A 71,249-nucleotide genomic window follows, 5' to 3' on the forward strand; every position below is an offset into this window, starting at 1 on the left:
TATTAAATAAACCTTCCTTACCAGTTGCTGTGAGATGCTAAATAATAAACTATATTCTACATCCACTTGGGTCTATTCTGAAGTTCTATTCTATTCTGTTGATTTGTCTTTCTATTCTTGTGTCAGAACCACCATTTTATGATTACTGAGATCTTGGAATACACATAAATATCTGGACATACAAATCCTCCTACAATCCTTATTTTTCAAAATTTCCTTGGCCATTCTTGCCAACTTGTTAATTATCAATTAACCTTTATAAAGTTTCTCCCAAAAATCCTTTCAAAATTTTGTTTGATATTCCCATTTAAAGAAATTAGTATAAAAATAATAGCTAGTATTTATTGAGCCATTCCCGTGTGGCAGGCACTGCTCTAAGCATTTTCCACTTCAACTTGCAACAAGCTTATGAGGCAATTACTATTATTGTCTCCATTTTATAGAAGAGAAAACTGAAGCCCAGAGGTATTTAGTCACATTTGACAGATGTCAGGGGCCTTGGGCACCAGGGAGAATCCAGGAATTTCCTCTCACACTTGCTTGGCCAGCCTGGAGAGAAGAGGGCAGGCATGGAAGAAGGCACCTTCCACTTCTCACCCAGCCCACCCACCACCATCAATAGGTCTGTTAGACGCTGTGGAGCAACTTCATCAAGTCACTGCACCTCTGGCCATTACGGACCTGCATGCTTCAGCACGTGCCCTGTAACTGCACAGCCAAGACAGGAGCAGGGAGAAGAGGAGTGGGGCCCCAAGTGGAAATCTGCTCTTCCTCAAATGGGCCAGGCTTTCTGGGAACCACTTCATTAGCCGGCCCATTTGGAGACATTCCAGGCCAACTGCAGAGGCCTCCCTCCTGGTGAGAAAAAGGCCACTGTCCTAGACAGCAGCTTCTCACCTCTGACTAGAACCATGCAGAATCAAGCACTGATCTTCATGGCCAGTCCTGGCCAGACTCTGAGCACCACCATTTGATGAACCTAAAACACAATGGCAGAACTCACTGCCTCTTAGGCAGAGGTTGGTGTTCTGCTTGGCTCACATCCTCTATAGGCAAGGGGACCACATGATTTAGCCTCCAAACCAAGAGTCTTGAGAATAAAAGGGGGCACTCTTAATACTTATGCCAGGATATTAGGCATGTATCATGACTGTCCTGGGCAAACCAGGCATGTGTCACCCTAACTAAGGCAACAGTCTGCTGGTCCTAGTGGCCCTGAGCACTTCTCCGAGCTTGGCCCATCTGCCGAAAGAGTCACCCAATGGCACATCCACCACTGCCTTGCATTTATAAAAGATGCTTCCAAGCATTTTCACATCCATATAATATTCCTGTGAACTACGAAAATAAGCATCATCTCCACTTTAAAAACAAAGACACAGAGGCAGGGGAAGGTAAAGAGATCGCCCAAGGTCCCATAGAAGTTAGTGGCAAAGGTGGGACTAGAAGTCAAATCTCCTGACTGCAGTCTAGTAAATAACCTAATTCCGCCACCTTTTTCTACTGCCCACTAGTGCTCATTTATATGACTCTCAAAGTGAAAAAACAGGCCCCTTTGAAGTCACAAGATGAGCTTCTACTAGGAACTAACAAATCACTATTCAGTAAAAAATCCTGAGCTAAAGAAATTGCTCTCTCTTTACCTAATACAATTTCCAGTGGGATGACTTACTTCATGCAGAAGCAGGGAAACATACACTTAGAGATGCATGTGTGCCCCTCTTTCAAAGGGAATCACCAACAGAATGTGTACCCTACACTTCTCTGATCACAACACGTCTCATTCCATGGTGTGGTTTTAGGGGGTCTCTCCTCCTAGAGGTGAGAATTGGAGCTGTCTTCATCACCGTTACACTCTACCTCCTAACACAGTGCCTGGCACGAGCAGGTGCTCAAATTTCATGAATGGGTGGATGGTGGACAGAAGGTTGGAAGAGTATATACATGGATAGGAGCGTGAACACACGCACGCAAGCAGGAAAATGAGTTGTTCTCTTTAGGGATCAGCTATATTTACAGATCTATTTAGAACTTGATAAGTAGGTTGCTGTTAAGTTTGACCTTTGACGTCCACTTTTTCCTTATTGATAATTCGAGTGCTACAGTGCAAGAAGACAGGGAATGGAAAGGAGCTGAAGAACATCCTAACCCAAACCAGTGAGTATGGTGAATGCAGGGACCAGAGCTTCTGAGAAGTAGCACCTTTGAAGGCCGCCAAGGACATAAAAAGGAGGAGATAAGTGGACTCAGTGGACATGTAGAGGTCCTGGGGTCTAGACCAAGTCCAGAAGTGGTCAAGGCAGGACACATGGTGAAGGGGGTTAGGGGAAATATGCAGAACAGAAAAGAATTGTGGGCTTTACCAGCCAGGAATTCTACTTCACTCTCTCACGAGCCATGGTGGTAATTTCATCTGTTTTATTGTTCCTCTGAACTATAAAAGCAAACCAAATACACGTTAAAGGCAGCTTCTCGAGGCCTGGAAAAACTCTCCTTTATGTTTGCGGAGGTATGTTCAGAGGCCAGAAAAACAAAGGCACCTCAGGAAGTGATGCTGTTTTTCCAAGGAAGTCCCTTGCTGATCTTTCGTTGAGCACAGGCGCCAGCAAATGTCACTTGCCCAGGGAGGGGGCGTGACCTGTGCACCAGGGAAGACAGTGGAATCCTGGGTGTTTTGGAGTCAGAAGAGCTAGGTTCCAGTTCAGGGTCTGCCACTTATTAGACAAGGACCCTGAGCCAAGCCACATAACTTCTCTGAGCCTTAGTTTCTGACCTGTTAAACAAACTTGATGATGCTGCCAGCTTACAGACAGTGGTGAGGATGAAAAGAACCTGCCAGCCCTGTAGACTAGTGGTTAAGTTTGGCGTGCTTCATTTTGGCAGCCTGGGTTCATGGGCTCAGATCTCAGGCACAGACCTATACCACTCATCAGTCATGCTGTGGCAGCAACCCACATATAAAATAGAGGAAGACTGGCACAGATGTTATCTCAGGGAAAACCTTCCTCAAGCAAATAAAGAGGAAGATTGACAACAGATGTTAGCTTAGGGCTAATCTTCCTCAGCAAAAAGAAAAATGAAAGAAGCTGCCTGGAGTACAGATGGCCACTTGGTGACCTTGAAATACTCTTCAAATGTACAGTGGTGTCATTTGTCTATTTAAAGGATTAAGAATTAGATATGTCTTGTCTACAGATAAATGCTTCTCAAATATTTTAAATGAAAATTTGAAAAACAAAGTCAGATCCTAGCAAATTATTATCATTTCTGGAACCTCACACTAACTTCGAGTTTAACCCAAAATAACATTCTCCTGCTTTGTCAAGATAGACCTACAACTCAGACCACCTCCCTCAGTCCTGAAAACATGGACATTTTATGTGGAAGAAAAATGTAAGGCTGCCAGATAGAAGCCAGTGCTAACAATTGGGTCTCTGTCCAGACACAGGCCTGGGCCTGACTTAATTGCATGTCAAAATAATTGCAGTCTAAAGATTTTTGAGCCAGTCCACTCTTGCTAAAAGGCCATATTTTATTCTTCCCCATAGGGCTAAAATTGTTCTCAAAGCCCTCTGCAGTGGCATTGCTTAGAAGAGAACCTAGATCATTTTAGGTACTCAATACACATTTCTTGAATAAATCTTAAATCTGAAAATAATATGGTAACTGTGAGATGCTGGCCTCAATCAGCAAACTTCTCTTTGTCAACATCCTCCTAAGGTGGGTGTTCATCTCCCAAAACTTGCATTTTCCATGGCAACACAGATATTTCTCTACCCATCTCTGTGCTCTGGTAAAATCAGCATTTCCCCAAGAAGCAGTTACGACAATGCTGAATAGTCTCACCCAGCCCAGGACTTTGCATTGGCCCCAAATGTAGGACAATTTTCAAGTTTAAATTCTCTGCCAGCAGATGCGTGTTTCAGGATGGTCAAACTTCAAGCAAGAAATTCAAGCAATGGCAGTGAAGATGTTAAAATACTCAAGTTTCTGGAAAGCAAGTATGCAAAGTAAGCTTAACCAAGAGTGCCCACTGTTTACATGAATGCCTGCAGTGATTTCTGCAGGGGGTGGGGCCATCCACCTGTGATGAGACCCTGGGAAAGGTTGACCATGTCCAGTGCTTCTCCCTGGGCATGCTGACCATGGACAAGGCCATCAGCCAGGCAATTCCCAAACCTCCCCAGCAAAATCCTCACACTCAGAAAGTAAGAAGCCTTTGGATATTTCCAAACAAGAGCTCCCAGCGTGTCAGAGGCCCACACTACTCACTGTTTAGAACGAATCTTCTCATGGGAGTGGGTGAGGGCTTGAGCCAGGCATGGAAGAGCAATCTTTGTTTTGTCTTTTTTAGTAGGATATTTTGAATTATGAAGTAATTCATGTTCATTGGAAAAAATGTAGAATGTTATAAAGAAGAAATAAAAACCATCCAAATTTCCATAACATAGAGAAAATCAACATTTATATAAATGCATGTATATAAATAAACTTAGAAGCGTATGTATAGAATTCTGCATCCCACAGTTCTCACCTAAAATTACTTAAAAGGAGTTTCCAATGGCGTTCAATGTTTATATTTCATAAACACCCACGTAGCATTTACTCTGTACCAGAAACTGTTCTAAGTGTTCCACAAGCATTAATTCTTCACAGCAGGCTTTTGAGGTGAGTATTATTATTATCCCCATTTGTAGTTGGAGACACTGACAGATCACAGAGCAGGCAAGTGGCAGAGCTGGAGTTCACATTCAGCTGTTTGGCTCCAAAGGCCACGCCCTTGACCACCATGCTGGGCTGCCTCTGTGGTCTTTGGAAACCTGACCTTTTATGACTCCATAATATTCCGTTTGGTCTCCTAGGATTGGGGCAATCCCCCATCAAAGACCTCAAAGGGCCTTCCAGTCAAGGTCCCTTCAGCTCTCTGAGTTACTCTTACCGATTGTAGGAAAAGGCAAGCATGCTGAAGAACAGTTGGCTCCACGGGTGACTACGAGTTTGGGGTGGGACCCCAGGGACAGGCTATTTATGGCGAACTGGGGAAACACAGCCAAAGAAACACCCACTGTAAGAGCATTAGCTGTGTGGCCCCAGCCCCCGCGCCTCGGCTCCCCAGGGAATGGCCACTTCTCCACTATCTGCTCAGGCAAGTTACTTGATTTGCCTGAGCTTCACTTCTCACCGCTAAAATGGGGGCACTCCTACCTGCCTGACAGGTGTAAGAAGACAGATAGAGGAACCTAAAGTACCTGGCTCAAGCTGGCCCAGGGCTGGGTAAGGTACAAGGCTGTTTTGTTTTTGCTTTTCATTTCCCTGTTGATTCAGCCGAATATCCAGCCATGCCTTATCCCCTGGGATGGGAAGGCCAGACTCTCGAGTCAGACTAGTTGGGATTGACTCCTGGCCCTGCCACTTCTTAGCTATGGGACTTTGGGGCAAGTTCCTTACCCTCTCTGAACCTCTGTTTCCTCACCTGGGTAACGGGCATAGTAACGGAACCTAGGACACAGGGTTACAGTGAGGATTAAATGAAATAATGCACGTCAGAGAACTTAGTTCGCACCTAGCAAGGACTTCATAAGTCATGACTGTTTCTATCATTTCTTCGCTCATTTCTTCCATTCTCTGCTTTCCCCTGTGCTCATTTCATTTGCCTCTCCATTGAAGTGGAGCCTGGGAAAAGAGCAGCCCAGCTGCCAATCAGGCCTGAGTCAGTGACATAAGAACACGAGAGGAACCAGAGTCCCAGGAGAGGCTAGAGACGTCCTTGGTCACCCACCACTAGCCTCTCCCACTTCACAGCTGAGGTGGCCTGATCAGGTGTGCCCAGCCACCATCACAGAGCACTGCTGGGGCTATGAGGGCGTCTTCCACTGCCCCAGAGAACCAATATCATCTTATTTCTAAAGGAACCACCTTCTCCTTTCAGCAAGCCCTTCTGCGGAGCCACCCTGCCCTGGAGGCTGGACTGCCTGTTTCTGAAGCCACCTTCCGTGGGTCCTAAGTGAGGTCTGCAAGAAACTGGCTGTCACCATCCAAGCCTGCCAGCTTCACATGATAAAACTCCCTGGCACTCTGAGCTGGTGTGCCCCACAGACACCTCACCACCACCCGCTCCAGGGAGGGGCCCTCCTGAGTGATGTGCCAGGAGGCAGGGCCAGGCCTGCTGGGAGGCGGGCCTGCCTCATCGGTATTTCCATTTCCACTCAGCCCTCAGGCTGAAAGGGAGGAATGGGACACTCCTCAAAGCCAGCACGGTAATTGAGGAGGCATTAAGCTTAATTAGGCTAATCGTCTGCCTGAAGTCATTCACCTTCAACCTCCAAAAAGCAACTTCAGAAAAAACCTCGTAGCAGCCGTGGGGCTGGAGGGCGCAGGTGGAGGATTAAGGAGCTGGTGTCTGGAATTCCTAAGAGGATTCCGGCACGGTCTCAGGAGTCTTGGGGTGCAGAGCCAACCAACTAAACCTATGCCCAAGACGGACCCAAAGGGGAACTTCTCAGCTTTTAGTCCCAAGCCGGGATCTGGGCTTGGCTGAGGCTGGGGGACTTTTCCGGTTTCCCTCTGAGCCTATTTGATTTGGTCAGTGGAGACCTGACCAAGGGAGCCGATGTGCCCACACACGTTCCCACAGGTCCCCACAGGTTTACTTTCTCCAGCTGTTTCGCTCCCCATAGCAATGGCCTCCTGTCTGCCAGGGCTGAAGGACAGACAGTGGTGTTTAATTTTGTGTAACTGACCAACTAACAGACAGAAAGACTTCCCCATCTTTCTGTGGAGTGACTCTTTACTCAAAAGACCCGCATGCAAGCGTTGATGGCTGAAAAGCCCAGCTGAAAATGAGCAATCCTTTGCAATGAGGAAAAAAACAAACAAATAATCTATTTAGCAGCTACATGGAATCCCAAACCCCCATATCTCAAAAGCTCCAGGGAATAGAGACTGGAGAGGCCAAACCAGCCCGGTGACTGGGGGGTAGGGAAAGAACCTGGAAGCCGGTTTCACTCCGGGTCTGCAAAAGTCCACCCACCTATGGTACAAACCTCACTGAATCAGAACCCACCCATCCAGAATTCTTGATAGTTTAGACACAGAAGACCTGGATCCTTCCTCGGTGAGGGTTTGGGGGAGGCACATTGGTGAGCACAATCGTGGGAAAATGTTAGCCTCACTGAGTCTTCCCAATCCCCTTAGCAGCACATATTGGCATACAAGGAGCTAGACAGAAGTAATCCTACTTTGTCCATCAGAGCGGATTCTCGCCATTAGAGGCTCCTTCACTGGCTGTGGGCCCAGCCTTCATACACACTCTTTACAAAAAGTGACAGACAGGAAGTTGATGGATTGATGCCTGCCAGGTGCTGGAGAGGAGCGCTAATCTTCCGCTCTCCTGCTAAGCGGCAGGCACCAGTCAAGGTGACTGACATTGAAGTCACTCCTTACAATAAACCTGTGGGGTAGACATTGTTAACCCAGACCTACAAAAAGAAGAAACCAAGGCCCAGAAACATTATGTAACACCCCCGGAGTCACTGAGCCAGTGAGCGCGCTGCTGGATTCAAACTCAGGTCAAAGCCTGCACACAGGACCTCCCAGGAATTCAATAATGGAGCTGCCTTCGGCCCCGCTGGCCGCCACTCTGGCAGCTGTGAAGGGAATGAGTAGATTGGAAAGGGCAGAGGCCGGGGCAAGTGCAGCTGAGCAGCCTGCCGTCCCTACAGTCCAGCAGGAGATGGTGAGGGCCCAACCAAGGCAGCAACGGGGTGGGAGCCCACTGGAGGGAGCTGCGACGAGGCAAAAAGCTTGAGGAGGGAGGGCAGTTTCCTCAAAGCCTGCATAACTGGTGGGTTCCAATCCAGAAGGGAAGAGGGAAGAACCCCACCCTGCCCTCGGCGCTTAGACAAGGTAAAGACAAACAATTCACCACCAAGCATCAAGGGTAGAGAAATGTTCCACTGGAAGGTTCCCAGACGTGTCCAGGAAGGCACAGAATGGAGGAAAGGCCGATGCCCCAGGCACGGCAGCAGGAGGTGCTTGTGGGAGGCGCCAGCCCTCAGCAGTGACAACCTCTCACCTGGGCATAAAGCACTATGCAGAGAGTTTTAAGTGGCCCCCACCAGAGCCCTGCAAGGACAGTAGGCAGCCAGACATTATGATTACAGGCAGGACCTTAGTGCTCAAAGCCATTAAATGACTTACCCCATGGAGGGGGGACCCAAGCCAGCGGCCAGAACTTCCCCAGGTCACTCCCTTCCCCAGGGGTCAGCCCTCCAGCATTTCTCCTGTGGTTGGTTTTTTGACTTCCCACCTATGTGACCAACTCTGTGAAGCCAGGGAAGGGGCGATACGTTCATTCATCCATTCAGTCAGTCAGTTAACAAACACCTGAGTGCCTAGTATGTGCCAGGCACTGTGCTTGGTGCTGGGAATACAATTGTGAAAAAGTAGACATAGTCCCTGTAGGGGAAGGTTCCAGGCAGAGGGAACAAGAAGTAGAGAAGTGGGGGCCACAAAGGGGTAGGAGCGATCAGAAGGTTAGTTGGGGAGATAGCAGGGGCGCATGACTCTGCAAGTATCTGGCTGTCAAGGAGAAGAGAAGAGGTGTTCCCTCCGATTCCAGCCTCTCCATCTGGGGGAGTCCAGCCAGTCCCAGGGTACATCTCCTCAGAGGACCCCAGCACCACTGTCCCTGAGCTGGGAATCCTCAAATCAACAAACCAACATCTTCAGGGCTTACGCTCTGGGCAGTAGGGAATGCAAGGATGGGGACCCTGCCATGTGGAGAAGGAAAGCCACATTATTCATCTATTCCGCAAGCTATTCCATTTGGAATGTCCTGGCCATCACCAACTTGGCACCAGAGCAGAAAGTCCCTAGAAGTGCCTCGTCTACCTTATTACTTTAGCCTACTTTCAATCAATCAACCACACCTAAAGACACAGTTCCCAGCATGAGAAGCTGTAAGGAGGCCAGCAGAGGTCTCCTTGACAACTCCAACACAGCAAGAGCGCTGAGTGATATATTGAGCCCCGAGGGGGTTGGCCAAGGGAGAGAGGACTATGTAGAAATACAAATGGATTTTTTCCTTAGATATGTTATGGCTGGGACAGACAGGAAAAGACTCCTCTTTCCAAGGTGGTTGTCATCTACTGACTTCCCCAAAGTTTCTGAAGTTCCACAAGTTTCCTGGAGAGGCAGCCTGTGAGTGCTGGAGGTCAGGACTGAGGCTGCGTCCTCTGACTTCCAGCTCCTTGCACAGGGTCGGACCAACAGTGGCACCAAGGAACATTTGCTGGGTGAAGGGAACAAGAGAATGAATGCAGGAAGGAAGAAATGACAAGCAACTTATTGGGCTTGTCTGTGGTCACAAATGGGAAGTAGGCAGGGGAACATGTGGCTGAAGCAGCAATGGCACCATTAGTACTGGCAGTACTGGCTGTTTCTTCTAACTGTCAGCCTCAGTTTCCCCAGCAGCCCATCTGCCTCCACCTGTTCTGAGCCCTATGAGTGATAAAGGGCAAGGGGACCTACAGAGCCCAGCACAGTACAATAGCCTTCTGCCTGTGCACGGTGAGGAAGAAGAAGAAAGGGGGGCGATAGGTGAACTGATTACAGCAAGCCCCCAAGGGCTTCCCCCCAGAATCTGGCAGGAAGGGGGGCACCCTTAACAGGCATCTGGTCTAGGAAGCCAAACTCAGTCAGACAGCCCGGGAAGGATATGCACAGCCATAGAATCAGACAGTAGTCCCCCAGATAAGAAGAAAGCATGATCGCCCAGGTGTTATCCTTTCTGGCCGTCCCTGTGCAAGAGGGACCCTTCCCACTCTGTCTGGACTTGCTCTCTGCATCCCAGTCTTTACACAGAGGCCCTGGAACCATGGCTCCAGGAGCTAGTTAATAAGAATGGTTATAGCAACTGCACCATGCCCTCTCCCCCTCTCTGCCCTGGGCCTCAGCACTAGCTTTCCCCTGAGGGCACCACTTCTCTCCATTCCTTCTTTCTGCGGTGGCAGGTGACTCTGAGCCCCTTCACTCCCCAGAAGTGCTTCCAGCTCAGACTCCTCCATCAGCATCCGAAACTCCTGTCTATCTGAGGCTTCTGATGTCAATCCCCTCTTTCTGCAGAGGTCAGCTACCCACTTCCTTCATTCGCACTCACTCACTGGATGCTTGGATGTGGACCTACTGTCTTCCCCCATGCCATCCAGGGTGACCTCAGCCTCCATGGATGACTTTGGGCCATTGGTCTTTACCCACACCCCACTCCAGCCACCCAGGCCCACGGTCATCCCCTGCACCCTGTCACCCCACAGACTTGCTCCATCTTCCCAAATATAAACTCAGACACCACCTGTTCACCACATGCCCCCAGCCCTCTAGCCCTCAGGGTCCCTCTCCTTCTTGGGAGAGCCCTGACTCTGGAGCCACTCCCGACCGGGACCCTGCCACAGAGCCCGAGTGGTGAACTCCATGGCCCCTCGGTGAGGTGCCTGTGGGCCTCCTGTGGTCCCCTAAGTCAACACTCCCACTCGCTACAGAAGCTCTTCCAACCCTCTGCTCTCAAACCTCCCCACACCACTTCCCCATTCCTGCCAGCTACCGACCTACCCAGACTTGACTGAGAAAGTGTCCAAATTTTCATTCCACAGCTATTGATTCAATATTCAAAATATGTGCAAGTCACTGTCCAAAGCACTGGGGATCTTACAGTGAAGACCACAGAAAAAATCCTGTCTCTTGGAGCTTACCGCCAAGTGGGGGAATCTAACAATAAAAAGATAAACAAATAAATAGTATGTTAGGTGACGGCAATTCTCATAGACAGGGGCTCCCTTCATGCCACCTGGCAAGGCACCTGCATGGTGCCCATGGCCTCCTCATGGCCTCCTGACCCCCAAACTCTGCAGATCACTCCAACTGAGGCGAGTTCCATGCCTGGGCTCTGGGTCCCTCTCCCCACCTCTGGGGGGTCTCTCTGCCCATCAGCCCCTCTCTCTTGCAACTCTTTCAACTCTCCATCCTTCCTCTGCCTCCTTCCCTTAAACATGCTCAGGTCCTGCTCACTCATCAAGAAACAGAAAAAGACCCAGCTCTCCTTCCATCTCATTTCACTGCCTCCCCCCAACCTGATGCCCTCTCTCTCCCATCAAAGCCACGTTACCTCACAGAGTTTTTGCCATCCCTCGCTGCCTCCCTCCACTTCAACCAACTGCAGCCTGGCTCTGTCCCCACCACTGCCCTGAAACTGCTCTTGCCAAGGTCACCGACAGCCCCTTGTGGCCACATCTGACCTCATCCTTCTGACCTCTCAGCAGCATTGGGCTGGAGCGTCCAGCTGCATTGTGAAAGCACGATGATGAGAAAGCTGCATGTGCCGTAACGAGGGGCCCATGCTCTTGAGTCAAGCCGTCCTGAGCTGGCAGTCCTGCCTCCTCCACTCACTAGCTGTGGCTTTAATGTCCTCACCTGCAGAATGGGGCTAACACTGGCATTGGCCTCACCAGGTTGCCATTAGGTTGAAAGGTTGTATGGGGCGCCCAGTTCTTCCTGGCATGTAGTGACAGTGGCCGTCACGATAATCATAAGACCACCAAACCCTGGGCACCACAAGGAGGAAGCTGAGAAACAAGCAGAAAGGGAGACTGTCCATAAGGTTTGTGTGTCAAAGGAGCAGCTGTTTCATCAATAATCAGAGAAGTTGCTTCATTGCTTACAGAGAGCCATCGGGAAAACACGGAGGGGGTGGAGCCCGCACTTGGCGCAGGCTGCGGGCCAGCAGGAAGAACAGAGAGGGGGAAAGCCCCGCGTTGGGATGGACCGACTCTGAAGAGGCCCCTCCAAGTCACCTCCTCTGCCCACCTTCCCTGCTCACCCACCCATCATGGACCCTGTGGCACTTTCCAGTTCTTGCTCACAGCACTGAACTCGCCCCCTTTTCTCTTACTGCCACTTGGCTTTGTCGTCCCTCCCTCCCAGGATGTACATTCCCAGAGGACAGGCCTTGACTTTACCTAAAGGTACACTGTCTGCAGCCCCGCCAGAACCTGGTGCTCAGGGAGAGCAGGTGCCTAAGGGCCATGGCTGAACTGGTCAGGGGACCATTGCAGAAGAAGCCCAGATGGAGCAAAGTTCAGGAAAGAGGTTTCTTAACCGGCAGAGTGGTTGAGCCAGCACTGGGCCGGTGGAGATGGAGATGGCAGATAAAGATGAGAAAGTTCTGTTCTCTCACCCAAGGAGCCCTCGTTCACAGAGTGGGAGCCATATTTGATGTTAAGGGGCAGAGTCGCTCTGCAAAGGGGCAGGAGCAGGGAACATACAAGGGAGGTCAGGGAGGACCGTGCCAGGAGGCAGCCTCAGGGGCGTCCTGAGGATGGCCCAGAGATCCCGGGAGCAGAGGCAGGAGAGGCATTTGAGGCAAGGAGAGCATGGAGCACAGAGGCATGGGCATGTGAGAATGCACGGAGTGTTTGGGGAACCACAGGGACCAGAAGGCTGAACAGAGTGGGGCAGGGACAGGTGAGGCCAGGAGGCCATGAGACTAGAGGCATCAGGAAAAAGGGCTCTGGGATCCATCCCTGAACATAGGCCACCTGGAGGCCAAGCAGATACTCAGGAGCTCAAAGCAGGGGAAGGAGTGGCAAGATTTGTGTTTAAGGAAGATGTGCAGGCTGACAGGTGGACAATGGCCTAGGGGCCAAGCTCAGAAGTTGGGAGACCAGAGAAAAGGCAGTCACACTGTCCAGCTCAGAGAAGATGAGGAAGACTTGACCTAAGTCTGTGACAATGGCGTGAAGGGAAGGCTTGGTTGTTGGTTGGGGTGAGCATGTTGGTAGTCAGAGAGAAGAGGGAATCAGAGTGACCTAGGTTCCTGGCACGGGCAATATGGCGGAGGGAGACAAGACGACACCATTAAATGAGATGGTACATCAGGGAGAACCACTGGGTAAGGGAGACCCCCTAAGAGAAAGGTAAACCTAACACTGTTTCATAGAGCTGATCAAATCAGTGAGTCCTGAAGCCAGGCTGCAGAGGAAGACCAGGATAATAATAATAAAAATAATAGTAGTAACAAGAATAATAATAATAGCCAATACTTTGAGCACTTGCAATACTACTAATGGGTAACACTTTGTATTGGATTCTGTGGATTGGTTCTCTCAACCTCCATTCCACTCTACTCACAGCTCGGGAGGTTGGAAAGTTAAACCTTTCCCAGAGTCCGGCAGCTGGGGTTTAGGATGCAAACCAGGCTCTAGCAGTTGGATGCACTCACACCAGGTTTGGAAAGCAGAAGTAAGGTGGAGGCCATCCTCCCATGCCTTGTGGCTGTTTCTATCGTCAACAAGATTCTGGAAACGTGGGGTTTCTTTGCGGCTGGTTCCAGCGTTCATTCTGCAGCTTCCTGGCTGTTGAGAGGCCAACGTGGTGGCTGCAGCAGGAGTGGTATCTTTTTTTTTTTTTTCTGCTTTTTCTCCCCAAATCCCCCCAGTATATAGTTGTATATTTTAGTTGTGGGTCCTTCTAGTTGTGGCACTCAGGACGCCACCTCAACATGGCCTGATGAGTGGTGCCATGTCCGCGCCCAGGATCCGAACCAGTGAAACCCTGGGCCAGTGACGCAGTGCGGGCGAACTTAACCACTCAGCCATGGGCCCGGCCCCGCGAGTGATATCTTGATCCTGGCTTCCTGGTACCTGGATCCCAGTTACGAGAATGAGTCCTGAGCTCTTCACTCTGCCGTCAGAGGCAGGACAGAAGCAGGTAGCCCTACCCTGGAAGGTCAGTTCTGAATTCTCCCGGGAATCCTTCCAGAGGCCCACAAGTGATCTGCTCCTTCAGCCCTCCCAACAACGTTGTAGGACTTCATTCCCTGTATCAAATACCCTCTTGCTCAAAGTCAGTAACCTGGTTTCTATTTCCCACATTGAATCCAGATTGACCTATATGTGCCTGGCAGTACTCTACGAGTTTTAAACACACAGCTCATTTAATCCTCAAAACAACCTTATAAGGTTAAGTATGGCCTTGGGCATGTCACTCATCCTCTGTGTGTTCCAGTCTCCCCAGTTGCAAACTGGGGTTAATAATAGCCCCGCACCATTGTCAAGGCACTGTGTTCCGGCTTTTACGTGCATTATGCCCTCAAAACAGACCCACGATTAACTCTTTTTTCAAAAGAGGATTGAGTCATAGAGATGTTAAGTAATTCACTATGGAAGGTCACACAGCTAGTAAGTGGCAGAGCCGGATTTTAGCCCACTGCCAAGTGCACCCCCAACCACTATGCTACCCTGCACTGATGGGGAGCAGATTGTTGCACTGTCTCCAGAGGCTGCCATGTGGGCCTGTCTTTTCAGAGCTTCCAGTGGGCAGGGGGAGGGGTGGGACAGAAGGAGAGGGAAGGGAGAGATTGCTGGGATGGGCGCTCTTTCAAAACGATGGTGCTATAGATATGAGGAGAACATTCAGCTGAAGCAATCTAGTTAAAAGTGGGGCATGAAGCTCTTCTTGCTTAGCAGTTGACACAGATAAGAAAATCCCTCTTGTCCTTCTTAACGAGTGGGTTGGGTGGTGCATGGAGATTATGGGCAAGAGGGGCTGCCAACCGCTCATTCCTTGGCAACTCCACAGACAACTGGGCAAGTGGGTTCAGTTCATCCCCACACCTGTGAGCTCTGACTTGGTGAGCCAAGAAAAAGACCACTTGGACGGTGAAGTGAGGGAAAGAGAGTCAGGTACACCTGACTTGGTGGGCTACAGAGGCTAAGCCCCCGGGACAAAACTAAAGCTCCTCAAAGGTCCTCCCTCTGGACAGGGACAGGGGGACATGGCTTTGCTGATGAGCCCTGGCTAATCCTTTTCCTCCCCCCAGAGATTTTTCCTTGGCTGCTTAGCCCATGAGTGAAGTCATGAGTCTTTGTGCATAAGCTCAACTACTGTAATTTGCAGGGAGTTAATTACCTTCATATTTTTATCTGGTGGAGTTTCATCTCTATGGTTACCGGCTGAGTATAAACAGTTATCACTTGTCTCTTTTACATAAAATATTCTTGAAAAATACCTCTAGGGCTCTAATCAGGGAAGTCAAATATACAGAGTATTCACAGAACTTCCTGAAATTTTTTATATGAACTGTCTCTACACACAAAAATAGATAAAGTTGGATAACCATTTGGATATAAATAATAATTCAGGGATTGTTGCAGCATACTTTCTCAGCCCTAACCTCCAATGAACACATCAGTCTCCTAAGTGAGACAGGTCTGGCAAGGGTAAGGGCTTCACTGAGTGACAGGTCGGGGGAGCCCCAGAGGACAATGTCTAGCACCTGACAACGTTCACTCTGGGGGCACCAGAGTGAGGGAACTGCTGCTCAGAGAGACTATTCAGGTAAATGATCATTTACTCCTTGTACTTACTGATTGTGCCTGCCAGGGGCCTTATGCTGGTGCTTGTGTGAATAGATGCAACTGTGTTGAATGAATGAATGATGATGAAAGCTAGTATTTAGGGAGAGTGTACTATGTGCCGGTCACTGTATCATGAATTTTACAAGTATTTCCTCGTGTAATCCTCATAATATCACTATGAAGTAGGCATAATTATTATTATGCCAAATTTACAGATGAGGAAACAGAGGCTCAGGAGGTCACACAGCTAAGAAGAGGTAGAGCCAGGATTTATGCCCAAGCCCGTCTCAATCCAAAGCTCCTATTCTCTCCAGCCCCTCCTCTGCTGCTACCACACCACAGGCCCACAAACATATATGTCACAACTGCCCAGCGAAACTCTGAAGTTTTCAATGTGAGGGACATGACAGCTTTTCTAATTTGCCAAGAGGGGAGGATGGGTGCCCTGATGGGAAAATGCTCCTGGCCACTAGAAGCAGTCAACCATTGGCATCCCTGATCAGCAGTGTCTATCCATTGGTATCTTTATGTCCTTGTGAGTATGTCTATCCATTGGTAGCTCTGTGTCCCTGGTCAGTAGTGTCCATCCATTGGTAACTCTATGTCTCTAGCCAGTAGTCTCTATCCATTGGTGGCTCTATGTCCCTGGTCAGAGGTGTCTGTCCATTAGGAGCCTTCCCATCCAGTGTGGGACCCTTAGCAGCTCTGATCTCCAGGAACCCAAGAGGTTGAGCAAAGTCACCATGTCACACAACTCCAGAGGGCATACAATGGGAATGGTACCCTGTAGACTTATGCAAGACCCAGCCGTGCCCATAAAATCTTGTCTCCAAATGGAGCAGGTGACAGGGACTAACGGGGGTGGAGCTGGGTGAGGGAATGAGAGAGTTCACCAGAATGACACTGCCTAAAGATGGAGGACTCCACTTGCCTCCACCAGCGACTGTTTGGAAGTAGGGCCTAAGACACTGCAGACTCTCGAGGCCCCAGCCTGGTGCCTCGGACTGGAAGTTGATAGACCAAGGCTCTGACTCCCTCTTGACTCAGGTCCCAATGGCCTTTCCCTCTCCGCACCACAGTTTCTTTATCTATGAAATGGGTATAATAACCCCTGGGCCTCCTGCCTAATGGGAGGGCAAAGAGGCCCATCTGAGATCGTGCATGAATGTGCTCTTCGCACTGTAAAGTGCTGCTCACACAAGGGATGTGAGCACCCTCCAAGCAGTGGTACCACTAAGAGAAGAGCAGAGGCACTACCAGGCTTTGCATCCACTCACTCCCTCTCACTAATCCCTCCAGTGATGAGCCATCCTCACTGCCTCCCTGCTTGGCTTTTACTCTTCCCCTTGGGGGCCCACCTCTCAGAAGAGTGATTGGGTTTAGTTCAACCACGACCTCCCCATACACAGTCCAGACCCCCACCAGTGCCCGGCGTTGGGGTAAGTGCTAACAGCAGTGCCTCATACAATCCTCGCGGTCATCCTATGAGGGTTCTCAGTGGTCCCCATTACAGATTAGGAAACTGAGACCAAAGAGGTTAATTGACCTGCCCAAAGCCACACAACTAGACAATGAGAGAGCAGGATTTGAACCCAGTGCTGTTAGCTCCGAAGCCCCAGACTTCCCCATGGCATCACGCCGCCTCTTCCTACACTCTGGATTGTAACAGGGCGTGGGGGTCCAGGATGTGTCAGGTTTCACCAAACCCCTTGTTCTATCCAAGTCTTCTCAGCTGAAGCCACTTTCTCCCAAGGGAAAGTTAAATAAAGAGCAATTCTGCAACTAAACAGATGTCTATCCCAGCAAACACCAAAGCGTAAAAAGAGCTGGATTTTTTAAACACAGGTCCTCAGAAACCAGATATGAAGTCATTGTGGCCACCCCTCCCCCCCACTTCCTCGCCCACTGAACTCACAGTGTTTGAGAGATTCTCTTCTTCTTGAGACTGAGCCCTGTGGTCCTCACTGGGGCCATCCCTCCAGGGAAGTGTTCATTCAGGCGATAATTATTTATTAAGCTGCTACTGTATATCAGACACTGTGCCAGGGAAACAAGACAGAGGCTGTCCCTGCAGTCACAAAGCTCGCAGTCTGGTCCAGCCCGAGCCCAGAGGGAGCTGGTACCAGAGCTATAACGTCACGATTCCAGCATTGCTCCCAGGCCCTGATTCCGAAAACAACGCCTAATTCCCCATTAAGTATTCCTGCCATTTTCAGAACAGTTGTCTGTCATTTAGTTTGATAATTATTACAACCTAAGCTATGATCAGACTTCAAAGGGACATTGATCACATCTCCAAGACCCAAAGTCTGGGTACAAAGTCTGACCGATACTTAATGCAGGGATAGAATATTGGGAGCAAGGACTACCCCTCAAAGCCCTGGATGTCACGATCCCACAGAAGTGGGCCACTGTGATGGTTTTAGCTCATCCGTCAGTGCCTCGAGATGCCGTCCACCATCTGCCTCTTGAGGGAAACCCTTGGAACTTTGTCTCTGGTACCAGAAATTGCAGATGCTGCTTCATCAACTGCAAATGCAGCTAATAAAATGGAATTGCTTCCCCAGATCCGTCAAAGCCCCCTTTTCATTTTCTATTCTGGATCGGAGCTGCCAGAGGTTAGAAACAATACATACTGCTGAGTGTTGACCTGAGGTTAGGACACATGGGTTGTGACTGAAGTTGACTCAGTCAGAGCACAGAGAGCCAGCTGATGGGGAGCCTCTCCAGGAACAAAGCAACCAGGCCCCCTGGTCGACCAGCATCCTGCTGAGAGCCTGCTGTGTGCCCTACCCTGTGGATCCCAAGATCCGGAAGCCCTGGCTTCTGCCCTAGGAAAAGAGAACACTAGGGACTATATCAGCTGTGACCAGAAAAGGAGGGAACTGGTCCATCAGAAAAGAGAAAGAGGAAGGAGGGGCCAGCAGAGCTGGATGGAGTAGCACTTCTTGTAGTGCAACCTTGAGAGCCCATGGCCATGAGCCCCTGATGGCTCACCAGGAGTTCTGCTGGGTGCTGGTAGGGAGTCCCCCCGGCTGCCGCTAGAGCTCCAGGACCTTGGGTGACAGGCAGGTGGTCATGGACATTCCTGTCGGTAAGAGAAGGCTTACACCAGCTTTCTCTCCCTCCCGCCTCCTGGCCCCGCCATGCTCTGAGAGTTCTGCCGACAGGCACTGGCGCCTTTGGTGGTTTTACAGTTTCTGGAAGCCCCAAATGTCTGTTCTCCACTCTCCAGTCCTGCTGGGAACCGGCCACTCCCACAGTCCACAGTGCCCTCCGTCTACCTTCCTGCTCCCCAGGGCCATGTCTACACCATTTAGGGCACCTGTGCATTCTCTCTCTCTCTCTCACTCACACACACACACTCACTCACCCCATCACTTTGGCTTGCCTTCCTCTTCCTCTCACAGAACCTCATACCTGGCAGCTTTCCTTTCCCATGAGACTTGCCCGTCCCATGTCCCATTCCCTCTGGCACTGCCTACTGAGCCCTTAACACACTCTTTTCCGGGACGGTCTGCATTTAGCAGTAGACATCTGTTACAAATGCATTCTAGAGCCACAATGCCCAGGCACTAATGTGATGAGCACTTACTACATACTAAAGGTGTGAACACCTAACAAGGGACAGGACAAAGTCAAAGACGTTTAGGAGCAAAAGAGTGTTGTGGAGCCACAGACATCTGTTCCTGGTCATCCGGGCTTAGTTATGCACCCCTTAATGAGACCACACCACAGGGGTGAGGGCCTGGGCCTCAGTTTCCCACTCTGACACAAGCAGTGCTGGTTGGTCTCCAAGGGTCCTTCATATTGCAAGTCCCTGGTCCCAGGAGTTCCCCACTGGTCCTGAAGAGATGGGCGATAGGGTCAGCCAAGGGGGAGTCATTGTTTAGGTTCTCCCCTCACAGAGCCTGAGACCGGGACTTGGGTGCGAGTGTTTACTTGGAAGGCATCCCAGGAAGCAGGAGTGAGGGAGCAGGGAGAGTGAGACAAAGGGAGAAAAGGTCACTGTGAGGTGTGCTATCAAAGTTGCAGTTACAGGCGATGGGGTCCATTTTGCCAGGGTCTCTGAAAATGTAAAGAATGGCCCCAGAACCATCCTTTGAAAGGCGGAGCTGAGCATTTATCCACCAGCTCCTGCTCCCCGTTAGCTGGGATTTACTCCCAGAGGCATAAACTGGCCACCCACCCACCCTTCCATGCTTCCAGGATGTACCAGTCCAAGGGCAATGGGAGCTCCCATAGGCTTGGAGAAGGCTCTGGGGGAGAAAGCAGCAGAATGCATGGAACACTTGAGGTGGAGCGAGGCAGGGAGAGGTGAGTTAGCATGGCCCAACCCAGCTGCCACTGAAATAAGAGGTAGACCAAGGGAGGTAGCTGTGACAGCAAGTGTGGGCCTTAGTCACCCTCCATCCCACAGAAGAACCATCCTGTGAATATCTAAGTGACACACCAGGTTCTGTGCTAGGCGTCAGGCAAACATGCAAGAACAAGCTGTGACCTGTGAGCTGAGCAAGTCCCTTCTCTGCTCTGGGCTTCAGTTTCTCCATCCCATAAAGGCGGATCAGAATGCCTGTCCTGCAGAGTGGCATAAAAATGGCTACAGTGGTGGTGTATGACTCTCCAATGCTTTGCACTTGCATCATGGCCAAGCGGGGCCAGGCCTTCACCCAGAGAGGTGCAGTCCAATAGTGGAATCACAGGCACCTTGTTGGTAGGAGACAGCTTTGGAGACAAGGCAGCGCTTGTCACCGGGACACCCTGAAAGCTCCTGCCTGAGTGTCGGGTGGTGCTAGGGGCACACTATACTGCTTGTGGCAGCACATGGGCCTGGGAGCCAAGGAGATCTGAACTCACAGTCCAGCCCTGCCCAGATGCTGGGTGACTTTAGAAAGGTCATCTATTCTCTCTGCCAATGGGGAGTGTGCAGCGCCTTGGCTGGGTTGAGAATTCAAAGAGACAGTGTCTGTGAAGCACCAGTACATGAAGCCTGGCACACAGGAGGCCTGCGCAAACACCCTCTGTGGGCTGCCCCACTTGAAGGCCGTGGAATGTCTGAATCTGAGGTCCCACAAAGCCAATCTATTGTCTTTGCTGCAAAGCCTCCCACCCTCCTTCACAGGGCGGGGAGCAGCACAGCACACCCCCAGCCCAGGTGTTGGGGGGCGGGGGGGGCAGCAGCCCTGGAAATGCTCAAGCTTTACAGTCCCCCAGCAGGGCCTGTGTTTTCCTCCACTAGCTCAGGCCCTCAGCCCTCTGAGAAGCCCCGAGCTTAAGGGAACCAGGTGCCTTCATTAAAAAAAAAACCTACAAATAAAGGGCGACTTTGCAAGGGGAGTGTGGTGCATTCTTGGGGGCTACAAGCAGTTTTACAGACCCAGACATGGAGCAAAGGCATGCAGGGACTAAGGAGCAGTTCCCAGGCCCCCTGCAGGCTGGCTGGGGCCCAGGGCCATGGGCAGGGCTGGGGTGGGAGAGGCCTCTCCTCTGCTCCTCACCCACATCCAACGGCAGACCACCCACTGGCCCTGGCTGCCCATTGATGCGGAGGAAGGAGACTGAGGGTCCAGCCCAATGAGAGTCAGGTTCATGTGGCTCTTCTAAGTGAGAGCCCTTACATCCAGAGGACAGCCTTCCCCCTAAAAGCCTTTATCTTGCCATGGACGTGGGATGGGTGCGTGTGAGCCCCAGGTGAGAATACCTCAAATCCCTACACCCCAGGCCCTCCTAGACATGTAGGCCCCCTCTCCACCCCTCACAAAGCGAATCTGGGAATTGATCGAGTCAGGAGAGCCAACAGACTGGACCGAAAATCCATCTATAAATCTTCCTTTTTGCAACACACAAGACATCCAAAATTGAAAATATACAAGAATGTGTCCACCACCAAATACACTAAGAACGGGCAGCCCCAGCAAGACCCAAATGCCCATAAATGTCACTAGTCATGAAGAGAAACCAGTATTGATAAACGATATTTCAGTGCCTCCGCCCTCCTGCATTTGACTTTTGGAGGACTTTTAGAGTCCTGTAGGACCTGGGGCCCCTACAGGACTGGGCCCAAGGCCTGGTGTGTGGCAGGGGTCATCCCTGAGCCCCACTGTTGATCCCTGCCCTGCTACATGGCCTTTGTCAACCCAGCCACCTGCGGGTACCTGGGAAGGCAGAGACGCAAGCTCACTCTTGGCACTATGGGAGCACGTGGTTGAGTGAAATGGGGGAGCAAGCCCCCAAGGGCCCCCCAATCCACTGCAGAAATGAACTAGAGAAACTTTTTGAGAACCTCACACTAAAACCACTGAGCTGAGAATTGTTCATATTTCAGAAAGTCTGCATTTTACCCCAGGGTCCTTTCCAGCCTCCCTGGTCCATTTAAAGTGGGGATTAAATGGGGCGAGGGGTGGATGGTGATGAAATAATGTGTACCACAGAAGGACGAGTGCACACGATCGTATAGCACAATTGCAATTATGGGACACTCTCTGCATGAGCACACTGGACTGGCTGTTTGTAGGGTGGAAGGTTCCACGGTACCTTTCTTCTCTTCAGTGCTGCTGTACTGTTTTTAGAATAGTGTAGCTCTTTCATTTAGGGGTTTTGCTTATATACGTTTTTTGCCTTTTTTTTTTTTAAGAAATAGGAGTTGAAATGGCATCAAAAAGACCTAAGCACCAAACTCAATTTTCCAAATTAATTACAAGTTCCTGACACCAGCATTCAAGGCTCTCCCCAATGCCTCCTGTTGCCCACAACCCCCTGCTCTACCATCCGATGGAACCAGCTACCCCCTGACTCAGGCCTCCAAGCCTTCACCTCTGCTGTTCCATGCCTGTGGCTCACCCTTGCCTCACCCCTTTTCTACCTGGGTAAATCTCCCTCACTCTTCAAAGTCCGTTCCCAGCCTACCTGCTCCACGAAAGCTCCCTGACCCTTACCCGGATGGGACTGCCCCACGCCACCCTCTGAAATCCCGGAACTCATGTCCAGAATCCAGTTAAAGGATTCCTCCCAGCGGCTGGCGTTTGGTCCCCTCCACTGCAGAGCATTTTGGGAGCTCTTGGGGAGCTGCCGGCCTCCTTGCAGCCCCTGCAGCCTGGGCTCAGAGCGGGTGCTCAGCAAGTGTTCACCTCGATGTTTTCAAAGGACTTTGCACATCAGAATAAAATAAGTGCCCCCCTCAGGCCAAGGAGGGCCACTTGGGCAAACACACTTTTGACCCCAATCCAAAGGGATTTGCATATATCTTACTTACTCTTCCTCTACAGGAAAAACAAAGTTAGTCTTTTTGTGACATTTCAAACACACAGTTAAAGAACTGCTCTAAATGTTGTGTCTTCAAAGACACGAATTCAGGACAAGCTTGTAAAATCCTTGTGTGGGTCCAGCTGAAGAAGCAGCACCAAGCACTGTAACCCTCAGCCTCTGCCTCCTCCCTTCGACGCTGGACCTCGCAGCCGCTGCACAGGGGCAAACCTGCCCTCTCTCCCGGCCGGAGCCTTGACCGGGTCTCTGCCAGTTCACAGCGGGAGGCATCTCCCTCTTCAGAGGGCCCTTTCCTCTGTGTCTCCAGCCCCAAGAGCCCCGAGAGCTCCCATCGCTGCCTCTCTCCCTCCGGCCCCCTCTCCCTCCAGCATCCACATCTGGTTTCCCTTCAGCGCAGGTTTCACAATGGACAGATTTTGCACTTCGAGGATTTATGGTTCCTGCTGCCCCTCCTTGCTTTTGATATGATTCCATTATGTGCTTAAAACCTGGGCTGTGCTCTTGGCTCCGGGGAGCTGTTTATGACAATTCTTTTACAGCCTTAAATCACTCACCGTTAAGAACCTGGTCGTGTTCAGAAGCAACGACTAGTTGCTAAGACAGAAAATTGCAACGTGTCTCAGACAGTTGCTTGAAAACTTTTCTTCATACAAGATTAATTAAGGCTAATGTTCACCTGGCAGGTAAATCCTCTGAGCAACGCCTTTGACCCTGTTCTCTTCCATCTGCCTAAGACACTGATTTAGAAGCAAACTAGGAACAACCCAACCTGACCCCAAACCCAGTCACCTCCTTCCTTCTGCTGTGCTCTTTCCTCTGGGCGCTCGAGACCCCACTGACTGAAGGGTTGGTAGAAATAAAAACACCAACATCACAAACACCTCCCTCTCCGCAACAAACGGGACTGAGAACCAGCTTTTATTTTCCATCTCTGTAATATGTTTTTCAGGAGAAGACAAAGAATTCCAGGAATAAGGAGATCAAGTGTTTATCCCCTGCCATTGGGTCAAGGACTTCCCTTAACCAGGGTTTCTCTTGCCTCCCAACTCCCTGTCTGTCACCACTCCTTCACCCGACAGCCAAAGACATTCTTTCTGAGAGGCACAACCTGACCATGTAACCCTTCTACTTGAGGTTCTCAGGCAGGTCCTCATGATCTGGGTGGTGAAGCCCAAGGTCCTGCGCAATTTGGCCCTCAACTACATACTCAGCCTTCTGCCCCTCACCTACCGCATCCCTGCCCTGCACTCATTGTGCTGTTGACCAGCGAGCCCTTGACCTTCCCCTTCCCTGAGCAGTTGCTTAAGCTGTTGCCTCCACCTGGAATGTGACATCTGCCTGTTTGGTCTCCCTCTTTTCCGAGAGAGCCTGAATGCCCACTCTGCCCTCCAAGAGAGTTTGCAAGCATGTGCGTCCTTCCCCTGTCCACTCCTGCCCAGGGCAACCCCAGGCAGCTCCGCAGTGCATGTCTGAGACCACCACTTGAAGGAGCGGGGGTCCAAAACCACGTTGCCGCCCTCTGGCGCTGGATGGAGGATGGCCTGTTAAAATACAGGAGCTTCAGTTAAATTTGAATTTCAGATGAACAGTGAACAATATTTTAGTATAAGGGTGTCCCCAAATAGTGCATGGGCATCCTGTATTTGTGTTTGCTAAATCTGACAACCCTAGCTGGATGGGATCTCTGCGATGCCCTCCAGAGAGAAGAGCGGAGGACTGGAGGCCAGCAGCCCAGGAAGAGCAAAGCAAGGGTGAGGCCTGGCCAAGAGCTGGGGGTGTGCCCCGCGTTCCCTCCTCTGAGGAGGCAGCACAGGGCTGCTCTGAGCAGGACTCCAGAGCCAGGCTGCATGGAGCTGAAGGTCAGCTCTGCCACCTGCCAGTTATCTTAGGCAAGTTACTTACCTTCTCTGTGCCTTGGTTTCCCCATCTGTAAAATGGGGATTACCTACTTTATGTGGTGGTTATGAGGATTAAATAAATTAATATTTGTTTAGCATTTAGAACAGTCCTTGACACAGAGTAGTGCTATATAAGCATTGCATAAATATAAAGCAAAAGGAATTAGCCAAGCAAACCCACAGACGAAGGAGTGAGTCTAGGAGATCTACTCATAGCAGTAAAATAAAACAAGAACGGACGTTTATGGAGCACTTAACGATGAGACAAAACACTGTGCTACATACTTGTCCTGTATTAGCTCCTTTAATCCTCACTAAGACTATTATTATTGTTGTTGTTATTACTATCCTCTTTTACAGATGAGGAAGCAAAGGAACAGAGAGGCACAGAGTGGTAGGATTCTAAGCCAGGAAGTCTGACTCCATAACTCACGAGACTGTGTAAACTGCAGTCCACACTGATTCACCCATCATTCATTCATTCATTCATCAAGCCAGGTCCCGGGCTCATGCTGGGACACTAGAGTAAACAGGAAAGACTTTGCCGCTCATGGACTGATGGGAAGACCTTGAATGAGCCTTTCCAGGTGTGAGGAGTGGTACTAAAGAGAAAAGAGGGCTATGGACCAGGCAGACGCCCAGACTAGGATGGGGTGTGGGACGGGGAGGGGCCAATGTGCTGGTCAAGGAAGGCTTCCCCATGAAATGACATCTTTGCAGATTCAGAAGGTAAAGCAGCATCCAGCCTGACCAAGGGGCAGGGAGGAAGCTTCGGATAGAACAGGCAGCTGGCAAAGGCCAGGAGTGGGAGCTTTCAAGGAACTGAAGAATAGAGGGTGTGGCTGGAGGGGGTGGGGAGTCAGTAGCAGTGCCGGCAAGGGAGGGGCAGCATCTGGGAGCCACATCAGGAGACAGGGCTTGTGGAGCCCTCAGGGAGAGGCCAGGGCCCTGCTATGAACATGAAGCAGGGCTGGCGGGAGAAGGCGGCTAGGCAGGACAAGGCAGGGTGAGGCCCCCTGTCATAGGGTGGTGAGCTGTGCCAAGCAAAGTGGGGACGGCCTGAAGACCAGGTCTGGGCCCTCACCGTGGGGCTCACCTGCACCACCAAGGACTCTAGGTGCCTCTTCTGCAGGGCCAGCCACAGAGCAGACATGCCTATCGCCCATCACGGGGATCTGCCAAGTGGAGCTAAGGCTGCCCCAGGCCTCACTCTTTCAGTTGAATGCCCCTGAGTTCCTTTTATAATAACAGTCAGATAAATTGGTAAGCAAGGAGAGATGCTTTTAAAAGATGCCCGAAGTCCTACCACTCAAAGAAAACGGTGTTTGTATCCCTTTCTTTGCCATCCTTTATCCAGCGGTTGCTGTTTTACATACTTGCAATCACAGTGTTTACTCGACCTTGTGTTGTCTCTACTTACTGCATAAGCGTTTATGTGGAATTCCACAGATTCTGTAATCATGAGTCTTCATACCAGTATAATATTTCATATAGAGCTTTCACTGTTTACTTAACCACTCCCCCATGGTTGGGCATTTAGGTTAACTCTTTGTTTTTAACAGGGAATATATTTGCATGTGGCATTCCCCCCTTATCAACTATTGAAATCGATTTTCTGAAGTGGATTAATGGGGTGAAATGGTTTATTTCAAACACTTTGTATACATACTATAAATATGATTTCCCAAAATCTTGTATGAATTTCTAGTCCCCCCAGTGATGGTTAAGTGGCCCTTCCTCACTTTACCATCATCAGCCTCAGATATTACTATTTAAAATAAACATTCCATTAGTGGGTAGGACCAAAACAAAACCCCATGATACTGCAGCATTAGCGTGCTTTCCCTTGACTGCTAAAGACGATGTGCATTCTTTCACGAGTTGGTTAATAATTGCTTTTCTTTCTTTGTCCCCCTGAATTGTCCTTTGATGTTCTTTGCTCGTTTACACCTTACGGCCTTCTTTGAAAATAGCTTTGCTCGCAGTCTTAATATAGTAAAGACGCTTGTCTGCAGTGAGGTGGTGTTGAATGAATAAACGGCAGAATAAATGCGAATTGTTGGCCTGTCATATTTGCTGAAGCATTTTCTCTCGTGTTTGGGGGAATCCCACAGTGCCCTCAGTCACCCATCTGAGTGGCAGAGTCCCTCTGCTGCCACGGGGCTGCCTGGAGCCTAATTTGACACCACCTGGCTACCTGCAGCGCCATTTCCTCTGAGTTTAGTTGCTCAGGTCCCCTAAACGTTCCAAATGGAAAGAACAAAACCAGGAGTTACTCTCGGGGAATCTTGGCCCTGCATCCCCCTCCACCTCAGAGCAAAGCCCTGGGAAGGGGGTCAGTATGCAGGACCGTGCTAAAGGAACCAGCTAAGAGAAGGCAGCTGACTGCCTGGGGCTCCACAGGTTAGGGGTGACCATCAGAAAGAAGCATGGAGACCGCCAAGAGAGGGAGGGGCTGGGGAGGAGGGGCACCCACCTGGCTTGGACTCAGAGCCAGTGGCTGCACTATCCAATGGAAGCAGGTATTTGGGGGCAGCCCGCACGTAATGGGTGGTGACAGGGCCAACAGGTCTCTGGAGCCCAGGATCACACTGTGGTCTAAGCAGCCGGGTACAGGACCAGACTGACATTCATGCGCCAGGTGGACTGGTGTGAAGCCCACCCCATTTCTCGGCCTCAGCTTCTGCATCCATACAATGAGGGCTAGAATAGGGCCTCATCCCCTTCCAGCTCTGTATTCTAGGTCGGCCCCGTCCCATCGGGGAAGTAAAAAGGGACTCCCCTTCTGAGAAGGTCAGACCTGGGAAGAACTGGGGGGGTAGGGAGAAGCACTGCTGTGTCTCCAGCTCCCAGGGCAGGAAACCAGCCGTGACCAGTCAACATCACCTTCTCAGCAGACTTGGGAGGCAGCCCAGATACCAGTGGGGCTTCCTGGAAAACCACACTCTGGCTCATTCACCTCCTACCCCTCCATCTAGCAACCCCTTTTCTAAAGCCAATGCCCTAGGGGGAAACTGGCTTTCCTGGGAATACAGCCTCACCAATGGCCACTCTCACCCACCACCCCCACATCCACCTTCTCGCCCAAGACATTGTAGTCTACATGGCCTGAATTGGGCAGTGCTCTCTCACGCCCCTGGGCTTTTGCCTGAAACACAATTTTATTTACTCAAATGATATGGAAGGAGCCCTACTATGTGCCAAGCACTGCTTTGGGTACTAGGGATGAGCAAGACAGACACAGACCTGACCTTCGCTGGACTGGCTCACCAGAGGATGACGCACAATATACTCCAAAATAAACAGGAAAACAGTACAATGTGAGCTCTTTGTACGTACAAGACAAAAAGTAAAATAGGACGACAGCACAGAGAGTGACTGCTGGCAGTGGGAGGAGGAGGCTGCTAGCGTGACTGGGTCTGAAGAGTGAATATTCGAGCTGAGGCTTCAGTAAGGAAAAGAGGGCCAACACCTGGGGAAGAGGAGTTTGGGCAGAGGGGCCAGTGAGCACAAGATCCTGAGATGGGGACAGGTTCTGCACGTCTGAGGAATAAGACAAGGCAGCGTGGTGGAGCGCAGCCATGGGGAGAATAGTAGATGCCAGTCACAAGAGGGCAGGGCCCTATGGGCACTGGGGTACTGATCTTGGCGAGATCAAGGGTAGGGAGGTGACCCCCAGGAGATCACTGTGTGAGGAGTAAGGACTGCAAATGGGCAAGAGTGGCCTCCCTCTATTGTCACCTGGTTAACTCCTTCTCATCCTTCAGATTCCACCCCAGTGGGCACTTCGTCTGGGAAACCATCCCCACCTCCCCGCCGACCAGATCCCCTCGTTAGTCTCATAGCATCCGCTTCCCCGCATCAGACCTAGCTCTGGGGTCATTTCATGTGTATCTCTGGTTATTTGATTAACGTCTGTCTTCCATACTAGATGGCGCTCCTTGGGGACAAGCACACATCTGCCTCTGCTCACCACCTGGCACACAGTGGGTGCTCAATCAGTGTGAACATTGATAAACAAGAATAAATAAGCAGATCCCCAGGGTCTCAGGAATGGTTTCCCGCTTCCACTGCCTCCTCCCTCTGTGCCTCCTACACTTACGTCTCCTCTTCCCATGGAACCCAGCATGCCTGCAAATAGCTGTGGGCACCTACACATACACCCACGCACACCCTACACTGCACATCAGAGGACAGGGCATGTGTGTTGCCCTTCGCTGCACCCCAGGGGTCCCCTTGATTCAGGTAGCACCACTGTGCAAAGAACTGCCTCACCCATGTCCCCGACACCCTGCCCCCACCACTTGCTCAAAGACACCCCCCACCTGCCCACTTGAGCTCAGTAGAGAGTGTGCACCCTGAAGTCAGGTTGGGGTCAAGCCCTGCCCCCAGTCGTGCAGCATCACCTACAGCGCACTGGCAGCAGGGGCCCCCATCCTCTCCCAAACAGGGGTGAAGCTCTCTTTGCAAAGACACAATGGCTGTATTTGGGAAAGATCAGCAGACATAGACTAAGGAGTATAACAGGGAAAACCCTGAAATGTCTGACCTCTGCTCTGGCCCGGGAAGTTGGGAAGCTTTGGCACATATTTGCAGAATCAACTAATTTTTCCTATAAAAGCTCAGTGCCCGTGATCCCTGGTACTATTAGATCCCACTTAACTAATCAGCATATTCTTGAAAAAATATGATAGAAGTAAAATTTTGTTAATAAAAAATCATATTTTACATGATCTACAAAAACTTGGTAGTTAAGAAATTTCTTTTGTAAATTAAAAATGTATTATATTTTTGGGAAGCAATTTGTGTTAAAAGCCTTAATGATTCTATTTCTGAGACGTGATCCAGTTTTTGAAGGGCTACCCCAAAATTGAGCAACGAGAATATTTGTCACACAGCATCACTTGTAAGAGCATATGGTTGAAAACAACCCAAATCTCCAGCAGGGAGTAATTAGTTAAAGCAACTGTGGTACATTTGTAGAAGGGAACGCGCTGCATCCCAAACAAAAACAGCGATAGCACGTATTAAGTGCTTACTCTCTGCTAGGGACCATATTAAAAGCTTTACATGCACCATCTCATTTAATTCTCCCTATGCTGTAGGTACCATTATCATCCCCTTCTCACAGATGAGAAAATCAGTACCTAAAAGAGTTAAGTCATTTGCCCACAAAGCTAGTAGTTAGGATTCATACCCAGGCCGTCTGACTCCAAATATCAAGCTCTTAGGCATTATACTACATGGCCTCAAATGATGCCATTAAAAGAGACACTGTAGAAGCAAGACCAGTCACATGGGACAATGTTAATGATATAGAAACAGGAAAAGAAAAACAAGCAGGTCACTAAACAGGACACGCATGCTGATCCCATTTGTGCACGTGTGTGCAAGCAAAGACAGAAGGGTTTGGGAAGATAACACTGTTAGCATCTTGGCATAGATCTCTGAGCAGGTGGAATTGTGTGTGTTTTATGTTTTCTTTTGCTTGTGTTTTCTGATTTTTGTGTAACAAACTGTGCTGTTTCTATATTAAGAAAAAAATAACTTTAAATGAAAAAAATTAACATAAATGCCAAAAATCACTCCCTTGCACTCATCTTCTGCACAAACCCAAATGTCCAACTGTTGGCCTTGCTTTAAGTACAGATACAACTGTACGCATAGGACTCAGGACATGCCTGAAGCCAGCTCACGGGCTCTGCTGGCTCTCCACGGCTCTGCTTCCCCTCCCTGCAGCCAAGGCTCTCCAGCTGGGAAGAGACAGCACACATTCTTCCCACTCTGCCCCTCAGCAGCCTGCCCATCCCATCCCCCAGGATCCCCTCTGGGCATTTGTGCCCCCAGGGAGCTGCTGGCTGATGGCACAGAGCTGTGAGCTGGAAAAGCCTGGCAGCTTCTGCCCTGGCTCCAGCTCTGGCCTGGGAGCCAAGCCCAGAGACCCTCCGAGCCATCCCCTGTCACCAGGTCTACCAAGGAAGCACTTTACCAAGAAGTGAAGGGCAGACAGGCCAGAGCGAGGCCAAGTGGCCCAGGGACAGAAGCCCCAGTCCTGCAGCCACACATCCCAGGGCCCCTCCTGGCCTAGTCACCTGCTTCCAGGTTATGTGATCTTGGGCAAGTTATTTCTTCTCTGAGCCTGTTTCCATGCCTGTTGAATAAAGAAGTTAAAATACCAACTTGGAAGGAGATGTGTAAGAATCAACATATATAAAATATAGATATATATCATCCTGATGCCAATAAGTAATATTTCCTGGGTACTGAGTTTGGGCCAAGCCCTCTGTTAAACACTTGATGTGCAGGATCTTACGTAGTTCTCACAGCCACCCTATGACAGGCACTGCGACTACTCCACTTTACAGATGCTGAAACGAAGCATGAAGTCACTTGCACTGGTGAGTAGTGGGGCAGGAACCTCTGTCACCATGCCTGGGCCCATACCACTACACCACGAGCCTGGCACAACGTCTGGAACATGGCCTTCATCCAGATGCTTATCGCTGTCACATCTCCCTACTGGGCCCCTGCCCAGCTCTGGAGAATGGTGTGGCAGTGAGGAACCCCCACCTGGTTCTCCCCACCCCCTAGACAGCTCCAACAGCCGCCAAGCCACATACTCACTTTAGGAAGACTTCCTCTCAGAGTGACCAAACCTCCCCCTACACCCACTCTTTGAGCCAGCTCCAGTGACCACAGGCCATGGCTTTGCTGCTGTACAACCTATGGTAACCTCCCTCCGGACCTGGCCTTGTGCTCTGGCCACCAGGGCTGCTGGCCCAACAGGGTCTGCTCACACTCTAGGAGTCAGGCCTGCTGGCACTGACACCTGGCACCTGCCCCAAAACTCTTTCAGGTCTTCTCAGAGGATCTGGGCCACGGGCCTGGGTCTCCCAGCGCCTCAGAACAGCAGGCCTGTCTGGCCAGAGGGAATCACGCGAATGAGAAAAGCAATGCTGCCTCCGTATTGTCCGGTGGAGCAGGGGGCATTGGATGTGTGCGCGTGCTGGAGTCTGGGTGTGCAAGTGCGTGAAGGAGACCGTGTGAGGGAGCGAGATGGTAGCGGATGTGTGAGTGTGCGTGTGCGCGCGTGACTCCGAGTGTGCGCTGCTGCAATCGGTCCCGGGGCAGGCGGCGGGCGGGCGGGGACGGTCTCCTCCTCCCACCGCGTTGAGAAATCTTAGTGAGTCACCGAGTGGTTCTGCATATTAATGAGCTCGCTGCCGCGAGGGCAGGAGCGGATTTAAAAGAGGCCTGGGCAGGCGGAGGGAGGCTGTGCAGAGAGCGCGGAGCCGAACGCAGAGCGCAGCGCACAGCGACAGCCCCGAGGCACCCACCGACGGGGGCAGCGGGAGCCAGTCGAGCCGGGAGGCGCGCTACGGGCAGAGAGAGGCGACCCGGCGGCGTCTCCGGCCGCTGCACGGACGGGCGGGGCGCCCTCCCCGAGTCCCTGCTCTCGCGCCGGGCCCCTCCGGCCAGCATGAGGCTCCTGACGGCCGCGCTGCTCCTGCTGCTCCTGGCGCTGTGCGCCGCGCGCGTGGACGGTGAGTGCCCCGGGAGGTCCCTTGTCGCCGTCCTGTCCCGTCCTGGAGAACCCAAGCGCCAACTGCTAGGCTTCCTGGGCCCTCGGGGGTTCTGGGTGGGCACCGAGGGCGGTCGAGGGGCAGGAGACCCCGCGCGCAACTGAGAGGCCCCCCGCGGGCTCTCTTGCAGGGTCCAAATGCAAGTGTTCCCGGAAGGGGCCCAAGATCCGCTACAGCGACGTGAAGAAGCTGGAAATGAAGCCAAAGTACCCGCACTGCGAGGAGAAGATGGTTATGTGAGTTCTTGCTCCTCGCTGCGAGCGTGTGCGCGCTGCTTTTAACCCGGTGCTGGGGCACAGCAGGGGGCTGGGTCGGGCTAATGAACATTTCTCGCTGCCTTAGGCAAGGCCCTGGCGAAGCCTTTTGTAATTGCCCACAGAGTCCTTAGGACGCTGGCGCGACAGTCTGGAAGAGAGTTTGGAAAGAGAGAGGGTGACTGTCCCGCGCTCCGGAAACAGCCTCTCGGAGGAGTTCCCCCTCGCTGGGTTTCAAATGGGTAGCCTTGGTGTTTGCACTGCCCACCTTTCTAGGGCAATCAGGGTTAAGTGGCTCCCATGAGCCGATTTAGAACACCCAGATTGAAATCACTCCCACCACACCCAGAACTCCTGAACTCTCGCCCAAACTGGGAGGCAGGCTGCCTTCCTGTTACGGGAGAGAGGATGGAGCAAACATCGTCTCAAGTCCTCAACCCCGCTGTTCAGATCCTTTTTCCATTCAGGGCACTATGGGCAGCCAGTTTTTGGCTTCTAGTGATTTCATTTTGAGAATGAACCTGGCTCTTCCGTCACCAGCTGGACGCCTGCGGGGCCCTGAGCCTGAGCAGCGCTGTGGAAAGTGCTCTGCTGGGGTTAACTGCCACGCGGCTGGAGCCCGGCTTGGTGGGGATGCAGGGAATATTTTTAAAACTGGGGCAGAGTGAGAGAACACTGAGTTTCCTTGGTCCTCTGTCTCCCAATTAACCACTTGAGGCCAGCACCACTGTTTCCCCATCAATAGGCTCTTGGCCAGGAAGGGAGCCCTTGGCAAAGCAGCTACCAAATTTCTGCCACAGACCATTGCCCCTCTTCCCCTCCTCCCAAAACAGGACACACTTTATTCACAGTCTGGGCAAGCGCCTTCAGCCTGCTGGACCTGCTGGCCCAAAAGCCTCCACGTAGTCCGTGGGGGCAGCCCCCAACCCCCACTGCCACCTGGGGGCTGCACAGTCGGCTGAAGTTAGGGGAATTCGCAAAGCCAGCCGGCCTGAGCTGAACCCCACTGCCTCCCTTCCTGGGCACCTAAATTAACCTCCCATCCCTGCCCCTTTGCCTTGCAGACCAAGTCCAGAAAAACTGCCAGAAAATCTTTTTTGATGGGGGCCAGGGGTCACACGAGCTGGGAGAGGAGCTACAAGCCCCTCCTGGCTCCCAGCTTGGGGGCCAAAAATGACCAGGACTTGCAAGTCAAGTCTGCACTCCTCTAAGTGCTGAAAAATGCTGCACACACAGGCTGGTTGCTGAGACCCTGCAGGAGAGAAGTAGCATATGCAGTGCAGGGACATCTCCGAAGGACAGAATCCTCAGTAAACAGGCTTGCTCTTTTTCTTGGCTAAACTTTTCAGAATAGAGAGGAAACTGACAGCCAGGCAATTATGCGAGAAGGCTTTATGCTGCCTTGTGAGAACTTGCAGGGGCCTCATGAGATCTGCACACCCTCTCGAAAACCTCCACCCCACACCCAGAGCCCCCATCCCGTCCCTGAAGGGCTATGGGTCCTCTCCCCTCTCCAGTTCCTGAGACTCTCTAGAGCAGAGGAGGGGCCAGCACTTTTTTCCAAAGCAGGTTTTCAGCCACAAAGGCTAAACAAAAGCAAGTTTTCTAGCTCGCTCAGAATCACCCCAAAATCTCTGATGAGGCTGGGGGAGGCAGTCTGCTTTGCAGGTGGGTGTCCTTGCAACTAGAGGGCCTGGGAGAGTCCAGATTCTAAAAAGGGCAATTTGTGTCGTATGTCTGCCGAGCTCTTGCCAAAACCTTCAGCACCCAGAACTGCTGAGGAGAGGGATGCGGGACCCAGAATTTCTGAGTAACTGCTGGGGACAGAAATCCTCATGTCTTCACCTCACAACCAGTTTCCACAGTCCCAGTGTTTGGCCGGAGCGTTTGAGCACTGTGGTGGGAGGGCTGAGCGTCCTTCTCCTGCCGCCCCGACCTCAGCCTGCACACTGACTTAACTGGGAAGGGGATTTTTATCAGCCTTTGCATGTCCTTTCATTCCAAGTGCAAAAGCAGCATTTCTGTAGGCAGAAAGAGCAATGCACGGGCTAACTTCCTGCACAGTGACTAGGTGCTCTGGGGGAGGGGAACAACTACACAGCCCTCTGGAGCCTGCCACCTGCTCAAGACCTAGAGGGAGGGACAGGACACAGGGAGCACCAGGTCTCACAGACAGGGCCAGCAACATCAGGGCCCAGCACTTGGCATTAGCAGAAGACCGGTGCCTGCCCCGGGAAGCTTAGGCCATGCTGGGGGCCCTGGAAATTCAGAGCACAAGGAAGGGACGAGAACAGGTTGCCCTGAAACATTCTGCCCCCACTCTGGTGGCAAGATTCGATTTTCTCTCCCCGTCAATTGGGAGACTCAGAGTTCATGGAGACCCTGTTCCCTTCTGGAACTTGGCCCATGCACCCTGACACTTTACCTTTAGGAGCCTGCAGGAGCTAGCTGACCCCTCTCTCTCCCTCCCTGCTCTTCCCTCTCCAACTTCCAACCTCCCCTCTTTGCCCTCCCCCATTCCCCAGCAGCCTAGTCCTCCTCCATACCGTGTTCTTGCTGCGACCTCTCAGGAAGTGACATCCACACCTCTTGCCTTCACCTTCCTTGTCCACTAGGTGGTCCTTCATTCTTGAACATCATCCTTCCTCCCCTACCCAGAAGCTTCCTCCTCAGTCTTGCCACCCTGGCCCACCCCTGGTGGAGAGCGGCCTAGCAGTTCCGGGCAGCAGTCTTGCCTCTCCGTCCTGGCTGGAGCTTGCACTATGGCTTCTCTTCCTCCTTGGCCATCTCATCTTCCATGACAGCTATGAATAACAGTAACTCTTCACTGTGCATCTACTAGGCGCTAGGCACTTTGCATAGATTACATCCTCTAATCATCTCAGTAACTTTAAAAGGCAGATCCTATTATTATACCCATTTTACAGATAGGCAAACTGATTCAGAGAGGTTACCCAAGATCCCACAGACAGACCTGGGATTCAAACCCAGGCCCTACACTCTGTACGAAGCCACTGCTTCTCTACCCCATGGCAAGGCCTCCACTGAGTGTTGGAACACTGGCTGGGAGAAGCTAGAAGGGAGGTCTTATTTTCCTCCCCTTCATGCTCAGGAATCAAAATGGGCTTCGAGGCCAACAAGATTCAGCTTCAGGATCACAAATACCCAGCCCCAGGACCATGTGCAGAGGATCTGCGGGAACTGCGGCTTAAAGGGTCAGACAAAACCATAGCATGTGCCGAGCATGTCCAAGCCTGCCGTGGAGCTCCTCAGATCCAAGGAAAGAGGTCTTGGCATGCGCGCCTTGCTGGTTGTGTCTCTCTCTGCCTCTCAAGGCCAGGTTCAGAGGAGCTGGAAACATCCTCTGACCTTTGTTCTCCAAGGGAGGCATGAGCCCTGTAGACAACACCCTGCGTGGGGGTGGGGATGGGGGTGGGGAACTATCCAAGACTCCAAGGGCCCCGGGGGGAGAAGTGAGAGCCGATCACTCCGTACGGGGTTAGACCCTAACATGGAACCAGAGATTTAAGGGAACCTTCCGAAGAGCCAGCCGGGGAGTGAGCACATGGGTAGGCTCCCTTGAAAAGAGGGAAGAGGCCACAGTCTTTCAGTGCCCTGACTGGGAAACACCCAGGGCCACCCACGGGCCACACTGAGGGACTCTCATTCGGGGTCCTCAATCCTCCTCCCTATCCCGTTCCATTTTAGCATCACCACCAAGAGTGTGTCCCGGTACCGGGGTCAGGAGCACTGCCTGCACCCCAAGCTGCAGAGCACCAAGCGCTTCATCAAGTGGTACAACGCCTGGAACGAGAAGCGCAGGTATGCCCTGCCTCTTTTCACCTTCCTTCCCACCTTCCCACCAGATCCAGATCCTAGACCCCTTCTAGGCCATCTAGCCCTATCCAGTGGGTGAACATCCCCCACAGTAGCCACAGTAAGCAAATCCCCAGACACTGCTTACATACCCCTAGGGATGAGGAACTCACCACTTAACAAAGCAGGCTATTGCTCTGTTGGACAGTTGTAAGCATCAACAATTTACTCTTTTATGAACTAAAGTCTGTCTCATTCTAACTTCTATGTTATAGTCTTAATTCCTCTTCTTATTTAAGTAACAAGTTCTTTGACCCTCAGTTTCCCTCTGTCAAATGGCTGGGCAAGCACCTGGCATGGCTCTCTCTGTGATTCTTGTGGGGCAAAAGATGACCACTTAAGTAACTGGATTTATTAATATAAAACTGTGGCTACGACCACAAGGTGAACAACATACTCTCCCCTCAGGGTGCCCATGCCCCCTGCTGCCCAGACACCTGATAAACTCCTTCTCATGCAGGTGCAGGGAGGGACCGTGGGTTCAACCCTTAAAAGTCGGAGCCACTCTTAACCACAGGGAGCAGCAGTGGGCAGATAACCAGACCCTGAACCAGACCCTTGCCCTCTCTGGGCTTTGTTTCCCCATTGGCCGAAGATGGCTTCCCAGCTCTGATCTCCCGGGGTCCGACGTGACCAGCTCTCCCTCAGCTGACACTTGGGCCGGCCCAACCCCCGTACCTGAGCCGTTTGTGCTGCCTCCAGAACTGCCTTGTCTGCACTTGCTTGAAATAGAAAGTGATGAGAGAGAGAGATTATTTTCTATAAACCTGATGGGAATGAAGCCCTCTCTCTGGTCAGGGCAGGCAGCTCACATGGTAAAAGCCGGAGCTGTCCCATCCACTGTCCGTCACCCTCCAGGCCCTGCGTCATCAAAAGTGGGACGAGGCTAACCCCGAAGCAGTTCATGGCGAGGTTGAAAACACCCTCATCGACTGCTGGGAGAGACTCAGGCCTTTGGTGTACTCTGCCCTCCTCCCCCGCCTCCCATAACATTGGCCGCTGCTTCAATAAAGAGGAGGCGGGCATGGGCCCTGCAGCCTGCTTTTTATTTCTGCAAACTCCAATAAAGAGGGCACCTCTGCTACCAGGCCTCCCATCACTTCATTACAAAATGAGTTCATCCCTCTTTCTTGGAATGCTGAGGTGTTCCGCAAGAGAAAGGGGCAATCCCTTGCCCTCCTCACCTCTCCTACCCCCGTAAAAGGTAGAAAATGTTTCTGTGAATGCAGAATGGAGATAAAGGAGCTATCTTGAAGTCCTCTTTGCAGAGAGAGGGAGAGAAAGCTGACCAAGGGTAGAAGAAGGAGAAGGCAATGGGCTGGCCCAGGCCCGTGGGGGCCAGTCCAGAGACTCTGAGCATCGCAGAGCCCAGAGTGTCTGGCTGCCACCAGAAGCAGCAGCATCAGTCATTTGATTTCAATGCATAATTAGATGTCTTACTCAGAAATCAGGAATGAGGCAGAGGGACCAATGGGGAGTCTGAGTGTGAAGTGTGGCCCTAGGGCAGCCATGGGGCAAGAGAGAAGGGACTGAAGTCCCTAAATCGAGATGATTTGGGAGGTGAAGGGAACGGTGAGCTTGTGAATGCACACAGGCCTGCCAACAACGAAGAAGTGAGCTCGAGGCACGGCCTCGGTGACAGTCCCAGCCCCACTAACCACCCTTCAGTCTTCAGGTAGCAGCTTCTAGAACTGGTGTTTTTCTGGAGGACATTCATTCTTTGGGCAAAATACAAAGAAAGATTCAAGCCTAAGTTGAGGGAGGGGATGCCTCTCCTCTCCCACTCCTCCCACCCCCGTGCTGCTGACAGACCTCGTTCCCACCACTGACATTCAGTGTTCCTTGGGCAAATCTTAAGTCTCTTGTGCCTCAGTTTCCTCACATACAAAGAGGGGTTTTTTTTCATAAGGCTTTGAGGATAAAATGAGATTGCAGAGATAGAAGCTGTTTAGAAAGCACATATCCAGATTTGGGAGGGCTTTTGTGGTCCATGTGGCGTCATCCTCTGAGATATCCCCCCCACGTCTGTGGGCCCCTGCAGTCCTGGGAGGGGGCACTCCTGAAGACAAGAATGAAGCAGCTTAGCCACCGGCCCGTGCATTGCCTGAGTCATGTCCCGAACCACTTACTCAAGTCTTTTCTCTTCCCAGAGTCTACGAAGAATAGGGTGAAAAGTCCCTGATGGGAAGACTTCGCACCAGTTGGGAGATGAGCAAAGGACTTCGCAGATAAAAAAAAAAACAAACCCTTTCTTTCTCGCAGGCATAAGACACAAATTATATATTGTTACAAAGCACTTTTTACCAAGGGTCAGTTTTTACATTTTATAGCTGTGTGCAAAAGGCTTCCAGATGTGAGACCCGTCTCTCTTGCGCTCCAGGCTTCATCACAGGCTGCTTTTTACCGAAAAGGGGGAAAACTCATGCCTTTCCTTTATTAAAAAAAAAATGTTTTTTGTATTTGTCCAGACATCATTGTACATCTGAGCTTTATAACCGCCTGGGAGGAACAGGGAGCTTGGTTGAGACATTTCATAGCAGCGCTGCTCCGTTCCTAGCGCGGGAAGCTTCCGCTCCGCGGTCCTGGCGCCTCGGCACAGCTGCCACGGGCTCTCCTGGGCTCAGGGTCACCACAGGCTCGGGGAAACTCGGCAGCCGCCCCTGTCGCTGGGCAAGGAGGAGCAGATCGCTCTGCATCTGTTCTCTGAGGAACTCGAGTTTGGCTGCCAGAGAAAAGTGCTCCACCCCTGGTTAATTTTTACCCGCTCTAGGAAACATCTCCAAGGTCCAGGGATGGCGAAGCACAGGGTCCTTAAGGAAGGGGTTGGGTCTTCTCTCCAACCTGAGGGTTTGTGAAAGGTTCACAGCTTCAGTATTCAACGCTCTGGAAGCAAGTGAAGCTCCCGACACTGTTAGCGAAAACCTTAGGAGAAAACTTAAAAATGTATGAATCCATGCACAACATACAGCTACAGACACACATTCTCTTGACGAGGGAGAGCCTTCAAAGCGCATTTCTTCCCCTCATCTCAATGGAACATGCAGTCCTCAAGCGATCTATCTGTGATTCCCACATCCCTCTCCAGGATGAACAGGGCAGCCGTCCTCTGAAAGCAGAGATGACCACCGCCCCCTTCTTTGTAAATATACTCTCATGACGCCCCCTCCACACGCTGCCCCTTCAGTACACGCCGCTCGGCACTGCTGTGTCATATGCTATGTAAATGTCGGAAACCATTAGCGATGCATGCAGGTTTCATATTCTTTCTAAGATGAAAAGAAAAGGAATAAAATATATTTGAAATGTATGAAAATTCTGGCTACTGACTTTTTTTTCTATTTAGTTAAGCCAGGATGACACTCAAATGTTGACCACGTCCTGGATAAACAGGGACAAATGTATTAGGAAGGAAAACTGGCATTTCCCAAATACCTGTCAACGCTGTCACTTCTATGGAACGTCGTTACAGTCCCCAAGACAGAAGCCAGGTCTGCAGGCTAATGCTTCTTCCCGACTCCCACACCTGGGGCAGGTTCATCAGAAGAGCCAGGTCGATGCCCACTTGGGTCCCCATTTAGAGAAGATAGTAGATGGGGGACCAGTCAAGATGCCCTTCGCCCAGGGCCCCATGATTCCAGGGGGACGCAGGGAGGAGCGAGAAGTGCCCACCAAGAGGCTGTGAGGCTCTGGAGCCAGGCTGTCTGGGAGCCACTACCAGGGAGTTGCTGAGGCTCCATGTCTGCTTCTGCAAGACGGAACTGATGAATGACACCTCGTGGTGCTTCTGAGGACTGAAGGAGGCAATCCACATAATGCCCTCAGGACACCAGGGCATGGTGAGCACTTGGTAAACATGAGCCCCTTCCATATTCACAAGAGAGGCCACTTTGCACAAACTGCCCATAGCACCATGTCTCACCATATCCACGTCAGCCAGGCCCTGACACAGGCCCTCTGTGCCCACCTGGGTCCCTTGCACTCTGCAGGACTACCCAAGGCAACATGTTTCCTGATGTCACAGCTGGCTCTGCCAATGCTTGAGGGGACACCCCGCCCCAGGGTGCTGCTGCAGACCATTTCCATCACAGCCTCACCTCCTGGCAGTGCTGAGTGACATCAAATGTACTCCTGAGGAAACTGAGGACCAGAGAGGTTAAGAAAGTTGCCTGAGGCCACTCATCACACAGCTGCAGTCACTGAGTCTGACAGCCTTTCTGCTGAGGGGAGCAGGAGGGGTGGGCTGAGACCACACTGGGCCAGGGCGACTGTGAACGGCTGGAGTTGGTCTCGCCTTTCCCTTCATTCTGGAGAAAGGAGAGAGCCCGGACAGGGAAGCCCAAACACCAACAGACAGATCAGAGCAGGAGGAGAGCCCAGTAGGAGGACGCACAGTGGGGTGGGGGACAGCAGAGGCTAGGCCCCTCTCCCGGGAGCCCTGAACCCTGCCTGGTCCTAGATTGGCACCAGTGGGCCTCAGGAGGGAGAGGCCACTGTAAGGAAGTCAGCTGAAAGAGCGTCACTGTCACCACTTCTGTCCCCAGACCCCCACACTCCCCACTCCCAGTCCCGCCAACCCAGAGACAGCTCCATCTGCTGGCTTCACTTTCACCCCTTCCACTCACTCTAAACACGCCACAAACCCCTCTTCACCCTTGCTTGGGGCTCTCCTCTAGCCAACCTGTGGCTCTGGTACCAGCACTTCCTCCTCCAGCCCTGCTGGCCCATGTGTCCCCTCCGTTCTCTGACCTTCCAAACCACAGACTAGATTCTTAATAACAGTAAGAACGTCTCCTCACAGTGCGCCAGCACTGACCTAGGCGCCTGCCCCGCATGCTGCATCTCCACCCGCCTACACGGCTGTGTTGTAGGTGCCCAGACAAGTTAAGCAGCGTGTTCAGGAGGCACCGACAGTCAGTGGAGGGAGAGCTGGACTTCAAGCCCCAATCTGTCAGAGAGCAGGAGGAGTGGAGACTTTGTGTGTAAATGTCTCGTCCCCTAAAGAGACTGTGTGTCCCTGGAGAACAAAGGCCAGGGTATGCTTCTGTGGATGACTTGGACTCCATCATCCAACAGACAGGTATTAGCTGGACCGCTAAGAGTGGACTCTCAGCCCCAACACATCACCAAACACCAAATGAGGGCCCTCTAGCGCCAGGAACTGTGCTCAGCCCCCGGGAAGAATGCCCTTTTTCCCACCTACAGAACTGCTTCCTGTCCTTTTTCTCCTCTGGGCTTCCCAGCAGCCCTATGAGGTGTCCACCCACCACATTCCAGAAAGGACAGTAACTGGTGCAGCAGAGCAAGGCCAGGCTGCCTATCCAAGTGGCTCTCCCGGGCCTCCCTGGGGGGTGTGCACATGCCTCTGCACACGGGGCTGACCAGGCCCATGCAGACCCCACCTCCAGAACCACTCCCTCCTCACAGATAAGCATGCTTCAGGATCCAAACGCCATACCCCTGACCCCCCACTGTTGACAAGCACATCCTGGGCAGGTCCGCAGTGCGGCACCAACCTTGACAGCAGGACAGCCACATCCTGGAGAGCTCCAGCCCAGCTCTGCAGCTATCGTTTCTGCTTAGCCAAACCCTCCTCAGATGCCCTCTCTGCCACAGAACTTTTCCTGGTCTCCTCAGACCTGGGGTCAGGACCAGCAACATAATTCCAAGGCCTGGTGCAAAATAAAGATGCAAGGCCCCCCATTCGAAATTGTTAAGAATTTCAAGATGGCAACAAGAGAGCATTAAACCCCAGCACAGAGCCCTTCCCAGCACAGGGTTCTGTGCAACTCACATGTCACAAGCCCATGGAGCCAGTCCTATACCACGGGTACCAACTCAAACACCTGTCTGTTGGGCCCATTTTGGCCCTGAGTCATTATGTGACTTGTACTGCAATTTAACAGTTGTATTTCAACTTGAACATCTAACAAGATGTGTTCTTAGAAGCCAGGGACTATGTCTTATGTTTCTTTATAAAGACCTCCCAGACCCTATCCTAGTACTTATAAGGTACTCAAACACATGAATTAATCTTCATCTGAAGGAGCTCCCTAAGAACACACTTTCTGCACTCATTCACTCAGCTACTACTACGTGCAAAGCCCTGTGCTGAGCACCATGGGGAACAGAGGCTTGAGGTGCTGTCCTTATGTCAAGCGCAGAGCGCAATCACTCATCCGCCAGCCACTGCTTCATTACGAAGATCATGCTATGTGTTGCACACTGAGCAGGATGCTGGGGACGGCCCCTCCAGAAACTCGGTCTATAAGGGAAACAAAGACGCTGCCTGAAATTGCCTGTTAGTCTAAGCACCATGCTAGAGGGCCACACACAGGCTCTAGGGACAACACCCCTAGTCTTGCAGCAAGTGTCCCCAGACCAAGACCTCTGTCAGTCCTGGGAGGGTTCATGGCAAGTTGCAAGTTATTCTCAAGCAACAATAGGAAGTACTGATTCCATCCTGGCTCTGATGCGGCCCGTGGCTCTCGTGTCCACACGCAATGCGACAGGCCAACAAGGACAGAGAGCGCTGAGGGCGGACAAGTGAAGAATGCTGAGGGAATTCAGAGGGGCCTCAGGAACACCAGCCGTGCCCCAGGAGAATGTCCAGGGAAACCAGCCCCAGCTCCAACCTCACTCTCATTTCCTGTATCTCTCTTGCTCTCCTTCGTCATCACCTCCCGTCTGTCCTGCCAGGGAACCGTGGCTGGGGCCTCCCCAGCCTCATGGGCAAGGAAGCCCACCACAGCTTTTCTGCTTATCCTCCCACCACAGCTTTTCTGCTTATCCTCCCACACAGGGAAGACGTTGTACTCTTTTAGAGCCCTTAGGATATTTTTTCGTCCTCGCTTTTTTGAACAGTTGAATAGACACTCTTGGAGGTCATCAAGAAAACAACAAAACCCAAAGCGATTTTCTTACTTTTAAGGTAACATCTCCCAGCTGCCTCCACGCCACCAGAGGGTGGCAAAGAGCCAAGGGCCCCTCAGCCAAGGGCTCTCCAAGCTCCCTGAGACCGTGTGAGAACAGCAACAGTGACTGGTACAGTGACTGCTTACCATGAGCTAGATCCCATGCTGAGGACCTTACATGCCTCATCCCATTGGATCCTGGTAACAGCCACAGCAAGGGCTTCTAGTATCAGCTCCACTTTACAGATGAGGAAACCGAGGCTCAGGGAGGTGAATACACTGTCCATATTAACAAAGCTAGTAGGTGGTAGACAAGGATTCGAACCCACTTCAGAGCAGGGCTTCTGCTCCATGAAGTACATATTGCCTTACAGCTCCTGTAAATCCCAGCCCACAGGAGACTGTGCTGTGCCCTCACCCAGGGCTGACCTCCTGATTATGGAAAGAGGCTCATCATCCTGTTACCTGGGGCTGCAGGACCACCAGCCTTAGCAGATTTGTTCTGCGTGGGCCTCGTTTTGTCTCTCAGAGGCAGAAGAAGGCAACAACCACGTGTCCTAGGGCTTCTCCCAGTGACCCAATGAAGCGAGCCCTACGGTGTGAAATCGCCACTCTGACCCACGTTTGGTAGACAAATTCTGCTTAAGAAGAAGCAGCCAGCGACTTTTTCTCCCCAACTCCAGATAAGTTGAATAAACAAAACAACTACGACATCATCAAATTCAAGTCAACATTTTAGTTAGAAACAAGGTGAAACCATCAAGACATTGGTTCAAAAAAATTTACTCAAAACCAGAGTTAAAATAATCAGCCTGTGTCACAATGAGGAGAGTTGATATTTGGGGATGAGCGGTAGGACATCTAATCAGATGCAGATGAGACTCTCATTAAATATTCAAAGTTATTCCCCAGAGCAAAGGGGAAGGTGACGCAAGGGCCTCTTTCTTTCCACCCATTGTTTCCTTAAAGACAACCCCCACACAGGAATCATTTCTAAATTCCAAAGACTTTTGTCCCCCTGAAATAATGCCCTGCAAAAACAGACTGGAGTTAAGTATCTGCATTGGTACAGCAAAAAAAAATTATAAACTGAGGAAATTATGAGAGAAAGAATATCCTTCAATTCCCTTAAAGCTGCTCAGATAACGACCCTGTTTATTCTCTGTCCTCTGAGGAGCCACAGAGTTTAACAGAAACAACAGCAACAACCACAACCAATGTTTACTGAGTACTTTCTCACCAAACTCTACTATTAGTCCTATTTTACAGATGAAGAACTTAAGGCTGAGAGAGCTAAGTCACTTGTCCAAGGTCACACAGTGGCCAAGTGGTCTTGGGCAGTGTTAAAATCTTTGTTTGGACACTCCTAGGTGGGTGACCATGTCCCCGTTTGCCTGAGACAGTCCTGGTCTATGACAGCTGTCCCACTACAATTACAAAGAGTGTTCCCTTTCACTCTCAAAAGAGTTGTAGTGTGGGGGGCCAGCCCCACGGCCTAGTGGTTAAGTTCAGTGCACTCCACTTTGGTGGCCTGGGTTCAGTTCCTGGGCACGGACCTATACCACTCGGCAACAGCCATGCTGTGGTGGCAACCCACATGCAAAACAGAGAAAGACTGGCACAGACATTAGCTCAGGGCGAACCTTCCTCAAGCAAAAAAGAGGAGGATTGGCAATGCATGTTAACTCAGGGCCAATCTTCCTCACAAAAAAAAAAAAAAAAAAAACCCAAAAGACTTCTAGTGTGGTTGATAAATCATATGATCACCCCACTTACAGGGCCTAGCAGGAGAATGCATAGGGTGTGGGACTGTGTGGGGTCCAAGAAATGATTGATCAACTTGTCCCCTTGGACAACCTACTCCTAAGTGAGTGTAGGCCCTTTGGAAGCAACAGCAACTCTTTAACCCCACAGAGCCTAGAGAATCTTCCCGGGCAATCTCCTGGTTTCCCCGTTCCACCCTGGCCTGCCTCCCCTGCTGGACAAAGACTGGAGCTGACACCCACAGATTGTTCACTGGGGTCACATGGTACTTTGGAGACCCACCTGTTGAATGATGACCCAAATCAAAACCCCCGTCCCTCTCTCTGTGTGTCTGTCCATATGAGATTCCCCTGACAATTAAAGTATCAGATTCTGGTTTCAGGAAAACAAAAGTCAGCCAAGCAGCTGCACATCCCAGAGGACTGAGTTTGCACATCCCATCCTTGACGATCTGGTTGGCATGTGCTGTATACATGGGGGATTAGCTACTTCAGAGGAGTGGTAATGGGATATGGGCCTTTGACATCCTATTCCGATTCAGGGAGGCTGGGAAGGCCTGGCGTGTATCAGGAAGCTTAGGGAAATCCATGGAGACCCAAAGGTGCAACTCCCTCAGGACTGACTGCTTTGGTCAGGGCTGGAGTGTTTTCCTACAATAAGGCTGCTGACTTGCTCCCTTCCCTGAGTCTGTAAGGAACTGGGGTGGGAGAGAGGGCAGCACCCCAGCACCCAGCACGCAGGCCATGCTGGAGCCTCAGCCTCACTGAGCCACTGGAGCTGGGGTAGCTCTGGGGGCTCACTGACTCTGCGGTCCTCTCCGTGTGTAGCCCTTGGGCTACCACCCTATTCCTGAGGCTTCAGGGTTTGTCCTGCTGCCGCCCTGTCTGACCTGACCTTCCCTGGATGCTAAGGGGTTTTCTGCACTTCCCCCAAGTCTATTCAAACAGCTCCTCACGGGATCATCCCACAGCTCAATGTCCCAGCCCCAAGTGTCTGCAGACCTGAGAATGCAGGCTGTGAACCAGAGGGGCACATTCAAATCCTGGCTCCTCTCCTTAAAAGCCGAGTGACTGTGGGCAAGTTCCTTAATTTCTCCTAGCCCCAACTTTGTAGGGTGAGTGAGTATTAAATGAGAGAAATGCCTCAACACAGAAGGTAAGTGGTCAATATGTGGGAGTTGCTTATTATGATCGTCATCCTGCCTTTAAAATTTCCAACTACAGTTTTCCCTATGTTGACCTACCTGGATTAACATCACATTTATTAGGCATAAAAAGGCCAAACTTGGGGCACATATCTAACAAGAGACGAAGTTGGAACCTTCTGTGAACTTGAGCAAACTTCCATGCCTCAGTTTCATCACTTGTAAAACAGAAATAACAATAGTGCTCAATAACAAAGAATTTTTTAAAAAATACTAAACAAGATAATTCAAGCAGAATATGTAAAACTTTGTGTAGCACATAATAAGCACATAGTAAATGATAGCCAATAATAATAACAATAATTTCATGTTACTCACAAGAACATATTTAACAATCCAAAGACTCTTAAACCTGGGGGGAAACACCTTAGAATCTAGTCCCACTGTGTAGCCAACACTATATTTCTTTGAAGTTATAAATTTTTTAACTGCTTTTGAACACCAGGCCCCGTTGAAAAGCTGGCGAGTGTTATGTTTCCTTTTCCTTGAAAAAAATACACAAACTATTTTGCAAACCATTTCAGAAGATTCTTAGATTCTGCTGAAGTCATTCTCATAGTTCCTTGGACCCTGTGTGAGAAATTCCTGCCTTGGACCACCTAAGATAGGGCATCCATATGAGGCTGCTTGAATGCTTCCAGTAACAGGAGCCTCACCACTCAGAGAGCAGCTCACTCTGTGGTTGGAAAAGTCCAAGTGCTAAAAGCTTCAAAATTCTTCCTTAAAACAGGACACGAAAAGATGCCTCCCGAGGTCCATCTCTGGAGCAACAGGGGTGGCACAATACCTTTCTCAGGTGCCAGCCCTTGATGTTTTGGGAAGGCAGGGGCCATGCTGTGACACATCTGATCCTCTCCAGGTTAAATGTGCCTGTCTGCTCAGCATTCCAGGTGATGGCTTCCAGGCCCTTTGTCACTCAGGTCACCCTCCCCAAACCACCTCCCGGTGGCTGTGGCTCATTTCCTTTGTCCAGGACACTGTGCTTTTATTAACTCCCCCTGAGTCTGTGCCGCAGTTCTTAGCCGCCTCATCACATCCTTTACGCAGGTATTTAACGGACCCCCAAGGCCTCATCACACAAGAGCCGGGTTTCACGCCTCACCCACTCACCCCCCCCCCCCGCCGCCCCCAACCTTGTGTTTGGGCAATTGATCTTTTGAACCTAAGCCCACCGCTTCACATTTGTCCCAATTAAATTTAGTCTCACCAATTTCTTCCCTAACACTCCACACCTTTGGGGAGTGTTTGGAATCCACATTCTATCACCCAGTGTATTAATTCTGTCTCTCAGCTTTGAGACATCTGCAAATCGCATACAATATAAGGAAATTAATGAGACGTGAGCATCTCCCTGTGTTAAGCTCAAGGCAAAGTGCCTTACACACGTTCTCATTCAACTTCACACCAACTCTATGAAATAGGCATTGACATCTATACTCTCATCCCTGTTTGATAAACAAGAAAACTGAGTCTGACAGAGATCAATCACTTACATTAAGGTCACCCAGGTACCAAATAGCCAAGCCAGGATTTCAACTCAGGCCTAGCTGAGCCACACTATGTCACCACACCCTCAACATTTCCACATTGAATGGCCTCTTTCTAAATGTCTGTCTCTCCAACAAGGCTATGGGATCTCTGACAATCATGAGTAGGTTTTGTCTCTGAATTCCCAGCCCCTGGCAAGTGCCTGGCACAGAGTAGGTGTTTTATGACTAGTGGAGGAGGGAAAGCAAGGAAAGAGATCACTGTTGGCTAGTGTGTGAGAGAACGCTTCTTGAGCTAAGCCCTGATGTTCAAGTTCTCCTTTTAGAGCATTTATTTTGCCCTGTGGAACATTAGGATATATTGTCATCCACACATGACCAGATGGTTCTGTGTCTCCAGGACCAAGCTGGCCCCAAGACTGTGATATTCATTCACCCGAGTCATTGGAAACTGATCCAGAAGAAAGGCCCTGCATTCTCCCACACCCCTGTCCACCCCTGAGCCCAGCGGTGGGCTCTCCCAGTGTACCCCCACCCCACAGCTGGCCTCCTCAGCAAGGGGGCTGTGTGTTGAGAGGGAGAGGGTTCAAGAAGCCTCTGGTTGAGATTTCTCAAATGTTCTTGAGAAAATACCCAAATTCCTAACTAACTCAAACACTCTTTCTCATAAAACAGATTCTTGAGCAAACTCACAGAACTTTTACATTGAGGAATAGGGCTAAGCAGAAGAGGCTTAATATAAAATGACCAAACACCACCACTGGTGTCAAACTACCCTCTGGGTGTCGAACCAGTTCTGTCCACACAGCAGCACTTTTCCATGCACACCCCTCTCATGGCATACTATGACTTGTTCCTTTTCCTACAGACTGCAGGACCTCAATTCTGAAAACCGTCAAGAAGGAGTTCCACTAAACATATCTCTGGGGGTTAAGAGACTGAAAGAAAGACCCAGGGAAGGCAGTCTAGGCCCAGCGCTCACATGAAGCAGAAAGATCAAAAGTGCCATCTTGTGGTGACTTCACAACTTGCATGCTGCTTACCTTACCCCTCCTCAGTAATAGCATCCCCAGCATCCCAGCATCCCAGCATCCCGCTCTTTCCTTCAGAAGCCCCTTCCCCAACCTGTAAAGCCTGAGGGGGCTGTAAATCATGATGTCCATCCCCGCCTGGACATGTCCATTCCCAGAAGCAGGGAATGGGCATATCTGACCCAGGATGGCCAATCAGAGCTCAGCATCCTCCCCTACAGCACATGGATTGGCTGAGACATGGACACATAATCCAAGAAAGTCCATCAGAGACTTCACAAGATTTATTAGGTGGAAGCTGGAGAAAGGAGCTTCTCTTCTCTTTGATCACAAGCCGTAAGGATGTGGACTCAGGGCACCAGAGGTCATCACTGGGATCCTTTGAAGAAAACCTGGCTGAGAACAAAGCCAAAACACAGAACAAATTAGAGCAGAGAACAGTTATGGGACTCAGACCACATGGGATGCCCCTAGATCTAGCTTTGCCTGAACTCGTACCAGCTCTCTCTTCCCAGCTGTAGGAGCCAACTCATTGTGGTTTTGCTCAAGCTAGTTAGAGTCCAATCTCTGTCACTGTAATCAAAAGAGACATAACACATGAATAAAAGTAAAAAAGAAAAGGTCCAGTTGCAGAGAATAAATAACACTTACATTAACTTTATAATAAGACTTTAGAAAATTAACTATGAATAACAGCTCTATTGAACTAAAACTGAAATAACTATATAATACATTTTAAAGCCATGGATTTCAACCTAATAGATTAAAATAAAAAGCTAGCATGGAAGAAGGATCTCCATCAAAAGGTCAAAAAGAACTGATTGCTGACTATAATAGAACCCTGAGTATTTTGTATTGTCAAATATCTCTTTGCAGCCTGTGTGGCAATATGGAAATGTCCTCAGGAACAGCTGCATAAACCCTTTAAGCCAATAATCCCATTTCTAGGAGTCTGTTCTAAGAGAAGAATCCCAATCAAGGAAATTAATACTTGCACGGAGATGTTCATTGCAGCACTATTTACTATAGGTAAAAATAAAGAAACAAAAATGAAAGCAAACTCAAAAGATCAGGATAAAAGTGAGTGTGGTATGGTATGTCAATTTCATTAAATAGACATAGCTAGGCAAACTATTCATATGCCGACTATAGAAATACTTATTCAAACATTTTGAACACCAACAATAATTTACCGAGTTCTTATTATGGGCTATGTATTTCACATGCTTCATGTCTTTTAATCCTGAAATAATTTAAATGTTAGATACCCTTTTACAACACTTTTATAGGTGCAATCTAAAGCTTGGAGGGATTTAGAAGTTTTTAGTGAAAGTGACAGATGAAGGATTTGAACCCTGTAGTCCAAGTCCAAAGGCTGTGCACATGCCCTCTGTGCCACACTTCAGGAACCAGGGGAGGCACGGAGAAAGTCCCCTACTACGTGAATAGGCAGCACACGGCCTTTGTGGGAGCTGTCTTGTATGTTTAGTTGTCCTTTTCACGTTCCAGGCAGAGGTGAAGGAAAGAGCCTTTATTCAGCATCTAACACGGGCCAGGCACCATGCCGGGTACTTTGTTTCCGTTGTCTCCACTAACCCCTGAAGTGGTCCCTAGGGGGAGATATCACAATCCTTTATTTCTACAGAAGCTGAGTTCAGAAAGATTGAGATGTTTGCTCTCTGTCAGGGGCACAGCCCCTTAGCCACATGTGTAACAAGAAGATGAACAAGAGAAACCATGGAGACCTGCTCAGTGAGAGCAGAGGATATGGAGCTGGGAATGGTCCGGGCGTTCTGAAAGTCGGGCAGGGTATCTGTGCCATAAAGCCAGGGATAGGGAGAACAACATGATATAAGTGGTCACCATGATTGCACTCTTACTCCATACCAACACTGTCCATGATTATCTCACCTCATCCTAAGAGCGGGCCTTCCATCCACGCATTATTATCCCATTTTACAGATTGGGACACCCAGCAAGTAAGTGGCACAACCAGGCTACAAAACTTAATAAAGAGCCATTCCACACCACAGCACATGGCCTCTCTGGAGCCCAGCACTCTCCACACCTGGACGATTGAGTCTGTGGCACATTTCCAAACACTGGAGACGGAGAGGGGCTGGGGTGGTTCCCCACGTGGCTCCAGGGGGGCTGAGGTTCCAAATGGCAGCAGCATAGCTGGTGGGAGACAGCAGCCCAGCTCCACACTAATTGTCCCTCTTTGTGGTGTTCGGTTAAGGACTCAGAAGAAACCAATCTTTGTGTCTTTTCATGGTTAAAATTCTACATGGAACAGAAACCTCAAAGCAGTCACCAAGCCAGTCTTTGTTGGGTTTCTAGGCAGTAAGGATGCTGCATCTCAACACTGAGCGCTCAGAGAGAAGGGCTCGGTGATTCAAAGGGGAACTCAACAAGAGCCTTTTCTCCCAAGTCCTTGCAATTTTGGACTCACTTTTAATCCCCGGAAGAAAAATTGGATCCCTTTTCTCCTCCACATCGCAATGCTGTTGCAAGTTCAGAAACTGTCAGTGGAAGATTTTCTACCCCATTCTGGTAGAATCAGTTTAGTTTTCAGAACCTTGAAACCTTCATTTTTTAAAAAGCTCAATACACTCAGAAATACATATTTATATATTTTTTAACTCAAGTTCCTAAATACAAAGAAATAAGTGAATTATAGTTTCACAAACAAGCTTCAATTGCATTCCTCCAGAATAAAGCGCCAGGCAGGTTTCTGAAGAAGCCACTCGATGGAAGCTTTGGCTTAATGTGCTTGTCTTAAAAGAGCACATTTACCCTGAAAGAAAAACCAAAGGCAGATTTAGGTGCCTGGGCTCTCCCTCCCCCAGGTAGGAAAGGGGCTGTTCCCAGCTCGAGGAAGAATAAACAGCTTCTAAAGGCAAAGACTTCTTGTCTTCTCTGGGCCTCGAAGTCCTCTCTGGGCCACTCATCACCATCATCATCAAAACTGTCACTTCTAGAGCAGCTAAAATGTGCAGGGCCCTGCCGGACGCATGTGACGTCCTTTACTCCATCAACTCCTCAAACCTTCTGGGGAAGAGGCATGCTTATCCCCACTCTGCAGATGGGAAAGCGCAAAGACTCTAAAGACCCACACAGCTAGCAAGTGGCACAGCCAGGGTCAGGCCAAAGCTGTCCGACTCCAGTCTGAGTTCTTTCTGCCCCAACCTCCTGCACCGCTGCCCTCCTCCAGTGCTGCACTGACCAGAGGATCTACAAACCTGGAGATCAGACTGTGGTGCTGAGGTGGGAAACCGTCCTCCTGCTCTTTAAGAGGCTTTCCGTTGACCCACCCCAACAGGCTGTTCACAAACAAATGTCCTCTGACTCTCTCCCCAGACAAAGCTGGACTCCAGACTCTCTCTTCCTTATTACTCCAGTCAGCCAACCAGCTGCACACAAAAACCCTGCCTGAGGATCCCGGGATCCAAAGGTGGCAATGGTTCAGCCATTTTGGAGAGCAGTTTGACAGAATATTGTCATCAAAAATGCCCATTTCCGGCATCCTACAAAGTACCTGAGGAGTACTCCATATATGGATGGCACACTCAAATGGGGCAATTAAAGATGATTTAACAAAGGAAAGTCAGTAAAGTGCTGAGGCCAGTTCTACCAGCCCATGAGAGACGATTGCTACATTTTCAGAATTTTCATGAGCCAGTTATTAAATCGTTGGTAGCTTGAAATCAGCCATGGTGGGAGAATTTACACCACAGAAATCCGGAAATGCTACAAATCAGGGTTGGGTTGAGTTTTGTTTTTCCCAGAGAGCCAGTTATTAAACATTTACTAGCATACCCCTGGGAGAATTTATAAAAATGGGCAAAGTTAAGGGAAATCGAATGGGATAACGCAGTCCCCTGGGGTTAGCAACAGTGGGGAGCTGTTAGCCATGGAACCCTGAAGGAGGGCCAGTGAGGAAGGGTTGCCAAACCCGGACAGTGTCGCTGGAGGGGAGGGCCATGCCACAGAGGCTTTGAGAGAGGTGACCCTGGAGGGCAGGAGGCAGGAAAAGAAATACCCCAACTCACCCCCTTCCCACCTCACCATCTCCGGCTCATGCCCGCCACTGACCAAGCCCACCTGAAAGCAGAAGGTGAGGGAGCCCCCCCAGTGACGTCCATAATAATCAGTCTCCAGGGGGCACCGTGCAGACGAATGAAAGGTAGAGAATGGAGCTGGGGATACGCTGTATCCGGAACAATATGCCACCAATTGTTTTTAAAAAACCCACTTTCTATGCATAACTACATACATATATTTCTGGAAGAGCCACCAAGTGCCTGGTAACAAAGGTTACCTCCAAGGAAGGAGGTTGGACAACTGGGGTCAGCAGAGGGAGACTTTCTTTTCATCAAACTCCCTTTCATACTGTTTGACTTTTATTCCTGTGCATATATTACCTATTTAAAAGGAAGCAATACTTTTTAAGCAGCAATGCTTTTCTCTCTTTACACATTTGAGGCGCCTACTAAGTGCAGAGCTCGCTATTTGGTGGGACAGTAACAGACCACCATAGTGCACAGTTGCAGGGAGCACCCTTTGCTAAGAAGAGATGCATCCTGGAATAACGCAATGCAGCAACCCATAGTGGAGAAAGCTGAAGTCCCGATGATACGAGGTAGGATTCACACCGGAGGAAAACGTTCTCTTGCGAGCTGGACTCTGCCCCAGATTGGCTCTGGGATCTGGGTAACCCACCCGAGCTTCAGTTTCCTGGCTGTTGGTAGAAGGAAACCACTGCTATCTCGGTGGGGCAGGCAGGGGCTGGTTTAGATGCCAAGGAGAGGGGATTTCCTTCGAGGCAGAGACTCCGTGACCCCTGTCAAGGGACTTGGGGTGCAGCGGGGGGAGCTGCCCTCTGAGCACTTTTCTTTCCAAGTCCTTTGCACCCACCTCCCAGCCTTCCCATCTGGAAAAGGCTTCCCAGAGTAAGCAGATGCCTGTGGGAGGTGGGTACCGAGCTCCACCTTGTGGCTGCTCAAATAGTTCCCTGGAGGTGGCAAAGGATTCCCGGAGTGAATGCAGGGCTTGGAGAGGCTCCAAATAAAGACGCCACCCACCAGTTCACCAGACACTTTCGCCGCCTCCTCTCTCACTCTCTTTCAACACCGTGTCTACAGAGGAAGAGTGGCCCCTGTGAATGTTTACCCAGGTCCCACTTGGGACCAGGGCTGCATGTCAACTCCTGATAGCCCCTGCTGGTCAGGAGGGGGCCCTCAGAGGCCTTTCAAACAGTGGCCACATCCATCCGCTGAGGCCCTCAACAGGACAAAATACCCAAACAGAATGTGACAGCATTTCTCTTCTACATTTAATAAATGAATGCTTTGAACCCCTGCCAAAATACTTAATGAAATTTTGTCATACGATCCATAAGATTTTGGCAGACTTAAAAATATTAATTCGTAGTGTGTAATATGGTATCATCTAGAAACAGGCAAATTCAAAGTGGTATGATACCTATCTTCTCTCCAGCCTGTCATTTTTAATTATGAACTCATTGGTGATAACGTTGAAATTTAAATGGCAGCCCCTCCCTGAATGGGAGACGGGACCAAGTGACTCTCCTGCCAGTGCTGGCAGCTGGCCCTCTGGCTCCCCTGTATGGAGCACTTCCTAAGTGAGAGGCATGCACAGAGCACTTGCACACATACACAGCTCCGATTCACTCCCACAAGATGTTTCGGAAAGCACATTCGGGAGCACATTCATTCCTCCGAGGGGAGGGCTGGGCAAGAGGACCCAGTTCCTACACCTGCCACCGAGGGACCAGGGATGCTTCTAGTAAAATTGGAAAGGGTCTCGTCCATCAGCCTCTTGGTAACCCAGATGGAGGGACTGAGGCCCAGCAAGGTGAAGGGTCTCAGCCTAGACCTGGCTCTGTCCCCACTTCCCTCTTGAATGTTCCATCATGGAGCCACGCTGTCTCTGGTTGAGGCTCAGAGAAACATCATCTTTACTGTGACAGAAAGGTGGAGGGAGGCCATGCTTACCTGAATCTACTGGACCCCATTCCCTGGGGAACATTGTGAGCTTCCCCATGTGTTTAGCACCACAGTCTTGGGGGCTGAGTTCTGGAAGTCTCCAACAGGTCACCTTGTCCAACCGTCTTATTTCACAAATGGGTAAACTGAGGTCACAAAGGGAATGCAGCCTAGTTATGAGACCTTGACAGGGGGAACAATCCCTGGGAGGCTCAGGCCTGGGAGACAGCCAGGGGCTGGAGGGCAGGGCGTGGGCAGGATGGTCAGGGCTTTGCCAGCTGCGTTGTGACCTGTCTCCCTGTAAAACCAGAAGCAACAATTGCCTCTTTGCGACCAGGGTGCAGAGAAAGTGGTTTCTCACAATAATCCTAATGGAAACTAAGAGAAAGAAACAGAAGGCATGTCTTTCTTTTTTGAAATGAAATAGAGCACTTGAAAAATAAAAGACGTTTATTCTGAACAGTAAAAAAGAAACTCAGTGTTGGAGGAGCATTTTCTTACCACCCATCTTTCAGTCTCCATTTAAGCGTGTCCTCCTCCCTGAAGCCTTCCTAGTTCTGCCAGGGAGACTGGAGTGCTGCCCTCCAGGGGGGGTGCTCACTGCCCCCCTGCTCTCCTCCACCATGGCGCTGGTCCCTTCCCCATCTCCTCACTAGATGGTGGGCCCCCCAAGGGCTGAACCTGGGGCCATGGCTTCTCTGGGACACTCCCAGGGCTCGGCTCAGCACGCAAACCCAGCAGGTACTCAGTAAATATTTGAGACCAACTAAACGAGGAGCTACCTGGACTCATCATTAGTTACAGGAAAGTACAAAAAGCTGATGAATGCAACTTTGTAAATCTCAATATGGAGGAATCACAAAATACAGATGAACAAAGTCTAATACAAGGTATCTTTGAGAAACATGATATCTACACATAAGGTTTACAGGGTTTCCAATTCAGTGATCTTCCCATAAAAGGTCTCTTCTAGCTCTCAGGTTCTAGAACTCTGGCTCACACATGGCCCACAAGGGTTTATTAGCTCCAGACTCAAGGAAGCAAAGGCCCAGGGGAGGAGAAGCAGTGCCAGCCTGCAATGGGGTCAGAATTCCATTTTATTTTATTTTAAAGATTTTATTTTTCCTTTCTCTCCCCAAAGCCCCCCTAGTACATAGTTGTGTATTTTTAGTTGTGGGTCCTTCTAGCTGTGGCATGTGGGACACTGCCTCACCATGGCCTGATGAGCGGTGCCATGTCCGTGCCCAGGACTTGAACCGGTGAAACCCTGGACCACCGAAGCAGAGCGTACAAACTTAACCACTCGGCCACGGGGCCAGCCCCGTCCATTTTATTTTGTTTGTTTATACTTTTCCTTTTTTAAAACCACTCACCTGAATATAGAATATATACACTTAATTTAAATTTTTTAAAAATAATAAAAAGATAGAAGATAAATGGTCTCACCCCCACTCCTGTGCCCCACCCACTCATTCAGGCAACCCCTTAACAGTTTCATGCGCACGCCCCAGAGTTTCCTCAAGCTTACACCAGCAAGGTGAATATCTATTTTATATCCCCTCTTCCTTGAACATGAACCATGGCATCCTACACTCACTGTTCTCACCTTAGTCTCTGCTGTTGTTTTGTTTTGCTCTCTTAATACGTCTTGGAGACCTTTCCGTATCAGTACATAAAGAGCTTGCTCGTTATTTTCTTGTAGCCACATAGCATTCTTCTATACGTTTGTGACAGACTGTATTGACCGCTCCCCTATAGATGGACACATAGGTGGTTTCCACCTTTTATATTTCAAATATTGTAGTGAATAGCTTACATCATTTCACAGTTATGCAAAAATACTTGCTTGCTCAGGTTTTGTCTCTTTTCTGGAGCCCCTCCGAGCCCTTCAAACCAACCCAGATCCCTCACTTCTTCCACACCTCCCTTCAGTTTAGTTGCTGAGATCTTCTAGTGCCCGTGAGGAAGGACGGACGTGGGCAGCCCAACCTCCCAACTCAGCCCTCTCCATTCTGGAGGCAGAGCTGTGCCCCCCAGTTCTCCCGCGTGCCCTCCAGCCCTCAGCCCACTCCTCTGCCCACCCGCCCAGCGCAGGCCTGCACACCCAGGGAGGACTAGGGAACACTTCATGGGCAGTGGAGCCACACGTCCTCTTGAGTTCTTGTACTACCATCACCCTCTCTCACCAACAGGTGGCAGTGCTTCCCACCTTTCGACAACTAAGATGCTCCACAGGCAGCCCTGCTCCCCGAAGAACAATAAACTCCTGAGGATGGGTGTAGCCTTCGTGACTTTTCAGTCCTAGGATTGTCCACACATCTCTCTACAGGATCCTCCCAACAGCCTAAGGCCATGACTACGATTTTCTCTGGTTCCTGCCTCCTCTGTCCTTTTCCACGTAGCAGGTGTGTGCAGCTTGTATTGTTTCCCTGTCTACTAGGAGACAGAATCACCTAGTGGTTATGAACTTGGGCTCTTGAATCAGACTTAACCCCCAAAACCCAGTTCCACCACTGACTTGCTGTGCAACCTCTGACAATTGACATCACCTGTCTGAGCTTCCACTGAGCCCTCCACATGACAGGAGTGTAACAGTGCACACCTCATGGAGTTGGTGTGAGGATTAAATTAGGTGTAATGCTCGCACGGTGTGGGCACACGGCAAGTGCTCAGTAGATATTCGTTCTTATTCATGTTACAATGATATGCACTGTCTGTCCAAGATTGGTGCCTCACTCCTAAAGGCTTTCTCGACATACACTGATCTTCCATCAGCTCTTCACACACTACAAGCTTGTTCCTGCCCCAGAGTCTGCACTTGCTGGGGCCGCTGCCTGGAATGCTCTCCCTCTAGCTCTCCCCACGACTGGCTCCTTCTCATCTTTCAAGTCTCAGCTTCCAAGTCATCTCCTCAGAGGGTTTCCCTGCCACGTCACCAGAGTAGATTTCTCCTGGTCTTCCCCACAGTGGCACTCTGTTTGTTTAGCACTCATTACCTCCTGCTGTTGTCTTAGGCGTTTGTTCATTTTTGTGACTATGGTCTGTTTATTCATTAAAATGTAAATTCCAGAAGGGCAGTTCCACTGGGTTTCCAGCACTGCACACAGAGACCCCCGCACCTGAGAGCCACTTGATAAACGACTGGCCGAGTGAACGAGAGAAGGTAGGCAGAGTTGTACTCGAGTTCTGTCCCCTGGCCGTTTTACACGCTCGTGTTTTGATTCCCAGCCGAACACCAGCTCTTTGAGGCAGGAAGGAGGTTTTCTCCCACAACCAGCCCCCAACTGGACCCACTGCCAGTGCTCAGTGGGCAGAGCCAGGACTTAGATGGGGGGGGGGGGCAACTGAGAGGGCTGCTGAGGGCTAGGTAGGACGGCAGAGCCCCTCACATTCCCACCCTAAACATATACCAGGGGTGATTCCTGGGACTGATGGAGATGTGCCTCTGGCCCTTGCTACACCAAGTGGCTTTCCTTAGAACCAGTCCCAGGTCTCCTCCAGCTGAGGGTCGCCCACCTAGCTGTGCCTTGCCCTCAGCAACTGCTCATCCTCCACCCACTGGCTTATGTGCTGGTGGAGAGAGAGTGATGTGATGCAGAGTGACCGCTGGGGCCAGGGAGGGTGGCTTTGACCAGGACCATCAGGGTGGCCTCCTCTGAGAAGGAGCCGGCAGGGGGAGAGAGCTCCAGAAGGCACAGCAAGTGCACAGGGACTAGGTGGAGACCAGTGTTGCTGGAACAGCGAGGGCAACGGAGGGAGGAGCCAGCAACGAGGCTGAGACATCCCAGGTCAGCAGGGGCAGATGACGCAGAACCTTGTTGACTAGGGTTAAATGAAAAGAAGGGGCATTTTCATCTAAGGGCGATGGGAAACCTCTGAAGGGTTTTAGACAGGGAAGTTAAGTAATCTTTTACCCAGGAAAAGTTGACTTAGCATCATGGCGATGAATGAATTAATTAATTAATTAAATGGACAACTACCAAACCAATGACCCTAAGTAACCTGAGGTTTCTCGGTGCCAAGGTCATGCTGAATTCTTTAGGGACATGGGGACAAGAAGCCCAGGACAGCCCACAAAGTCTGGGGCCATGAACTCCATACCAAACAGAACTCAGAGAATAACCCCTTGGCCACTCAGAAAGGCTGCTGGCTTCAATTCTGCAGCACAGCTCGGCTCTCTGGCCCCTCAGTAGCTCTGCTCACTGCACAGATAGAGAGAGCAGAGAGGAGAGAAGATCGTTTAATGTCACACAGCCAGGTGACCCCCCAAGACTCTAAGTGAGGGCAGCACTCACCAGTGAGCCTGGAGATCTCCCGCTGGTCTGCAAGCCCCTGGGCATACCTTAAACACCTCCACCCCCCACCCCCGTCATCCCTTTTTGAGATGCAGAGCGTGAGGCCTGAGAGGAGAAGGATTTTCTCATGGTAGCAGAGGGAACCCAGACCTCTCGATTCTCACTAAGAAAACAAGAACAGAGACCAATTCAAACCCAACAACGTCCCCTGCATACCACGGTCACAGCCCTTCCCCACACGAGCAACCAACCAGCAGACAAGCACAGACCTTCTCCCACAGCTTCACCCACCTCCACACCTGCAACAGCTGCCCTCCCCCACAGAGCTGGGCTGAGGTTTCCATCCCATGTTCCCAGCCCCTAGATGGAACCGACCAGAGTGAGTGTTCACGTACAGGGTGAAAGGGACAGAAGGAGGCTGAGTGGTCAACATCGTGGGCACTAAAGCCATAGAGCCCTGGGTTCCAATCCTGGCTCTACTGCCTGCCAGCCCCATGATCCTGGACGTGTGTCTCAACCTCCTTGAGCCTCAATCTTCTCACACTTAAAAGGCAGATAAAAAATATACAACTCACAGGCTTGTGAGTTTAATAAAACCATGCATACTGAGGGTGTAGCTCAATGTCCCTCTCACAAACATTGCTCACAAATAGTGTTTATATCAATATGAATAATGATGATGATGACGGAGTCAATAGGTAAAGAGGGATGGGTTCTGAGCATCTTGACCCTGGGTGTTCCCAGAGCTCATGCAAAGGGGCATATTTGTTAAAACAAGAAAGAAGACTGGGATGTTTTAGAAAGATTCCCATTTTTCTAAACAAAGTTTTCTGCATCGCCCTTGAATTAGCCGAAAATCCAGTCCTGCTGGGTTCTCAGCACCCCCACCTCACTCCACCCCGGAGTCCAGGAGAGCCACCTCCCAGCTCCCACTCCAGGACACGACTCTCAGTGGTAACAGGTGTTGCGGTCAGCAGCCTGTGGCTTGGGCTCTGAGAGCTGGTGTTGCCCCGCGGTAACTCCGCCTCCTCTCTCCCTCAGTGCCCAGAGAGGAGGTGTCCGAGGGAGCAGAAAGAGTATCATGTGGCCAAGGTTTTGGCAGAGATTGGCTACGACTTCCCTGTGGCCACGGGAGTGACTGGTGGTGAAGGCGTGACCAGGGTTTCAATCAGCCTTTGCGTGGCCCCCATAGCCAGCAGGGTAATTAGGGACCTCTCCTCCTCGGATTATGGCACCTCCATTTCCCACGCCACCCCGTTTGATCTCCTAAAGTTACACTGCCACAGAATGAGTGAACAGATACCCACCCCCCCCAAGCCCTCTGCCAGCCAGGGGCTGAGCACCCAGCAGAGCCAACTTGTGGGCCAACTCTCAGGTTACAGGAGGTGGAGTAATTCCAGAGAAGTGATGCAACCCAGCTCCCTGCTCCCTGCTCCCCTAAAGGTGAGGGAGGGCTGTGTATGTGCACATGTGTACATGCATGTGAACCACACATGGACAGACACACACATATGTGAACACCCAGAGCCCATGCACAAATCCATTCTCTCCAAGAATATCCTTTGAGCATGCACCATGCTGGGCCAGGCACTGTGCCAGGTGCAGAGGGCACAGAAGAAGGTGGGGCAGAAAAGAAAGGCCCCACCTGTGGGCAGATGTGAATGTGTCATCTTTGCTTCTCTGGTTCCCTTTCTAGGGCAGACTCTGTCCCAGAGACCCTTGTCATCGCTTTTATTAGGTTCATGTTGGGCCACTGACGTTTCTCTATTGCATCCAGCAAAAAAGGGCTCTTAGATCAATGCCTTCCAGAGCAGTCTGCTTTCCTTAGATTGATAATGAGTAATATGTTTCTGCGCACAAACTTTGGGGGGACCCACAGTGTCCCAGCTGGAGGTGCCATGAGGAGCTGCCTCCCTCCCTGTAAGGAGCAACCACTACCTTCTTCCTCACGAGCACACAGTGGAAGCTGCTTTTTACACTTTCCTACTTGTCTTTCTGACACTGATTTGTGCCTTCCCCACGGGCCCCAGGCCCAGGATGCCCGTCACCTGGTCCCTGCTTCTCTTTTACTATTTCTGTTTCAGAAACACTCACTGAAGTGTGTCCATCTTGGCCCCAATTAGCATCAGCTAGGGCACTCAGCACAGTGAAATCTAAGCATTGCTCTTAAGTGAACATTCTGTCCAGAATGGCCCCTTCTCTTGTCCTCATGCAGCAGGGGAAAAAGGAACGAGGGGAGCAATGATCACCCCACTCGGAATATCCAGATCCTCTACATATTTATCCAGCACACACTGCTAATTTGTCATTAGATACTGCGGCACCCACTTATGAGGCCCCTGGGGTCAGGGAGCTCTGGGCTCATCCAGACTGTGTCCTCCCGCTGTCAGAACGCTGTCCTTCTGGGAAGGCAGTGTGGGCGGTGTCCTCCCTCCCGCCGCCCCCACCCCCACTTCAGATGCAAAGTGCACATATGGCTCATCTCCATCTTTGGGGGAGGTTCTGTCTAAAGTCCTCCCAAAGATTCAGATTGTATGACAAATCACGTTCTAGACTATCGTGGCGAGAAAGGGCCAGGGCATTTGCATCATTACCCCCAGACAACAGCTTCATTAGGCTGAAAGAGAGGTTTGCAGCCGCATGAGCTCTGCCACTGACCTGGGCCTCTCACTTCCCCATTGTCTGTGGGCTCCAAGGCTCTCACTCCAAACCATATGGTCCCTTTGGGCATCTCATACTGCCTTCCGGGAAAAGCAGGCGTGTTGGGAAGCGCCTCGGGCAAGCCAGAAGCCTGCCCGCAGGATCCCAGGTGTGATCCTGCCCCAAAGTGGGGTCCAACTGGGCCAGGAGAGAGAAACCACCGAGATCAGAGGAGGCGGAGCTCTAAAAAGCCCGAGGGGAGGAGGAGAGCTCCTCAGCCAGAGGGCTAAGGAGATGAGCACCTTGGTATCTGTCCCCATACTGTCTGACAGCATCTTGGTGTAGACAGCGCGGGGGCGGGGTGCAGCACTGCTCAAGCTAGGTCTACTCTTTCTTCTCTGTGGCCCCTTCTCAGTCCCCCAAATATCTGGAGACCCCTCAAGGGCCCAATACTCCACGCATTTCTCCCACAGAGATGAGAAGCAGACCCACAATCTGTCAGGCTGGAGTCTGAGGGAGCCTTCCCCTTCTCCAGGCCCCAAGACCCCCAAAACCTGGAAACTAGACCGTCCCTTACAAGAGGATACCCTTGGCTCTGGCCTAAAGGAGTCTGGGTGAGCGGCTCCAATCCCTCTGTCTTCAAAATCCCACCTCTTTGAAACTCCACTTTGTTCTCAGCCTTTGCAAAATTCCAAATAGTTGGGATGAACCCCGGAGGCCGGCAGAGCCACATGGGCCTGGTGCCCTGGGGGAGGGGGAAGCCAAGCACCCCTGTCCAGGGGCGGCCCTGGCTGGCACCCTGCGGCCCGGAGCCTGTGTGCTCTCATTGTCATCAAGAAGTGGGCCGATGTGGGCCTCGCCTGATGCTTCTTCGCGCGTAGGGGAAGAAAACATGAACGCTCGTGCCCAGCACTTCCACGCTGCCAACGGGGCGGATTAGGGTCAGGATTAACATTTTAAACTCGACCAGACTTTCTGACTCAAAGATCTCGGCGCGCTAATCGCATTACTATCCCTGGGATTATTGCTTTACTCGCTACAGAGCAGATTCTAAAATCAAATTGCTTCAAGTCCCCTCCTGTTTTCTCTTTGCTCCTTTTTGGGGGTTCGGAGCTTGTGAAGGAGACTATTAATAGTTGAACCTCCCATAATATCGCTCTCCTTCCCTGAGCCAGGAGGCGGTAAGAAGACTGGCTACAGGGTCCCTTTATTCCCGCCCACGCCTGCTCCTAATTCCTGGTAATTTATCCCACATTAAAACTTCTTTAAGTAAGAATGGACAAGCATCAGCACCTGCTATGCAAATGCGGCCAAATCCAGCGGGGCCGCGGGGCGTGCGCCCGTCCGACCGCGCGCGGCCATTCAGGCTCCGCGGCGCCGGCGGCCCCTCCTATGGAAACGGCCGAGGGTTGACAGATTGCGACGTGCTCCGCGGCCGGGCGGGGCCGGCGGGAGGGGACAGAGCGACAGCACGCCCTCCAGCCTCGGAGAACGCCCCAGAGGGGAATAGCTGGACCCCTCCTAGGGGTTTTCTTGACCTGCATTTTTTTCTTCCACCCGTCTTTTATTGTGTTTCTTCACGAAACGCCCTATTTTAATGCCAACACCTGTATCCCCCGATTTTCCCCCGATTTCATCGGAATTCTCTATGAGAGCGTCTGAAGTTTCCTGTTTGTGACAACGCCCGCCCGCCCCCCGCCTTTTCTGCAGGCGTATGGTCACCGGGGATGACCCCACCTTGCCCGGCTCCCTAGGCGTCGTCGTGCGCCCGGAGCCAGCCCAGGACGCAGGCCGGGTTCCGGCGTGGCGCGGTCCTGCCGGATAACAAGGATTAGTTTGGTGGGGACCTTTGAAGCCAGTGCCCTCCTCACGTGGCTGGAGGCGACGGCGCGGTCGCCTCTCGTGCGGCCCTAATCCGCTCGCGGGCCTGGCGAGGAACTGCCGCCCGCCGCCCCGCGCGCTCTCTGCGCCGCGCCGGGGGAAGGGCCGGGGCGCGAGGGTGCTCTGCGCAGGGCTCGCCAAGACCCCCTTCTTCCAGCCAAGGAGGCTTTATTTGTGGCTCCATAAAAGACAGGGAGCCACGCCGGCTCTCCGGGGGCCGGAGCAAACCCGCGGCGGCGGCGGCTGCGAGGGTGGGGGCGCGGGCGGCCAAAGAGATGCAAAGCGATAAATACATTGTTCAGCGCCGCCCGCTCGCTCGGACCCTGGGGGGCAGAGAAAACGAGGCACTTTTCTTCCCCCTTTAACTCGAGGGGAGTACCAATAATTCATGTATGTTATAATTCTTCATTGCCCCTAGGTAGTCTGGGAAAACTGGAAGAAAAGAAAATGCCAGAAAGTTATGGTAAAACTTAAGATGCGGCCGAAGTCGCTTTCTTTGCCCCTGCTGCGAGTGTTTGAATAAGAAGAAAGCTCCTGGGCTGTAACAAGCAAAAAGAATGAAGAAGACAAAAGATTTCCAGAAAAAGGTTTAGCTAGAAGACAAGGCAAGTGAAACTGAAAGGAGAAAAAAAGCATTTACAATGGAACAAAAAGTGTACTAATCGCTTTGATATATTATACAAGCCCAAAGACCCCAAACATTGTGTAATTATTTATAAATGACTTCTCCACTCCTGTGTATAATGCAGAGGAAAGAATAAAACTGCAGGCTACTCTCTAAACTATTTCTAAATAGACCTGGTTCAAAAGAAGGCAGAAGTGTTTGAAATAAAATAATTAATGGTGCATTTTATGGTTGTCTCATTAAAACATTTTAATTACTACAAACAAAATGCATTTGTGTTCCAACCCCACGTGAATTTATGTCGCTGAGTGTTAAGGTAGAGAAAAGCGAAAGGAAGACCCTTCAGCTATTTCTCCACTCTCTGTGTTTATTTCTGAATTCTCCCCACAAACCAATAGTGAAGTTCCATTAGGATAAATTTCACGGGGGCTTCTTTTGTACACAAAGAAGAAAACACCCCTGTGCGGTTTTCCCACACCTGATCCACAAGCATCTTGACACGGAAAGGTTTTTCATCTCCACTGAAGACCTTCTTAAGAACTGAAAAACATGAAGCAGACAAAAACGGAACTGCTCAGCAAAATTCACTTTGGCTTTCGCACTATCCTGTGGCAGGTGCAGCCTGGATTTGGGGAGCTAAATCTAGTGACAGCAACAGCAGGGGCTATGTTTTGTTTTGTTTTTTTAAATCTGAGCCCAGATTTAACTTCAAGAAATTGAGGAAGCAACACTCAGAGGCTTTGAAGGAGGTTGTGGATTGATCTAGCCTCAAGCAGCTGATGTGAAAATGATTCCAGGCCTCACTGCTGGGGAGGGGGTGGGGCGAGCACCTTCTGCCTGCTCCCTCTTCGTTTCAGGGCCTGCACCCTCGAAGGCCCTCCCTGCACAAGCTTGCACACCCCCTTCGCCTCCACCACTCTACTTTGGGTACAAAAAGGACATTGTTTCCCCCAAGACTGGCCCAAACCGCAAATGCACTTCAAACCTTGGGCTAGCTCAAGCACACATTGGCCCCCTCCCCACCCCCAGGCTTGAGAACTCCAATCAAATCTGAAAAATTCTTGGGGAAATAATTTATTTGGGTTGCGGAATTGCCCAGTGTGTTTTTGGAAAACATTCCTTACACAGCACTAGAACAAAGCAGATTTTCACCAGGACTTGCCCTGGAGGCCAAGATTCATCCCACACGTAGGCAGATTGTACACAACCAAACACATCGGTACACAATGCCGCAGAATATTCAAGCAGACATCTCTGAGGTGGGAAATGCATACAGCCGGCACTGTATTTAGCAGGGCAGGGGCCCAGGGGGCCTCCACGGATTTCTGGAAACCATGGATAATTTGCCATTTTCCTTGCTCTGTCACTGAAAGACCCCTCTGTTTCCCCCCTCCTGCCTCGTCTCCCTCCTCCCTTCCCCCCCCTTCCACAACTGTCATGGGTCATCAGTAAAGAAAATAGGGAATTGTTTCTCCTTTCCATTCCCCCAACCCCACCCTGCTTCTCTTAGATGGAAACGCATATCTGCGGGTGTATTTAATGGACTGAAAGGAACACTGCCCGCCTGTGGGTCCGACATCATCCTTCATCCCTTCCTCCTCAGTAACTGCACCTTTTTCTTCCTTTTTTTCCTAAAAAGATTACGACATCTTCTTTCCAAAATGCCACCCACAAAATCAATGCCATCCCTCCCCCCAGGTAGCTCCAAAAAGAAAATGATGATGGAAGTTGAGCAGTCTTGTTGAGAAATGGTGGCCCTCCCCACAGCTTTACCTTGTGCAAAAATTCCCATCCAGGCTGCCCCTGTGATGGCGGCAGTGCCCAATAGCCTTATGAACTCAGTGCAGGACACTGCCCTGCGCGCAAAACCTGGCGGGATGAGGGGCTGAGCAGAGTGCCAGCACCATTCACCTCTCCTATCATAAGCTGCATCTGAGAGCTCGTGTGTACTGCAAAAAAAGAACTCTGCCTATAACCACACAAAATTCAGATCTATATGTAGTTGCCCCAGCACTCCTGAAATTAATATTCCGGCTAACCAACTGGAGTGGATGGGGAATGACAAATGTCAGCTAAAATAATTTGGGGGGGAAAGTATGAAGTCTGGTGGTGTCTTCCCCCGCCACACACACACATTCAGATTATCATCCCAGCACTTGTAATTACAGGACACTAACCCCTCAGCCTGACTCCTGTTACAACATCTCTAAAAGATAGTTTGCTCAACCTCAGGCTTCCCTGTTTCTGATAACTGAAAGGGAGGATGGCAAGGAGGCTGTTTGGCTCAGCCTCATGGTCACAAACGGGCTTTGAAGGCTGTGGGTACCAACTCCAAATGAAGTCATACACGTGGTCACTGAGACACTGACAGGGCTGGAGGAAGAAGCTGTGCAACCACAAATTTAAATCTGGCTCCATTCCTGGATCTCCATCCCTACAGGCATTTTAAAATCCTGAAACTTTTTTGTGAACAGCACAGACTCCTTTGTATTTTTATGTGTAAATCACATCAACTTATTACATGTAAACATTTATACTTTGCTACTGTTTTCTCCTGTTTTGGCCTTTCTTTACTAAAAAAAAAAAATACACCAAGAATCTCACAAGACCCTGAAAGCATTTGATGCCCTTCTCAACCCTGAGAGCTTCTCCCTCTCATCTCTCCAGAAAACTGGTTCCTTCATCAGTGTGTTGATGTCAGAAAGGTCCTCTCAACAAAGAACTGAAATCACTTCCCTCCTGGTTGCACAGTGGTCTTGAGTCAGACCTCCAGAGCTGCCCAGAACAAGTGTGCACCTTCTGGCCCCTACATGCCTTTCAAGGATCCTCTCCTCGCCTCACTCTGCCCATTGCCAGACAGGCAGGCAAAGCCACAGGAGGAGCCCCAGTCTTGGGATCACTTGGAACACCTCTGAGCTGTCACAGAAACATCCCTGATCTGCCTCAAGAGCTTAAGCAAGCACAGGATAGGAGGGCGGATGCTAAAGCAAGATCTTTTTTCCAGAATGAGGGGCAAACAGAGGCTCTAGGTATCAGTCAATAGTAACTTCAGGGGCCAGCCCCATGGCGCAGTGTTTAAGTTCGCACGTTCCACTTCCCGGCGGCCCGGGGTTCACCGGTTCAGATCCCAGGTGCAGACATGGCACCGCTTGGCAAAAGCCATGCTGTGGTAGGCATCCCACATATAAAGTAGAGGAAGATGGGCATGGATGTTAGCTCAGGGCTAGTCTTCCCCAGCAAAAAGGGGAGGATTGGCAGTAGTTAGCTCAGGGCTAATCTTCCTCAAAAAAAAAAAAAAAAAATAGTGACTTCAGCATGTGGTCCAGATTTTCAGAGATGCTGACTCTGGGCATCTAGGGTGGGGATCTCCAACATCACTACTACCCCCTCAGGTGATCACAGTGTGAGAAACTGACTTAATCCAATCCCTTTGAACATCTGCCGCATCCACCCACCTCCACCCCCCAGCAGATTGGCAGCTGGATGGCTCACACAACAGACAGCCAGAACACCTGGTGCAGCTCTCACCACCTTGGTGCCTGCTGTGGTTGGATTTATTACATACCCACATGGCATCCTATTGTGCTCCGAGAATGAGGGCTTCCACAGATGTGCTCTGTACTAGGCTTCAAGGAACTGGGGAAGGGGGTGGAAATTTCATCTCCCCCAGCAAGGATACATACCCTCCTAGAAGAGGCCCAGCCTTTTTCTCTCAAGGAGAAAGCTCTTTGCCTCAAAAGGAACAGGTCTGAGCCTAAGCTACCATCTCATCCCCATCCTCCCAGGGTTCAGCTCCAGCCACAGCGGGTCACTTGTAGGAGGGGTCCCCAAGCCTCAGATGCACTTATGAAAAGCACATGGGACAGACACTAATGTCCAGGGAGAAGCTGCCACAAGCACTGTCCAAGAGCCAGGAGCAGGCAGGGCAAGGCTAAGATGCCCACCTGGTCAGGTCACTAAGGCTCCGGCAAAGGAGGGGGACAAAGGCAGGAGAGGGCACAGAGCCACTGCTAGCTCATAGGGTACCTTGGTACACATTTGAAAAGCACACTTCTCTGGATACATGCAGTCCTACCTCAGGAGGCATGTCTGGATGGGGAGTGAAGAGGCTAGATTTTAGCTCCCACGTAACCTGGATGCTCTTGTGCAGTAAACCACTGGAATAACTGCGACAGCCCTGCTCAGAGAGAGCAGCAGGAGGAGGAGACAGAAAGGAATAAGAAAGGCCACCATGGCCATTCAAGGCCCATCACAACTGCCCCCAACCTCTTCCCACTGGGCCCCACATTGCCACCACAGTCATCTCCTCCCCGCCCTCCTGTCTAGATTGTCTAGTCACATCCCATCCATCCTTCAAGGCCTTCTCAGGTCCCCCTCTGCCAGGAAGCCTTCCCTTTGGGGGCTGCACAATGCTCTTCAGATCTGCTCCCCTTAACAGGCCCTCAGTACTTCTCTTAGCCGGTAGCCAGTCACCCTTCTGTGGCCACGTGTCCCCTGCCCCAGGACTATAGGTCTGCCTGACACTCCACAGAGCACCTGGCACAGAGCAGCAGGCAGCAGGTGCTCACTGTGTATTTATTGATTAATGGTAATGGAAAAACATGGAATGAAGGCTGAAAGGATTCCTGAGTCTGGCCCAAATTCAACCACCAGTGATCCCTGGGGGAACCTGGAGAAAAGACCTCCCCATCTCCCGCCTCAGTTTCCCATGTATGAGGAGCAGTGGATGGATGAGAATCTCCAAGGGTTCTGCCGGCATTGAACCCTAGGCTTACGGGACCCATCAGCCAGGTTTTCACCTCTGTTCCCCAGTGTCTAGCAAAATGCTTGGCCCAGAATAGGCAAGCAATATGGTATATAGGTTGCCTCAGTCTCTGTGCTTTGGCAACCTAAGTCTTTAACTTAGTATATATTTAGCAAACCACAGATGTCAAACCTGGCCAATTCAAGCAAAAAAGTCCTACTGGGAAAAGGCCTGCTATGGGTTTCTCCTGCAACCAATGGGAAGGCTGGAGAACCAGGTGTGGAAAACAAGCTGGCAGGAGTGGGAGTGGGGGGTGGAGAGTACAGAACCACAGCTGAAGGCAGGTCCAGTGAAGAGCTAGGTTATGACACCCACTGGCTCCTGGTCACCTCTTCTACCACTGGCCCTTCCAGGTTGCTGCTATGACACAGTGTACTCTGAACTGTCACTGCCTTAAAGCCTAAGTTCCAAGTGGGGCATTGGATGGACCGCACTGAAGTCACATGGCCACACCCTCATTGCTAGGAAGGGGCTCACGCATTCAAATTCCTCAACAGAAAGGCTCTTGAGGTGCAAGGCAGCCAAGAAATGACAAATGGCCACTCTGATGACTCTGTTCCCCTGACCAAAAAGATTCTCTCCTCTAGGAATTTGGAAAAGGAGCTGTAGTACGTTGAAGAGTGGCTTCCCAAAAGATATGTCCACCCACAACCTCAGAATGTGAATTTATCTGGAATAAGGGTCTTGGCAGTTGCAATTAAGGTAAGGATTCTGAGATGAAATCATCCTGGATTAGGGTGGGTCCTAAATCCAATGACAAGTGTCCTTATGAGAGACAAAAAAGAAGACACAGGAAACAGAGGCAGAGACTGAAGTGGTGCAGGAACAAGCCAAGGCTTGTCAGGAGCCACCAGATGCCAGAAGAAGCACGGAACAGACTCTCCCTCAGTGCCTCCAAAAAGAGCCGACCCTGCTGACGCCTTGCTTTCCAACTTCTGGCCGCCTGCACTGTGAGAGAGTATATTTCTGCTGTTTTAAGGCTCCTAGTTTGTGGTAATTTATTACAGCAGTCTCAGGAAAATAATCCAAGGGCCCAGAGATGTCATCAAGTGGAGGCTGGTGGGCGGGTACTGGGGCCCTGGGGAAGCTGAAGCAGGAGAAACAGAGGCAAGGAGCTGCGTGAGGCCCCCCAGGCTCACACCAAAGCCGGCAGCCCTTGGGCTCCTTGAGACGCCAGGATCACCCAACAATTTCCCTTTCTTGCTTAAGCTGATTAAGTCACTCTTTGTGACTTCTAACAAACCGAGGGCCCTTATATATGGCCGGGTCAGCCTTCCCCCCAGGTAGGGAGTACATGTGGGGTGCAGGGGGTGGCAGGGGGTTGGGGGGTGGAGTCCACTGAGCCAGAAAACAAGCACTGGTCAGCCAGCCAAGGTGACTGTGTCCCCAGCCAGCACCTCTCCAGAAAGCGGAGAGAGTCGCAGGCAGAGTCGGCTGGAGGACAGCGGGCCAGGCACCAGGCCTGAGGCCACCACCCAGATATCACGAGGAGGAGGCTGAAACTTTGCTGAAAGGTGTTAATTTTTATTTTTATCCCCCACCCCCATGATCTGGTGTTTCTTGGTGACTGTTTTCCCCTAAATACTAAGTTGAGGGTATCGGCGCCTCTGTTGCCCCAGAGCATTGGTGACCAGAGAAAAGCCATCCTGATGTGCAGCGAAAACCTGCTGGAATGGGCGCGCTGACATCACTGAGGGGGAGAAGGGGAGGGCGCCGAGGGGCTCCACTGAGCACTTGCTACCATCTCTCCCGGGCTAGGAAAGCCCGGTGCCCTCGCCGGCTCTCACCTGAGGGAGCCTCAGAGGCCGAAAGCCCCCTCCAAGAGATGCAGGGTAAACGGGGCGGGGGGAGCGGGGGGGCTCCTGAGGGGAGGGGATTCTCAGGCTTGTGACCTTAAGAGTCTTCGCACAGGGTTGGGGGGGTGGGGGCATTAGAAGGGTTCCGCGGAGACTCCATCCAACTTGGGAAATCATCCATTCGTTTACTTTCCGCACTGCCCCCCCAGCCCCGCCCCCAGGTGAAGGTCCGCAGGGCCATTCTCCTATTTCTTCACCAACCTGGGCGGAGCAGGGACGCTTATCTCTGCCCTCTGCTCTATGACCCTCACCTGGCCACTCTCGGGTCTATTTGGATAGGGTTTTCGCCTGGTTCCGAGGGCGCTGCATCTCGCAGCCATTCACGCGGCGCTCGGTTACAAAAGCGCGGTGTCCAGCGTCCCACGAACGTGACCTCATATCATCCTCAACAGGGGAGACTTGTGCCCCATTTACAGATGGAGAAACTGAAGTCAAATCACCTGCCCAAAGTCAGGCGGC

General features: G+C 50.9%; 2 protein-coding genes and 1 long non-coding RNA gene across 3 annotated transcripts in view; 2 read left to right on the plus strand and 1 right to left on the minus strand.

Moving 5' to 3' along the window:
• The first annotated feature begins 31,838 nt into the window (after positions 1-31,838).
• CXCL14 (C-X-C motif chemokine ligand 14) lies at positions 31,839-39,588 on the plus strand. Its single transcript, NM_001433574.1, is given in 4 exon segments — positions 31,839-32,115; positions 32,285-32,390; positions 36,117-36,230; positions 38,435-39,588. Coding segments are annotated over 4 exon segments (300 nt in total). The 5' UTR covers positions 31,839-32,051; the 3' UTR covers positions 38,451-39,588.
• Positions 39,589-48,947: 9,359 nt separating this feature from the next.
• Positions 48,948-54,813, minus strand: LOC102148821 (uncharacterized). Its single transcript, XR_288284.4, has 3 exons — positions 54,699-54,813; positions 49,180-49,254; positions 48,948-49,077 (listed from the first exon to the last, which is right to left on the minus strand). It is a non-coding gene; the product is annotated as an uncharacterized lncRNA (long non-coding RNA).
• Positions 54,814-71,073: 16,260 nt separating this feature from the next.
• Positions 71,074-71,249, plus strand: part of NEUROG1 (neurogenin 1) — a 2,036-nt gene continuing 1,860 nt past the window's right edge. The window contains exon 1 of the mRNA XM_005614723.4: positions 71,074-71,249. This exon is cut by the window's right edge and continues 1,860 nt beyond it. The gene's annotated coding sequence lies outside the window, so the exon portion shown is untranslated.

Source organism: Equus caballus, chromosome 14, assembly GCF_041296265.1.
Source record: "Equus caballus isolate H_3958 breed thoroughbred chromosome 14, TB-T2T, whole genome shotgun sequence".
Lineage (NCBI taxonomy): Eukaryota > Metazoa > Chordata > Mammalia > Perissodactyla > Equidae > Equus > Equus caballus.